The sequence below is a fragment of the Heloderma suspectum genome, chromosome 15 (genome assembly GCF_057233095.1).
Source record: "Heloderma suspectum isolate Gila_16-S chromosome 15, 16-S_ref, whole genome shotgun sequence".
In the NCBI taxonomy this organism is placed as follows: domain Eukaryota; kingdom Metazoa; phylum Chordata; class Lepidosauria; order Squamata; family Helodermatidae; genus Heloderma; species Heloderma suspectum.
This window is the reverse complement of record NC_139472.1, coordinates 9,816,358-9,888,155: the sequence shown is the minus strand read 5'-3', so window position 1 is coordinate 9,888,155 and position 71,798 is coordinate 9,816,358. Positions and strand designations below refer to the sequence as shown.

Below are 71,798 nucleotides of genomic sequence, written 5' to 3'. Positions count from 1 at the left end.
ACTTGCCCCCTGACTTGCCCCTCTGCCTGTCAAGCAAGCAAGGGGTAACAATCAGGACTGGCGTCAAGGGTAGGCATGGTTGGGCTCCTGCCAAGGGCCCACATCTCAGCAGGGGCCCACTGACACCATTTCAACCTGCTTCTTCACCTGCCTCTCTCTCTGGCCCAGACAACGGTGGTGGTGAGAAGGAGAGATGCCATGGCCGACTTGCCCCCTGACTTGCCCCTCTGCCTGTCAAGCAAGCAAGGGGTAACAATCAGGACTGGCGTCAAGGGTAGGCATGGTTGGGCTCCTGCCAAGGGCCCACATCTCAGCAGGGGCCCACTGACACCATTTCAACCTGCTTCTTCACCTGCCTCTCTCTCTGGCCCAGACAACGGTGGTGGTGAGAAGGAGAGATGCCATGGCCGACTTGCCCCCTGACTTGCCCCTCTGCCTGTCAAGCAAGCAAGGGGTAACAATCAGGACTGGCGTCAAGGGTAGGCATGGTTGGGCTCCTGCCAAGGGCCCACATCTCAGCAGGGGCCCACTGACACCATTTCAACCTGCTTCTTCACCTGCCTCTCTCTCTGGCCCAGACAACGGTGGTGGTGAGAAGGAGAGATGCCATGGCCGACTTGCCCCCTGACTTGCCCCTCTGCCTGTCAAGCAAGCAAGGGGTAACAATCAGGACTGGCGTCAAGGGTAGGCATGGTTGGGCTCCTGCCAAGGGCCCACATCTCAGCAGGGGCCCACTGACACCATTTCAACCTGCTTCTTCACCTGCCTCTCTCTCTGGCCCAGACAACGGTGGTGGTGAGAAGGAGAGATGCCATGGCCGACTTGCCCCCTGACTTGCCCCTCTGCCTGTCAAGCAAGCAAGGGGTAACAATCAGGACTGGCGTCAAGGGTAGGCATGGTTGGGCTCCTGCCAAGGGCCCACATCTCAGCAGGGGCCCACTGACACCATTTCAACCTGCTTCTTCACCTGCCTCTCTCTCTGGCCCAGACAACGGTGGTGGTGAGAAGGTGGAGCAGGAGATGCCAGGACCTGTCCAGCAAGCAAGTGGGAGCAGTGAGGAGGAGGAGGGGCTGATGAAATGGCTGTAAGAAAGTCGACCGACTACGGGAGGGGTCCATGGAGGGTGCTTTGCCCAAGGGCCCTCCAAACCCGGAGCCAGCCCTGTTCCTTATGTAGCTGAAGTGACACCATTCACACACAAGAGGGAGGTATGGACAAGCTGGGGAAACCCCAGGGTTTGAGAAATATCGGGAAAGTTTGTTGTTAAAAAGCCCCAAACACGAAGACTGAAGATTGTGGCCACAAAATAGTGGCTGTTGGGACAAAAAAAGGGGAAACCACTGGGGATGGAATAAAGTGTTCTCAAAGAGAGCGTGTCTGGCTGGCTAGACCCCTGAATAGGAGCACGCTGCAAGGGTTCCTTGCCGGTTTTACTCATGTATGTACTGATTTCTCCGTGAGTGTATCCTTATGTAGCCAGAACGGCACTGTCCGTGCCCAGCATCTGACTCCCCGCTCTCAGGATAAATCAACCAGTTCTTCTAGAGTTGGCTTGGTTATGGTTGTTACCTGTACAGAACCTCCACCTGCCCCTTTCAAGGGTCCTACTCTTTTCAGCAAGGGCCAAGATTCGTTCACGATCTCTCCAGGGCCTTCCCTCCGGCCGGTTTGCAGGCTGTTGGAATGCTGGACCAGCCAGAATATTGCCCTGATCCAAACAGGTGAGGTTTCCCCAGCATATGCCCAGAGGCACTCTCTCTACCACTATTACTCCAGCATATTGAGCCCTGGTAGTGTCAACAGGATGCAGAGTCTATTCCCCATCTGTTAGGTTTCTCTTTATGACCTGGACCTCCTGAGCAACTCCTTAAGCATCTTTTGCTTCTGACTTTCTTTTTATTTTCTCCTTGTTAGTAACGTGGGGTTTGAGCTATAGATACGGGGTGATCAGTGCTTCAGACACTTGGGTTTTAACCACAACAGTCTACTGGTAAATTAAATTCAGCAATTCACAACTAAAGGTATTTGCTCAATGCACACTCTTTTACCCTAGGGGTACTTAAGACTTTTTTAGGCTTCTTCTTGATCCCTCTTCAGGCTCTGCTCTTCTTGGCTCTGCTCTTCCTGGTTCTCTTGCTCTCTTTATATACCCTCCCTCAAAACTGAAAGAAATGAAACTTAACTGGGGAAATGAAACTGAAACTTAACTGGGGAAATGAAACTGAAACTTAACTGGGGAAATGAAACTGAAACTTAACTGGGGAAATGAAACTGCTCTTCTTAGGGATACCCCCTCCCAACCAAAATAAAAAATAAAAAATAAAAAATCCAGGCCTCTAGTTCTGACTTTTTTTCTTTCCTTGCCTCTGTAGGCCTCAAACCTTCACATCATCATTACTGCGCTTCAAATTAAGTGCTAATGATAGGCCCAGGAAACTAAGAGCAGAAACCAACCCACTGGTTATTAATTTATTTATTTCCTGCCTTATTTATATCTTGCCTTATTTATTTATTTATTTGTGTATATGCCGCCTTATATTTATATCCTGCCCTTATTTATATCCCGCCTTATTTCCTCTTGCAAGGAACCCAGTGTGCACTGGTTTTCCCAGTGCACACTGTTGATACGCAACAGTACTTATTTATTTATATGTTACATTTCTATCCTCCTTTTCCTCCAAGGAACCCAAGGCGGCTTATGCAGCCTTCCTCCTCTCCATTTTATCCTCACAACAGCCTTGAGAGGGAGGTGAAGCTGAGAGTCAGTGACTTGGCCCAAAGCCACCCCGTGAGCTTCATGGCTGAGTGGGGACTAGAACCCGCATCTCCCGAGTCCCAGTCCAAGACTCTAACCACTATACCACACTGTCTCTATTGAGAGAAATGCTTGTTTCTCATCCCTTCCCCAGTCTCTGGGGCTAATGTTCAAAGTTTAGATGACAACCATTCTTGACCCAGTCGCTTGCTTGCTGGCTCGTCTTGTAGCAAATCAGCCGTTTCCGTTTGGGCAGCTACCTTGCCTGCCACCCTTTGCTCTTTTAACTTTGCATAATTCTTGGGGCTGTGTGCTGTTTTCCACTCACTCCATCTCAGGGGCATAGATAATTCCAGGCCCATCAGCCGGCAACATTGGCTTCCTGGCTCTGGCTGATAAATGTTTCATAACGCAGGCGAAAGCTGACGACTGGAGCTGTGCAAGCTGCCCATGGCGGTCTTGAAATATTTAACAGGGCTGCTTTAAAACCCAGAGTTGCATAAGGCACCTTTGCGCTGGGTCTGGATTTTCGTTCCCTTTGGATATTGCCACAACTTTGAGGCCCAAAACATTATGCGGCCAATGCATTCACTCCAGTGGTCTGTATTTATTGGAGCCATTTATTTTCCATCCTTCTGGTATCTCCGTTTGGTAAATCCCCTGTCTCTATTATGCTTTTGTGGTTTATTTCAGGATATCTCTTTTTTTAACTGTTAGTGTGAGTTCCTAGAGTAGCAGTTCTTCAGATTTCAGCAGTTCTTCAGATTATGGCCACAATTTGCACAAATTAAGCATATTACGGCTGCAATTTGCACAAAATTAAGCATATTATTGCTGCAATTTGCACAAATTAAGCATATTACGGCTGCAATTTGCACAAAATTAAGCATATTATTGCTGCAATTTGCACAAAATTAAGCATATTACGGCTGCAATTTGCACAAAACTAAGCATATTACAGCTGCAATTTGCAGAAATTAAACAAATCGCAGCTGCAATTTGTAGAAATTAAGCAAATTATGGCTGAGATTTGCATAAATTAAACAAATCGCAGCTGCAATTTGCAGAAATGACCATTTTTTTAAAAGCCAAGGAAGTTCCCTGATTTGGGGGGAAAGACTGTGGCTCAGGTTGCAAATGCAAGCTGAGCCAGGAGCTCCAGGGAAATCCAATGAGCCCCAGTAGGGTCGGATTTCCCTGCGATGGCCATCCCTGTGTTTGACAACTGGGAGTCAGAAACCCTTGCTGATTTACTACAAATCATCCAGCATTTCCCAGTAAATCCTGATCTACCATCTGCCCCCTCACCTTTGCTCTGTAGTACCTAGGACATAGGCAGGCAGGTGTACCTAAACCACACTCAGCAAATTAGGAACCCGTTTCAAAATTTGCTAGTGCCTTTACTTGTTCGGTTTCACTGGACACACAAGAAAACGTGCCCAAATTCAAATTGCTTTTCCATCAGTGATGCAGAAGGAACAAGCCCTCTTTCAGCAATGAGCCCCTGACTAAGATTTAATTTGTTCTTTTTATTTCCCTATGAGAGGTTTTAGTATCACTGAGGAAAATGAAATTGCCAGGAGGCCGCCATTAACCTTCCAGGGTGGATTCTTTCAGGGGTGAAATCAAATGGGATTTAATTCATTTCCTTTCTCAATTATGAGGTGGCTAAATGCTTTGATGATGACAGGGTGGTTTTTGAACCGTCTCTACTCCCTCGTGTTGCTGGGTGCAACCAATCTACTGATGTTTGCATTTGATTATTTGGAGTGGATGACATTTGCAAAACTCGACATTGCTGTGATTTTCCATTTCATTGCTAGCTTTAACCTAGTATAATTAATTGATTTATATACAAGTAGGGAGGGACAGATTCACCCGCACCTGACTTTGTTGGGTGCTCGCCAAGCTTCCACCCACCCTGCTTGCAGCCCCATGACAGCTTCTCGTCACCTCGGCGAGCACCCGACGAGGCCGTGGGACCTGTAACGTTGCATAAATGGCCCCTTAATTGCCGCCGTTTCCGCAACATTCCCTTCCCGGAACAGCCTGAGTCCATTGTTGCACAAAATGGCAGTTTGCAATGAGGACAGGCAACTGCCGGGCATTTGCTGTGCCCTGGGGCACTCGCCAAGTTGGTCTCTGAGCGACCCACAGCTTGGTGAGTGGGGTCCAGGTGGGCGGGCACGTGGGAGTCCAACAAACTCCACACACACACACCCCTGTGGACGCTCACGACATCCCTATATTTCCCATCCGGGTGGTTTACAAAAACATGAGAAAAACACAAAAATCAAACAAGTGTAATCTTATGCATGCCTGCTCAGAAAGTATTTATTTATTTACTTGATTTGTGCCCCACCGTTCTACCAAGAAAAATGGAACTCAGAGGAAGAATATCCATATTACCGTAATTAATATGGAAAGCACGGGGTGGGCAGTTTGTGGCCCCTTGTTGATGTTTTGGCCTACACCTCCCATCAGCCTGAGCAGCATAGCAAATGATGAGGGATTATAGGAGTTGTAGGCCAAAAGATCTGGAGGGCCACAAGTTGCTTACCCCTGATCTATAGGATTGCAGCCTGAAATACCAGAAAATTACAATGCATTAAAATAATATATTAAAAGCCTGGATTTTGGCAGAGGGGGGTTAATATTGGTGCCTGGTAAACCTCTCTGAGAAGGGAATTCTGTAAAAGATGTGCCACAACTGAAAAGGCCCTTCCCTCTGATCTCCTAGGATGGCCATGCATCCAACTTTATAGTGGACAGTCCTCTATTTGACAGTGCCCTTTAAAGACAAAGGATTTTAGGTCCGATCAAAATCAATGGAAGAAGTTAGTCATGATGACTTAAATCCCATTGGTGTCAACTAACTCAGTCTGGATCCCATTCAAAGAACCATAAAAAGGGAGAGCAGAGGCCTGGACCTCGTCTATCCACATTTAGCGCTTGCAAAGGAGACTGAGCGAGACACATAAATACTGTTGCCCATCAAGAACTCAGAAGTCACACGGTCACAATTGCTCCCATTTTGGAGAGACGGACAGTATTTCTATTTAGATTAGAATAAGGATTTCTACGTTTGTATCTACACATAAAAAGTAGCGTATGCCATTTTTCTGCAAATCAGTGTCTGCTTTTGTTCTTCTTTTGGGTCATGCATTTCCTCTTTGGGGTCCATTTCTAAGTGGCCACCCTACCTTCCTGAGGGCCTGGCCAAGGCCTGACAAGTTGTCAGGGATCCAGCCTGGGATCTGCATGTAAAGCACGTCCTCTACCACTGAACTTTGGCCTCGCCTTTCAGTGTGACCCCTGCATTGCAATTTCCTCCTTTGCCTTTCAAAACCTGGGATGATACTCGACTCAAGAGTCCAATCAGAGTGGAAAGTGCTGGCAAATCGGGCCCCCACGCCCCTCCCAATCAGGTTAATGGGAAAATTGCATTTCCATGGTAACAGAATCCCCAAGCGGCCACCATACTGAAGTAAGCAGGACGCCTTTGAAATGGCAGAGGAGTTGCCACGTCTGAATAAATTAGACCCGATTCTTGAGTTTGGAGTCAGATTAACAAAACATCTCTCCCGCCCACCCTCAGAGCCATTTATGGGAACATCCAAGACTGCATGACAAATAAGGGTGAGAAGAGCCTTTTTATAATCCTTCATCTTTTTAGTCCATTTTAAAAATTGCGTCAGTGCATTTTTTAGATCTTTGCGCTACTGTTTGGGATGTTGGAGGAATCTGTTTGGGGGGTGGAGCACAATGAACCTTTCGTTGGTTTGGCCCCCCCAGACTTCAGTCCATTTTCTGCTTACTGGCCCAACTTGGTCTGCAGCAGGTCAGGCCAATTAGCGGATTTTCTGCATTTTTCAATTTGCGCAAATTACAGTCGCAATGTGCAGAAATGTGTGCAAATTGCGCAAATTGCTTCCCAGCAACGAAAAATACGCAAAAAGGCCCTGGAGTTTAGGGAAAATGCATGGCTCAGCTCAAAAGAGTTAGGCAGGCAGGCAGTGGAACTCCATCGAGCCCCCAAAGGGCTAGATTTCTAAGTGACAGATATCCTGACCTACTGTTGGCCTTTACTCTGGTTGTATTCTGTTTTGGAATTTAAGGTTTTTATATTATGTTTTACTATGTTGTTGCATTTTATGGTTTTAGGTTTCGGTTTGTGAACTGCCCAGAGAGCTTCGGCTATTGGGAAGTATAGAAATGTAATAAATAAAATAAAAAGCGAGCTAAATCTGGTAACCATAGAGACTTCCCTTCTAGCCAAAGGAAGTATCTATGACCTCTCACCCTGCATATGTGCTTGGACTACAATTCCCATCATCCCTAAGCCAGCATGATGGCTTGGGTGATGGGAGTTGTAGTCCAAACACATCTGGAAAGTGCCAGGTTGGAGAAGACTGGGCTAATATCCAGTGTTTGTTCTATGTAGAGTAGACCCATTGAAACAGATGGGATTTAAATGAGTCATGACTAAGTTAAGAAATTAATGTAGAAATTAAGCCCTAGTTGGGATACCCAAGAAATGTTGCAGCTATTCTAAAGTGGGTTGGCTTTCTGCTGTATTGTTTCGTTGATCTGCTTTGCCAAAGATTAATGGGACATGTTTGCGTGCAATGCAGTATATATTTCTGGGTTCTCCTTCAGAAAAGTGTAAGCCACAATTCACCGACAAATGGGTGCATGGCTCATAAATATTCCGGATGTGTCCAGTCTCAACATAAATGTCCTTCACAAAGGGAGATGTGCTTTTTAGCTCCGGTCTATATATTTTCCTAACCAGCATTTCACAAAAACTGCATGAACAGATGTTTGATGCTAGCTGAGAGAACCTGACTGTGTGTTTTACAAGGGAAGAGGCTGTATACCTGGGTGTTCAAGAAGCATTGGTAGTCAGTGCTTACAGTACCTTGTAAGCAAGGTTTGGGGGCGTTAACTTTATTATTATTATTTTTTAAGGCAAAAGATGGATTGGGTACCAAAGAAGCTTTGAAGCATACAAGAAGCAGCATTAGCATGAACAATTTGAAGCAACTTTTATCCTCCCACCATTGCTCAAAGGCACTTTCCTCTTCTGAGATTGAGGTCCAATTGATTCAATTAAGTGTTCAGCTGCTCTTAAGAAAAGTCCTCTTAGAGATGTATTTGACTGGAAATCTTAGTGCAAGCTACAAGTTATGTTGCTCATGCTTTTTCTTTTTCTTTTTGAAACCTGCTTAAACAGAACATTTTGAAGAAAAAGCAGCCATAGGGCCCAGATCCAGAATATGCACCTGATCTGGATTGGGGCCCTGCACCAGTTCCCTGCTGACAACCACACACACACACACACACACCCTGGCCACACCTATTTGCCCCCAAAGGTGCTGTTCACAGTACCAAAGTGTCAGGAGCGCCCTGGTGGCCTCTTTCAGTAGACTCCAATATCCAACTCAAGGCACAGATGGAAGGTTTCTTTTCAAAGTTTTAATGCTTTTACAACTTAATGACTCTTTCAGATGCTAATCACCAGCGACTAAGCAAGGAACAGCAGAGTGGCCTATGCTCCAAGTAGGCAGTTGATCCCTGTTTGAAAGAGAGTCACTTGAAGACCCTGAACTTATGGGCTAGGGAGAGATCCTCCCTCTTTCGCTTGGATGCATGGGAGGTGGTCGTTGCTTGCGCGCCAAATGGGCACTACGCCTCCTTTCCGCGCCCTCCATCACTCGTCACTCCCTGCATCTGCGTCGAGCATCTAACAAGCCTTGTTCTCGCACTCTCTCACTGCCAGGATCACTATCTATCTCAGGAATGCTGGCAGGAGGAATCTCTGCCAGGTGCTGAGCCTGTGAGGGATGAGCTGGCTCCTCTCCCACAGATTGCTGTTCCTCCTCAGAATCTGAACTGCTCTGAGGCTCTCTGGGCTCAGTTTCCACCCTGACAGTGACAACTTAAACAAACAGAGCAGCTTTTTAGAGCAGCAGCCAGATAAGTATCTTTGTCTCATGTCTACTGTTTGGGGGAGGTTGTACTCAAATAATGGAGCAGAAGGAGGGGCCAATGTAGGGTTGACACCCCTATTACACACAGACGCTGTCAGGAGCGCCCTAGCGGCCTCTCTCAGTACACTCCAATAGCCAACTCAAGACACAGACGAAAAGATTATTTTCAAGGCTTTAATCCTTTTACAACTTAATGACTCTTTCAGATGCTAATCACCAGCGACTAAGCAATGAACAGCAGAGTAGCCTATGCTCCAGGTAGGCAGTTGGTCCCCGTTTGAAGGAGAATCACTTGAAGACCCTGAACTTATGGGCTAGGGAGAGATCCTCCCTCTTTCCCTTGGGTCCACGAGAGGCGGCCATTGCTTGCGCGCCAAATGGGTGCTACGCCTCCTTTCTGCGCCCTCCATCTGTTGTTGCTCTCTGCGCTGGCGCCAAGCATCCAGCAAACCCCCCTCCCACACTCTCTCACTGCCAGGGTCACTATCTCTCCCAGGAATGCTGGCAGGAGGAATCTCTGCCAGCTGCTGTGCCTGTGAGGGATGAGCTGGCTCCTCTCCCATGGATTGCTGATCCTCCTCAGAATCAGAACTGCTCTGGAGTTCCATCGGCTCAGTTTCCACCATGACACAAAGGTGGTAAATAGCAACAAAGGAGAGGTTGATTTTTAGCAGGAACATGGCAAAGTGCCCCAGTCTGGATCAATAACATGAGTATTGTGGGTAGAATCCAACTAAAGTCCTACTTAGATAGACCCATTGAAATGCATGGGACTTAAGTTAGTCATTCATTTCAGTGGTCTACTCTAAATAGAACTTTAGTTGGATTCTACCCTATGATTTATGCAAGTGGATCCTGAAATGAAAATTTGCAGGGCGGAGCGCTCCTGTTCAGAATGCCAGCCAGCCAGCTGTGCCCTCTTCCAGAATGCCCCATTCCATTTCCCCTATGGTTTTCTGGCCTGCATCCCTGCAACAGGTAGCCAGCACCCTGTGGTCACTGAGCATGCTGATTCCTCATAAGGCTGAATCCCCCTCCCCATTTTTCCCTAATTATTTTTTGCACTTCTGCAAACTTTGGTGTTCCATCAAGCCTGATGATACCTCCTCATTGTATATGAGTGGTGCCATTTTGGCTACCATTGGGAGGGGACCAGCATGCAGGGAATCCCCTTGTTATTGCCAAACACCTGTTGGAGATAACATGGAGATTGGGCAAGTGGCAGCTTTGCCCTCCCTGTATCCTCTCCCTCATGGGAGAAAGTGGGCAGGTGAAGTGATTTTGCTATGCGTGGGCCTTCTCCGTTGGGTAACCAGCAGATGCACCAGAAGCATTGTCCTTCCAACGGGCCTGCCAGGGACCAAATAACAGCAGGAGCCATGGCCCTACCTCTTTGACCTCAGGGGGTGTGGCCTGGTTGAGGGGGGGGTCATACAGTCCCCCAACCCATTCTGATCGCCTGACTCTGGTAAATGCGATAAATATCCTTCAGTGCCAGTTACTTCTGAAGAAGCAGGCTGAAGAAACAGACTGCAGCCTTTCTTTCATGGATGGACAGCCCTAATAAGAAAAAGGAAGAAGATGAAGAGAGGCAGGCCGAGAAAGGCAGCGTGGAGATAATTCTTCTATCTTTGCAGCATGAAACAAACCAGTGGGTTCCTCCCAATTTGCTTAGCAATAAAATGAGTGTGTAAAAGGAAACCATGCGAGACTAATTCATTACACAGCTGACATAGCAGCTGGCTGTCAAATTCCAGGCTCTGATGCCTTGGTCCTTAATTCTGAGTGGTCCTTAACTTATCTAAGAGCTGTTTGGGGGCATTGATGAGGAGCTAGATGGTTTTCTTTCTTTTTTGGTCAACAGCACACAAGAGCCACCTTGGATCTGTGCGTCCAACATTACATTTGGGTCTGCAACCCAGGCCGGGGGGTTGTTTCCACATCTCTGCTTCAAAGGCGGCCTTGAGACCTGGCAGATTTCAAAGCAGAATTTTGGAACCAGCAGCTGGGATGTTGGCTAGTGGGTTAGGTGTCGCAAGGGCCCAGTGGCCAATGACATGGTCCGGGGTAGGCGCAGATCATGTCCAAGAGTATTAACTGAGCATCCAAAGGGCCAGAGGAGGATAACATGGTGATTGCCCTCACTCTAACTTGGCTTTGTGACATTATCATGTTGCCAGTTCTAATTGGCTGCATGGCACTGTTAGGAAACTTCCTGCCATTTGGCTTTGGCTGATTTGGCTTTGCGACATCATCATGTAGCAAAAAATCTGATTGGCTGCAGGATATGACCATGTTTTCTAAATGATCCCTCACTGGCTGGGATTGCCTCAATCAGAAGCTAATGTTGTATGTGTGCCAATAAACTTTTCACCCTCTGAAGCCCCCTGTTTTGCCCTGATCAGTTCTACAGGCTCATATTTGACTCGGCCCTAAAAAGAAATATTTCAAGAAACGCTTTCTAGTTCAGGGTTTTCCACAATGCTGAGCAAAGCATTTCGACCTTTTCAGAATGCACCATTTCTCATTTTTAAGAGGGCTATATCATTTCTCTGGCACTAACCCTGCTGTAAATGCTGGATAATTTAATGCAAATACATATTCATGGAGCTTTAGGGAAATGATGGCATAGTAAGGGGGAGGCAGGTGAAAGAATAATTACAAAGGGCTCTGGAAATGTTAACGCTGAGTTTTCCGCAGGGCCTGTCTAGGAAATTAACAACTGCTGTGACTTCAGAGGAAGGGCATGATTGCTTGGGGGTGCTTAGAGCCAAGGGGCAAGGAATTCAAAAACAATAATCAGGATCCCATGGGGCAGTTGATGGTGTCTTGTGTGAGCTCCTTCAGTGTCCTTCTCCTATTCTCCACCTATGGTAGCAGAAATCTCAAACCATTTATTTATTATTACATTTATATCTTGCCTTTTCTCCTCTTCCGAGGAACCAAGGTGGCTTACGTGGTCCTCCTCTCCATCTTATCCTCACAACAACCCTGTGAGGTAAGTTAGGCTGAGAGTCAGTGACTTGGCCCAAAGTCCCCCAGTGAGCTTCCTGGCCGAGCGGGGACTAGAACCCGGATCTCCTGAGTCCCAGTCCAACAATCTAACCACTATGCCACATTGGCTCATGACATTTTCATGTGTGATGACATGATATCCCATTGCATACGTGGTCCCTGTTTGGCTGGAGTCTCCTCCCATGGTGTAATGGTAAATTCTGAAATGGAAGAGCTGATCGTGATAGTCTCTGTAGCTACATCTCCAAGGAGAGTCCGAAAATGGAGGCAGCTGTGTTGCTCTCTACCAACAAACCAGTTCTTGCCATTTTCATCTCCACCAGGAGCAGGTCTTTCGCTAAAAAGTCTTAATTGCCCATTCAAGACCAAGCCACCCCAAAATACTTTGCATTGCAACAAGGATAGCTCACAACAATATATTGCCACTGGGGAAATCCATTTCCCCACCAGCTACGGTGAGGGGTGCCGCTGAGCTCAGACAGAACAGGGAGGTCTGAAGGGCTTGGCAGATGACATCACCATCCCTGCTAATCAAGAAGTCTCCGTGCTTCAATCCCGAGAGGCCCGGCTCCGTAACACCACTGGTCACCTCTGGAAGAAGCCCAAGTAAGAGCTTCCCATGGTCAAAGACAGTGCTTTCAGGACCCTGGAGAGATTACTGGGCCCTGCTCCCTTGTTCTTACAGAGTCTGGGCTCCAACGCAGCTCTGATATACCTCCTGGCTCTAATTAACACTTCCAGGCTCCACCACACCCCCAGCTGAAGAATGGAGAACCTCAAGGGGGCTGTCCTTGGGCTTGAAGACAAGGTCTTGAGCTTGCCTAGGGATGTGCAAATCGGCAAAACTGGAGCTTGACAAAGTCCTTCAAATCCCATCTCAAAGGAGCTCATTCCACCTTGAGTCCATATCAGATTGCAAGGTTTGTGTTTTTTTCTTTTCTTTTCACATGAAAATCCATGTGTATTTTTGTGCTTAGTTTCCCAAATGTCCACATCCATCGTGTGCATCTTTGAAATGTACTCATTCTTCTCCCATTGATCAAAGCAAGCTTGTGCACATTTCTCAAAAGTATGCATTTTTATGCACATTTTTCAAATGTACGCACTCTTCCCATTGATTAAGGTGAGTATGTGTGCATTTTTCAAAAGTATGCATTTTTCATGCACATTTTTCAGATGCACACATGCTGTGGAACACCGTCCATGAATCACATTGCAAGCTCAGAAATGTACGGACTTCGACTGTGACTTGCATCCATCTCCATGTTTGATCTGGAAGGTGAGAATTGAGTAAATCCTGATCAAAACCAATCCTGAAACCAATTTTCAAGTAAATCCTGAAACCAATTTTCCATGCATCCCTAGGTTTGTCTTTCTGTCTGCTCCCACCTGATGAGTTGCCTACATTGGTGCAGAGGGACTGGCTATGAGGCCCCTGGTGGGGAAGGCAATGGTTCCTGAAGGGAGTGCAGAGTGCTGTTGCTGCAAGGACATTCTTTGTTCAGAGTCAGAGGAGGCTGGTCAGTGGGGGTGTGAATCCATTCTGGGTTTCAGTTGCAACCAGCCAGAACTCTAAAGGAGCTACCCAAGGTGCTGAACCCATTTTGGGGATAGGGTTCAGTATTTTGGATAGCTCCTTCAGAGTTCTGGCTGCTTGCAACTGAAACCCAGCATGGATTCACAGCCCCACTGAAATCAGAGCCACCCCCACCCCACCCCATCCCTGTTCAAAAGTTCGGGTTTCAGGGACTCCTGGCTGTGAAGTTGTAAAAGCCAGCAATGAAATGTCAATTACACTTTCAGATACAGAGGCAGAAAGGTTATACCAGTCTTCCCCAACCCGGTGGCCTTCAAATGACTTCAACTCCCAGCATCCCCAACCATTGTCTGTACCAGCTGGGGATGCTGGGACTTGTAGTCCAAAACATTGAAGGGTGCCAGGTTGGGGAAGGCTGAGTTGTACAAATCAAAATGCCCGAGTGAAAAGATACAGTGCTGGGCATGCCTGTTTGGGGGAGATGGGCATCCCAAAGCCTGGGAGCCACCACAGAGAAGGCCCTCTCCTTTGTAACAATGTAGCACCCTTCCAATATGGAAGCCACTTGGATCATCAGCAGGAGATCTTCAGACACAGGCAGGCTGGCTATGGGAAGAGGCCCTCTCTCAAGTATTTGTGTCCCAAGCCACTTTAGAGTTTTAAAAGTAAGTAGTATTTAGCCCCATGCAGATGTTCATCCTGATTATGGAAGGGTGCGATCCAAGCATGTTTAGACAGGAAAAAGCCCTACAACTCCCAGCATTCCCCAGCCAGCATGCCCTCAATACAAACGTAAGCTGGATGTCTGCACAAGGCACCGATATATATATATAAGGTAATCCCTGTGAATGGCTCACGGGATGGAGTAGGTAATATTGGCTATGCCCTGGAACACCAATAACATGCTCCTGGCAATGGTTGGGGGAACTCAGCAGTCTAGCAAAAGACAAAACAAAACCCAAAGTGGAAGCCATGAGCCTATAATTTGCCCACACTTACCATAGGGGCTCAGTGTAAGCTACTTCTATATGGAGTGCAGGTTACCAAAAACTCAAGAGGTGAGCAGGGAAAACATGGAAGGTAAGCGTGTTCATGGTAGGCCATGAACCTGTCCAGGCACCACAGTGTGGGCATTTCTGGCTGTGGTGGATTCAACTTAGGCCGGCCTGGTATTTCTGGGTTACAGTTATATGATATTTTGTTGGTTCAAGCAAGGAGAAGACCATCTCTTGGGTTTACTTAGCTAAAGATGTTGAGTTAGTGTTTACAGCTGGTGGCTTCTACCAGACACATTCCTATCTACTTGGGCAGGGCTTGAAGGACGTGATTTGATGGTCATGATTAGGGATGTCCGGATTTTGTGGGATCTGTCCCATGAGCGTTTCATGGATTGTACAGTGTCTTTTGTTCCGGCATCCATTCACAGACGGATTCAAATCCGCCCCACCCCCCGGTATGCGTAAAATTATGCAAATATTCCCAAATTACACAAATTGTTTGCAATAATTTGCAAACAATTTGCAACAATTTATGTAATTTATGTTAGTATTGTCCCCCATTCCATTCAACTTTTCCCCACGTATATTTTCCAGCATGGCATATGTCTCAGCAGAAACGTGCATATTTTCATACAAATCAATTTGTGTAAATTTCGGGAAAGTAACTTAAAAAGATCTAAAGATATACAGATTGCACAGGGCCGGAGGAGACTGGTTTGCAGTGGATTCCACAGATTGGATCCTTAGAAATCCGATTTCATTTTAGTCCATCTCGGATTTCCCCAGCATCCCTAGTTGTAATGTAGCCAACAAACGAGACAATACTTTTTTGGAGGGCTCCAAGGTCATGCTGTTTGTGTTTGGGGAACTGATATTCCTTAGATGAGCCATATCAGTATGGCGATGCCTGCGTTAACTCTTGTTGATGTTAAGGCTGATTGCACTGAATTTATTCGAAGGCAAGGAGGGACATAAGAACAAGGGAGATATATATATATATATATATATATATATATATATATATACATACATACATATACATACACACACACACACACACACACACAGAGATACACACACATGTACACATATTTAAAAATCTTCTTTAATATATAGCCAGAAATTGCAAGTACATCAGGCATCACATGAAAATTGTACAGTTGGTGCTCAGCACCCCCAGTTATACACAGCAGCAACATCTGGAAGATTTACACAGAACAGGCAGCAGAATATAGCACAGAACACACAGCTTTGAAAGGTGGGTGCTTGTTTCATTACTTTTCCAAAATGTGTATAAGGCAGAAAAAGAAAAGAAAAAGCATGGTATCCTCCATCACCACCCATCACCAATTTTAAGGGCCCTCATGGGGTGGGGTGGGGTGAACATTTACCGTTCCTTCAGGCACAGCTACGTAAAGCAATAATCCTGGTGGCTCCCCATTGAAGAAATGACCACAGAATGCACTTCAGTGCACCTTTATGATGTTCAGTGAACTCTAACGCACTTTCAATGAAAGCAAAGATGTCTACACAGCCAAGTGAGGAGTTCATAGCTCTGGAAGGGTGGGTGTGGTGCTAGTCTTTAAAAAAAGACCCTACTGGTGACTGCAGAGGTTACCGCAGGCCACAATAATTACTGCCCTGCTTTGCACATACACCTCAATCATAATTGGGTTAAAGAAATGTACTTTAAATGATCCAGAGGTCATGCACACAGTATACATCAGTGGAGGGCAAGTGGATGGATAATGGAATGCAGTGTGCAAACTCGTTTCTGCCACAGAGGAAAAACCTGCCAAGCTGAGAGGGAACTTTAGGTTCACTGTGGTCTAATTTTGCCACTAATTTTGCCCCCTCTGGCAACTTTTGCAACAGACATCCTGAGGCATTTTTGGTGCCCGAGGCAGAAAATCAAAATGGCGCCTCCTCCCCTCCCATGCGTTAGAAATACAACACTGGACAATTTGCTGCCTTTAGACAGGACACTTCGAACTGCCTAATGGCAGACCCAGCCCTGCTTCTCGAAGGATTTCTGCGATGCGGAATTCTCCGTCTCTGCCTTATCTCCGCATTTCTAAACCTGCCTATTTCATTTGTCCAGATGTCGTTGTGTGTGTGCTTTGGTGAGCTCTTATTCTGAGCCTGCAAATTTGCCCCAGATTCCTCCACCGTCTGATGGCGGTTTCCGGCCTGTGTGCCGCAGAAAGTCCCCTCACCCCCACACTTCGCAAGTGGTGCTGTGCGCGGGGTGGTTTGTGCGCTCATTTTCAAACGCAGGGATTGTCTCAGTCAAAGGTCACACATGAGGAAGCTGTGAGCAGAAATGGCCCAAGACGTTCTGCAAAGGACAAGATTCCAGGTTGTTTGGCAGTTGAACCTTACTAGTCTGGAAGTTGAATCTTACTTCAAAAGTGGTGGGAGGTCAGTTTTCTCTTCTCTCACAAAATCTGGGGGCAACAGGCTAGCTTAGAGGACATGCTATGTGGTAGGCACAGCTTTGTCCTCTGTGACCACTTGTTCGCTCTGCCTGGCTGCCACTGCTTCTATCTGCCATTTGAGCTGGCTAATGCACCCTGTCTAATAGTAAGGCCAGTCCTTGCCATGAGGTGGCAACTTCAAAGGACTGGCCTTTCCTGGCTGTGAACCCACAGCAAGCCATACATTTTTATGAGCTGCACCCTCCTTTTAAAAAGTGAGCAAGAATGCAATGGGCACATCTGTCCATTTTGGTTTCTCTCGGTTTCTCATTTTTCCAGCCTTCAGTTCAGTTCATCCCAAACATTAAAGTTTTTTTTTTTAAGTTCTCATGAAAATTGGTTTGCGTGTTCATGTGCATTTCTCCCGACGCATAATTTTTTGTACACAATGTTGCCTCAAATACACGTTCATGGCTAGCCATTTTCCTAATAGAACGTAGTTCCGAATGTTACTTCCACTAATATGGGTGTTCTTGTGTGCACCTTTTGGCAATATACCCATTTTAGTATGCATTTCTTGGCTGGAGTACTCCACTGCAAAATTCAGAAAAGAGCAAGTTTCAAAGGATAAGTGAGTCTGTTTGTGTAGTGGTTCAGAAGTCCACAATTAGGTATATTTGCATTAAAATGCTAATTTCTCTCCTATCCCTAGAGCAGGATTGATATTCAATGTTTTCATCACCAGCTGGTCCTATTCCCTTATCCTAGATGCTTTCAAAGTATGCTGCAGGGTCCACCAAGTTTCCTTAGAACCTTCTCAAGGGTCCCTTGAGGGAAAGATCAATAATGGTGGGTAAACATCCCCAAAACAACCATGAGAACAGAGTGTGCACTTAGTGTGTGCATGGGATCTTGTACCAATCCCAGGGGTTCCATGTTAGACATGCAGGGATTCCTTAGCTAACAAGAAGCAGGAAAGAGTTTCTCTCAAGATTTGTTTAAAACTACAGCCGTATCTGTTTATTGTCTTCAGCTCTTGACAGGTCCGAGAAAGAACCTCAGATTTGGTTCATCCCATCCTCAAAATTCTTGTGAGTTTTGGTTCTCCATGCTAACAGCGATGTTGAGATATAATGTGACCAATGATGCTGAAAGCGGAGGTCGCATCGTGAAGAATCTGACGACGTTTTCAAAAGCTGGCTGTCCCTGTTTGTGCTGTTTCAAATCCTGAGGCTCAAACTGCACTCAATGGTTTGTTTAAAGCAGGGATGGGGAACCTAGGGCCCTGCAGATGTTGCCAGGAAACAACTTCCCATCAGCTCCAGCCAGCATGGGATCATGGGAGTTGTAGTCCAACAACATCTAAACATTCTTTACCAACCTGCCCAGTCACTGAGATCATCAGAGGGCATGTTCTTGGTGGCTCCACATGGACCTATAGCCCAGTTGGAGTCCACCAGAAAAAGAGCCTTCAGTGTGGTGGCCCCCTTCCTGTGGAATTCCCTGCCTTTGGAGGTCAGGCCAGCGCCAACATGGTGTTCCTAGTGGTGCCTCCTGAAGACATTGTTATTTCGAGAGGCCTTCCTTGAGTGACCAGCTGTGGTTTATTAAATTTGACCTTATTGGAATTTGTCTTTAAAAAAAATGTTTTAACCTGGTGTTTTATTTGTTTACCTTGTTATTCACCACTCCGAAATCTTCTGATGTGGAGCGGTATATAAATACTGTAAATAAATAAATAAATCTAGAGCATGAGTGGCTGAATTTGAGGGCTGAATTCAGTTTTGGAGAAGCTCTTGGGGGTCACATCCCAGTGGTGGGTGGGGCTTAAAGCTCTTATTATAGCTTAAAGCTCTTATGGCCAGTAATGAAGCCTCAGGGGAGGCATTTCAATGTTTTAGAATGGAGAAAAAACTGCACAAAATCCAGGAAACCACCAAATGATTAGTGGGTGGGGGGAAGGGGGTGGGGCCAAGGAAAGGGGTGTGGCCTTCTGGGAACCCCTCCTCACACCCACCACTTGCTTCCCTCCCCTTACTCTCTCTCCCCACCAGCATATGCCTTCCAGTTTACCTTATTCTGGCACCGGAGTCTGGCTGCAGGGGAAAAAATGCTGGAAAGAGGCAGACTGCAGAAAATAAGGCATGGGTGGGGAAAAGATGTATTACCTCCCACCTACCCCCCAGTTGAGACCCCCTTTTACTTGTGATCAGGGCAGATGAGGCTTTTAATGCTTAGATTTACCATCGGCACAAGTTGTTTGGGGGCCAAACAACACGTGCTGTTGAAACTCTGCGTTTGAGCTCTCCCAGCATCAGGTTCTTTTTGTAAAAGCAACTGGGGGGGGGGGAGAAAGTTTTGGATTAGGGCCAGAGTGTACAGAAAGGGGGAGTTTAATCCCCCCCCCTTCTGCAGGAAAGCAGTCAGGCCAACTGGGCTTGTCCCCTTGGAGTTGAAATTAGCCACTCTTGTGAACTTACAAATGCCAGTTTCTCTCTCTGTGGCTAATAGCAGCTGGGGAGGGGAAGATGGAACAGGGCCATGGCACAGGAGGAAAGAGGTAACCCCTCGCCTCTCCTGTAGTGCATGGCTTCAATCCAAACAATGCCAGCTCTAGATCTTGAGGTCGCTTGGGCAAGACACCCTCCATGGGCCCCCTCTCTCAGCGAGCCTACCTTCTCACCGCCATGGTCACCAGCTGCTCTTGCTCAGGATTGTTACCCCTTGCTTGCTTGACAAGCAGAGAGCCAGGGAGCAAGGAGGCCATGGCATCTCTGTGGCATCTCCTGCTGTTCCATCTCACCACCACCCTTATCTGGGCTGGAGCGAGAGGCAGGGGAACAAGGACGTTGCAGTACGGAAGAGGAGAAACGAGGCCAGGCGCTCTTGTCAGTGGGCCCCTGCTGGTGTGTGGACCCTTGGGAGATGCCCCACCATGCCTACCCTTGACGCTGCCCTTGATTGCTGCCACTTGCTTGCTTGACAGGCAGGGAGCCAGGGAGCAAGCAGGCCGTGGCATCTCCTGCTCCTCCTTCCCACCCCCGCTGTTGTCTGGGCCAGAGTGAGAGGTGGGGGAGCAAGCAGGCTGCCATGGTGAAAAGGAAGAGCAACTCCAGGGGGCTCTTGTCAGGGGGCCCCTGCTGGAGTGCAGGCCCTCGGCAGGAGCCCAACCATGCCTACCTTTGACGCCGGCCCTCAAGTGGGAATTTCTCAGTAATTATTCTACCTTCCTAGGGGAGAAAAAAGTGCCAAAGGGTCCTGTACAGTTACCTACTGAGGGAGAACGGCTCCAGGAACTGAACTCAGCTCCTCCAGACATTTAACCATCTGAGCGCGCGCTTGAAACAGTGTTGTGCTCAGAAGACCGTTTCCCCGTTAGTCGCAGCCAGAGAAGCACTAGACGTCATCCTATGACAGAGCGCTCTTTTTATGTGTGGGGTTTGGAGGGCTTCGCAGGCATTCTCTCTGAAATCACGACAAAGCCAGAGTTGCAGATGAAGGAGAAGCTGAGGCGATGTTTTGAGCAGCTGTTTGAGGCGATAGCCAAGGCAAGGGCTGAATGTGGGCAGGGGGATGGTCCAGCCCACAGAAAGTTCTGGAAGCAAGGGGAGGCCCGGCGCTCCTCAGCGGAAGGAGCCGATGCGGCAAAGATTCTCCGTGGGACGTCATCACTCCTGTATCTTTGCGCTGCGCTAAACCGAGACTTGGAGAGAGGGAGGTGCCGGCCGGCAGGCCAAAGGGGGATAGCTTAAACCCAGGCCTTGACGTGGCTGTTCCACTCCTTGATGCAGCCGCACAGCCCACCATCTTCGTACCACCGCCACTTCACGCCCTTGTAGACCGCCCGGGCACACGGCTGGAAGCACATGAAGAGGCGGAGGCGGCGCGCCAGGCTGCAGTAGACAGCCATGGCCACCACGATGAGCGGGGACATGATGACGAAGCCGAGGATGATCAGGGCAGAAGAGCTGTTGTCATCCAGCACGGTCTTGCAGTAATAGGCTGTGGAATGCAGCACCTGCAAACCGACAGAGAAAGTGAGTCGGACGCGAAGAGGGAGGTGGCAGTGACACTTCTGGGGGTCCTTCATGCCCCCACTGGAAGGACCGTCCTCTGAAGAGCAGCAAGAGTGCCCAGAGACAGACAACACCAAGGAGTCACCTATGCCCAAAGTTCTGGGGGAGCTTGGCCCTCAGGGGAGATGACCGCTAGGACCAGCCCTTCAGGAGGAGGGGAGTTCCACCTCCAAGGTGGAGGCGACCACCCAGTCCCCAAGAGTGTGGTTGCCTCAAGAGGCAGGCCAAAAGGTCTTCTCTGAGAAGGAGTGCTTGATTACAAAGGAGGACTCCTCAACAGCAAGGCCCTCCTCCCATGTAGGACTTTTGCTAGAGGGCCTGTAATGCACTGCAGCTGAGCCCTGGGTGGGGTTCAGGAAGCTCTGGCTATATAAGCCTTCAGTGTTAGCCTAGCTGGTGCTGGAACAACATTGTTTATTAGTGTCTGTGCTTTATTTTCTGGACTATGGCATGCGATTGATGTTCTGTGCTGCTGACAATTAGACCCCCATTTGACTCGGACTGCGCATGTTAACTCACCACTTAACTGTGTTTTGACCTTTGCTTGTATCTGGACCAGTCCTGCCTTTGCTTGGTCCTATATTAAACTTGGCCTTTGGGGCATAAGCAGTTGCCTGCTTTGTTGCCTTGCCTTCTGGATGGCCCCATAATTTACTCTAGCGCCGAGTCTGGTTCAGCCATAGGATGATGAAAGTGCAGAGCCCCCCAAATGGTCACACCCCCTTTCTCCTGCCCCTCCCCTTTCCCACAAACACCAATCATGGTTTTGGGGCCCTGCCCCTCCCATCAGCCCCAGCTAGCAGAGCACATGGTCAAGGATGATGGGATTTGTAGTCCAACAACATCTGGAGGGCGGCAGGCAGGTTCCCCAGCCCTGCTTTTAGTGGTCAAAACCAACCAACCTGAATTGAGTTCTTCACCATACCAAGGGTTAAATATTATGGGGGGGGGCCCCTCTGAGATGAAGGCTCAAATACAGCGGAGATCTTGGCGTCGTCTCCGATTGTTTTGCCCAGTGTCTGTTTCACACCCGTATCCCCATCGTTTTGCTTCCTCAGATGTGAAAGTTGCAGCCTCCTTGAAAGCATTCTGCTTGACGAGAATTAATTTTCAGCAGCGTGCCATTTGCAAAGCATCCTTTGGCATGATTCGCTCCCCCTTCCTTGCTGCTTCTCTGCACCTTGAGGTCACAGATGCTGCTGTGTGCATCTGATAACCCTTTCCAAGACAATTAGTGTTAAGCAAATACATTTGAGAGTCGGAAGGGGGTGGGGGGGTGACAAGACCGTTTGATGCTGGGGAAAGACAGACTTCAATGGACGAGTGTTGACAACCCGTGTTGGGAAATGCCCCTCCCCCTCCCTCTGTGCCAGCCCCATCCCTCCCTTTTTCCAACAAAAATATGGTTTTAAATTAGGAAAGCAAGAATTTAGAAATGAGACCACTGAGACCTGCAACAGAATGTTGCAGCATGGAGTGCTCCTTCTCAGGGTGCCAGCCAGCTGTCCAGGCCCTTCTCCAAGGTGTTCCATTCCTTTGCTCCCCCCATTTTTGTCCGTCCCCCCGCCCCTACATAGTCAGCCTCCACAGCCACTGAGCACAATCAGTCATCATTGGGCTGTTTGGGGTTCTCCTCCTTAGGGTTTGTTTTTCTAATGGTTTGTTTTTTCTAAAGATTTCCCAAGCTGGGAAGGCAGCCCAGAGGGCCAGCTTGGGAAATATTTAGGGGAAAAACTTAGGAAAAAAAATCCCTGGTCCCACCCAATTTCCCCTGACCATTTGGTGGTTTCCCAGGTTTTGCACTCCCACCACCACCACTCCAAAAGATTGCAATCCCTCCCTTTAGTTACTGGCAGAGAAAGCTTTAAGTTCGAATATGCTGGCATTTGGGGCCTGGCCCCCATTGCCTCTGTTCCTCCTCCTTGTCTTTGGCCCTGCCCGCCACTGGAAAGTGCCCCCCCCCCGGGAGCTTCTCCAAAATGGAATCTCTGAAAGAGATTCAAGGCCCCTGGCCTACACTGACCCTAGCAATTCTCTGGGGTTTCGGACAGCCTCCTCGCCAGCCCTCCCTGGGGACTGAAGCTCTGTTCTGCACTATTTATTTATTTATTGCATTTATATCCCACCTTTTTTCCTCTTGCAAGGAACCCAAGGTGGCATACATTATCCTCCTCCTCTCCGTTTTATCCTCACAACAACAACCCTGTGCTGTAGGCTGGGCTGAGGGTCTGTGACTGGCCCAAAGTCACCCAGTGAGCTTCCATGGCCGAGTGGGGACTAGAACCTGGATCTCCCGACTCCCAGTCCATCACTTTCACCACTACACTACACTGGCTAGATGGAGTCTTGGCTATTTGCAAGCAACGACAGGGAGCGAGGTAACAGAGAGTAGTCGAGTTGGCGAGCCAACGGTCAAGCGCACCGGTTTCGGTCCAAGGGGGTTTAAGCTAAGGCAGGAGTGGTCAAAATCCAGGCAGAGGTCAGGACAGAGGCAGGCAGGCAGGGAACAAGGATCAGGCGGCAGCAGGAGCAGTCCAGGTAACAAGCACAAGGTCAAACACAGTAAATCAGTCAGGGACATTGCGCAGTCCAGAAGGTCAGGAAACAGAGCATCAGTCACAGGGCACGGAACGTGCACAGCAGAGGCTGGATGGACCAAGTTGTCCCAGGACTGGCTGGGTTCCCAGTGAAGGCCTTTAAGCCCAAAGCCAGCCAGGCCCCACCCAGCGATCAGAGCTCCCTTTCCAGAGCCTACACCTGAGGAATCCCGTTTTCCTGAGGAGGTCTTTTCTGGGGGGGAGCGCTCCATCACCCAGGAGCCCAGCTACACTGCCGCTTCAGGCGACGACGCTCCTGGGGGTCGGGGTGGGGGCTCAGCCTCTGCCTCAGAGACAGAGTCCCTTTCTCCTGACGGCGATGGCCCTGCAGCTGCTTTCGCCAAGGTCTCAGGCTCCTGTGGGTCTGGGGGCAGCCCCTGGCCATAGAATCATAGAATAGCAGGGTTGGAAGGGACAAAGGCCATCGAGTCCAACCCCCTGCTCGATGCAGGAATCCAGGTCAAGCATCCCTGATAGATGGCTGTCCAGCCTCATCTTGAATGCCTCCAGTGTGGGAGAGCCCACCACCTCCCTAGGTCATTGGTTCCATTGTCGTATTGCTCTAACATTCAGGAAGTTTGTCCTGATGTTCAGCCGGAATCTGGCTTCCTGTCACTTGAGCCCGTTATTCCATGTCTTGCACTCTGGCATGATCGAGAAGAGATCCTGGCCTTCCTCTCTGTGACAGCCTTTCAAGTACTTGAAGAGTGCTATCCTATCTCCCCTCAGTCCTCTCTTCTCAAGGCTAAACATGCCCAGTTCCTTCAGTCTGTCTTCATAGGGCTTTGTTTCCAGTCCCCTGATCATCTTCGTTGCCCTCCTCTGAACCCTTTCCAGTTTGTCTGCATCCTTCTTAAAGTGCGGTGCCCAGAACTGGACACAGTACATCCAGATGAGGCCTAACCAGTGCTGAGTAGAGGTGAATGAGTACTTCCCGGGATTTGGAAGCTATGCTTCTAGGAATGCAGCCCAAAATAGCATTTGCCTTTTTTGCAGCCACATCACATGGTTGGCTCATATTCAGCTTGTGATCTACAACAACTCCAAGATCCTTCTCGCTTGTAGTGTGGTTGAGCCATGTATCCCCCACCTTGTAACTGTGCATTTGCTTTCTTTTTCCCAGGTGCAGAACTTGGCATTTATCCCTGTTAAATTTCATTCTGTTTTCTGCCCAGCGCTCCAGTCTATCAAGATCACTTTGAATTCTGTTTCTATCTTCCAAGGTATTAGCTATCCCGCCCAATTTTGTGTCATCTGCAACTTTGATCAGCATTCCTTGCACCTCCTCCTCTGGCGTCTGGGGTGCCCTGGGCTTCTGGGGCCTCTAGATCCTTTTCAGAGGAGGACTCCTCCAGTCAGGGCCTGAGCAGCTCAGTTTTTCAGTGCCCTGCCACTGAGCTATGGCGTTTCCTCCTAAGATATAGAAAGGCTCCAGTCCTCATGGTTCTGAGTGAAGGGCTGATTTGACTAGGAATATGCCTTATACCGTCAGGCCATTGGTCTATCTTTCTCAGTTTGTCTAAACAACGCTTTCCAGCAAGAGTCTTTCCCTGCCCTTTGTGGAGAGGGTGGGGACTGAACCTGGGACATTCTGCAAGCAAAGTATGTACTTACTATACCCCTACAGTGTAGGGCAGAGATGCAGAACCTCAGGTCTGAGAATTATATCTGGGCCACCTGAGATCTCAGTTTGGCCCTCCAGGGTTCCCCAGAAGCCATGCCCCCTTCCCTAGCACCTTTCCCCCAACCCCCAATTTTTTGGGTGATTTCCTGGCATTTGTGCAGTTTTCCCCCCACCATTCTAAAAAAAACCCCGGCTGAAATGCTTCTCCTAAGGCTGAGTTACTGGCAGTAAGGCCTTTAAGCTTAAAGATGCTGGTAATTTTTGGCCCTGCCCTTTTTGCCTTTGGGACCGCCCACCACTGGAAAGCAGCCCCCGAGAGGCCCTCCGAAATGACATTTCACCCTTTGGCTGAGAGCGGTTCGACACCCCTGGTATAGGGCCTACTCTGTGTTTATAGTGCAGCTGTGCCTTAACGCACCATTGTACTGTCGGCGTTTTTAAACAGCAGACCACGGAGAGGCACCTGGGCTTAAGGCCTAAGTCTCTCTAAATGGCAAACTTTCCCCATTTAAAAGAAAACAAAAACAAACCACTCACTGTAAGGGGAAAATAACTGAGGTTACAGGCCATTGCTTCTCAGACTCATCCAGTGACTGCTTCAATCTCATAAAAGGAAGGAAATGGCAGCATAAATCCGTCCTCGAACCGAGCTCCCCGCATGTCTGCCTGCCCGCCCCCATATATCCTTAATCTCAGTGCTGCCAGCCTGTCCTAAAATATTGCCAAGAGGAGATTGCTCTTGTCGGATTACAGGTTTAATTATCCATTACGTCTGCCAGGCCCGGTGCCACCTCTTCAGGCTCTTTCCGGACTAATAGGGCAGCAGAAATCTCTGACAACAGCTTCATTGCAGTGGTTTTCCAGTTGTGTTCAGGGATTCCTCAGAAGCCGGTATGCATTTGTTTCTTTAAAATATGTTTAAGCCACCTTTAAAATATGTTTAGGCCACCTTTTAGGGCTAAAGGCTCTCCCAAAGCAGTTTACAAAACTTTAAACCTGTGATTTTAATAAAACTCCATACTTTCTTAAATAGCGATTAGAAAAATCTCAGTCCAGCCAAGCAACCCATAATATTAATTAGACCAGGGGAATGCAACTCATGGCCTGGGGGCTCTATAGGGCGGCACAAGGTGTTGTCTGTGCTCACACCCCACCGCCCACGATCCGTACAGCTGAAATTACCACCTAATTTACTGCTGTCGCTACCAAGGAACACTCTAGGAACCAGCATTTTTGCTGCAACCAGTACATACTGAATTGGACCTTTGTTCTCTGTTGGAGCCATTCCGTGGCTATAGTATTTCAGGCACATTTGGTAATGCATGCAATGTGTGTTTAGTTGGGAAACCTTGGTCCTGTGAATTCTGATTTGTGGACAGCTCTGCCACATATGCCTATATGTGCTTGTTGAAGCACATCGTCTCCAGCGTAATCTTTGTCCTAGACCAGCAATCTTTTAAAGCCTCCCCAGGTTAACCACCTCCATTCTTTCAAGCCTATCTTTGCAGCCATGCTCATTTCCATATCCCACTGATCACACCCTCAGCCAGTCCATGCCAGAGCTGGACGATAGCTAGTTAATTACCATTGTTCCAGTTCAGATGCCGCTTCACCCCCAACTTGGTTGTTGGCATATCAACTTGCCCAGTCACTATGATCACAGAATCATAGAATAGTAGGGCTGGAAGGGGCCTACAAGGCCATCGAGTCCAGCCCCCCGTTCAATGCAGGAATCCAGGTCAAAGCATCCCTGACAGGTGGCTGTCCAGCCTCGTCTTGAATGCCTGCAGTGTGGGAGAGCCCACCCTCTCCCTAGTGATCTTCCACTGTAGTCCTTCTCTGAGTTACGCTGGCTGTGTTGAGACGTGCACAGAGGCAGGGTGGTTAGGGAAACTATGGAGGGTGGGTGGGGTTGTGAAACTAGGGATGCACGAACTCACCCCCGTCCAGGTTCTCCAGACCCCTGCCCAGCCCCTGGCCCCACTCGCCAGTCCTTGGACTGTACTTGAGCCCCTCCCACTCTCGACAAGCAGCTTGCACTCACCCCAGCGGCCTCGTTGAGCTCCGCAGCCACCATTTCTAAAAAAAAATAAAATGGTGATGGCAAAAATGCACATGTTTTTGTATGTGTGAAAATGTGCATTTTTGCGAATGCGCATATTCTTGCATGAAATGCGCATTTTTGCAAAGGCGCACATTAGTGCATGTGCGAAACTTTGCTTTTCTCATAAAATACGTATTTTGTGCATGCGCAAATATGCACATTCGCAAAACATGCATCTTCGCATACACAAATATGCGCATTTGCAAAAATGCACATTTTTGCGTGTGTGCAAATTTGCGCATTTTTGCGGTTGCCATTCTATTTCTCTGAAAATGGTGACTGCGATGCTCGACAAGGCTGCTGGGGTGAGTGCAGGCCATTTGCTGAGCGTGGACAGGGGGCAAGCAGGGGCTCGGTGAGCAGGGCTTGGGGGTGCGGGCAGGAGCAGGTCCGCCGGATTCCCGGACTGAATCGGGCACCCACGCCATCTCTATGTGAAACCACACTGTGGAGACCTGTCACACGACCAGGAACCATGCAGTGCCGCATAGTTCCTGTAACCCCCCTCCGTAGTTACCTTAACCCTCCTCCCATCGCCAGTGATTCCAGCAGCCCTCAAGCCGTGAAAACGTGCACGTTGGCTGCTCCAGCCGTTCCCATGCACCAGCGACCATAGAGACATTCCATGCTGGCTACTAAAGAAGTAGCAGATGCTGTAGGCCGCCGTCTCTATGGTTGTGGCCTGTAAACCCCCCGGAGGTCGTTTTAACCACCAGGGAGCACGACAGATGTCACGGTAAGCCACCTCAGGGCCCCTTAACCTTGCTGCAGGGGGGTGGTTACCTGGGGTGGTTCCGGAACTGCAGGTAGCGGATTTTTCTCTCCCCCGCACGACACGCGAAGCCACCGTGGTTAGAGCAAATTCCCTAACCATCATAGCTTCGTGTTACGTGTGAACAGGGCCGCTATCGTTCATGATCAAGCAGGTGGCAACAATGGAGAGGGCATTAGGAACATCGGAAGCTGCCTTATACAGAGTCAGACGCTTGGTCCATCCAGCCTAGTAAGGTCGACAGTGACTGGAAGCAACGGCTGTCCAGGGTTTTGGGCAGGAGTTTTTCAGCCCTACCTGGAGATGCCGGGGATCGAACCTGGGATCCTCTGCATGCAAAGCAGGGGCTCTACCCCTGAGCTGTGGCCTGATTCTTATCAGTGGCATCCTGGTTCTGGAATTCCCTCCCAAAGGAGCCTCACGTGGCACCCAATTAATTAATTAATTAATTAAATGCATTCCTTAGCTGCCTTTAAAGACTGCAGTCTTCCCAAGGTGGCTTTCCATAGACAACATACGGTTCTGTATCAGTATAAGAAGTTCATAAAATCATAAATCAATGTAAAACCAATTTAAGAATGGACCACTTACAATGAGCCAAATCCCAAACTGAAATAACCAGCAAAACACAGCGTATATAATAAAAAGCTTTCAGTTAAAAACCAAAGAAAACAAAGAAGGTTTGAAATCCTTTAAATTTTAAAACAACAGATGGAACCAGCTGAATATATCTCTCAGGAGGGAATTCCCCATAGCAGGGGCCACCACAGAGAAGGCCCGGACTATATTATCTTTTAGGCGTCAGGTTAAGGTATTTTTATTCTCTTGGGCATTTGGATGGTCAGTATTTTAATTATTGCAAGGATCCTGTATTGTAAATGCTGGGAAATGAAGTTTTCTCTCTGCTGTTTTGATGAATATTTTAATGGTGTCATTTTCTAATTATAATTGTTGTATTGCCTGTCTTTGTTTTAGTTGTAAACTGCACTGGGAAAAATATTATGAAGGGTGGTATATAAATGCATTTAGGCTGCAATCCCATGCATGTTTAGACAGAAGAAAGTCCTACAACTCCTAGCATGCCCCAGACAGCATGGAGAACCCTGGGAGTTGTAGGACTTTTTTCTGTCTAAACATGCATAGGATTGCACCCTTAAAAAATAAATAAAATCTGTTTCCCCCCCTTCATGCAGCGCTTTTCACTCTTAAATAGCTGGGGGGGGGGAATTGGTGCAGTGCCCAGAAAAGGCTGTTGGCCTTTTGTATTGCCCACTTTGTTGCTCATGGCCTGAGTACCACCTGCAGCTGTAACAGCTGTAACATGCTGAAGAAACAGATGTTGGCTGTTACTGCTTCAGGACGGGGTGTTTATGGCTCAGGCTGCTGAGATCAATACCACCAAAGTCCAAATGAGATTTTTGTTCACCCACCCAGGAGACCTGAAAGACACAGAGATGTCCACCTGTTGTAAAGAAAATGGCGGGGTTCGGGGGGCTCACCTGTCCACATGCTGCCCACTTGCTGCACTGAGCAGGGGGTTGGACTCGATGGTCTTATAGGCCCCTTCCAACCCCATGATTCTGTGATTCTACCAAGAAGAAGATCACCAAAGCAGAACTGGACTTGCATAGATTTCAAGCAGTGTAGTGATTGGAGTGTTGGTCTGGGAGCCGGGAGATCCGAGTTCTAGTCCCCACTCGGCCATGGAGGCTCGGGCCAGTCACAGACTCTCAGCTCAACCTACCTCACAGGGTTGTTGTTGTGAGGCTACAATGGTGAGGAGGAGGATTATATATGCTGCCTTGGGTTCCTTAAGGAGGAAAAAAGGTGGGATATAAATGTAATAAATAGTAAATGAATAAGACACCTTCCCCAACCCAGTGCTCTCTGGGTGTATCCGACGACAACTCCTATCATCCCCAGCCTGTATGTTGATTCAGCCAGGCTGATTTAAAGTGCGCCCGCTAACCAGGGGTATTGCTAGCCACTTAAAAGATTTGGGGCACAGGCTCATAAGACCCAAATCATAGAGTATCATGAAATTGGGCATCACTGGCTGGGTGGAACCCTGACCAGGAGCAGTCTGTACTACATCTTTTGTTGCAGGGCCCACTTGTATCACCATAATTGCAGTTGGTTTGCTGTGCTTTTCTCTTGTGAGAGAAGCTGAGATTTGGATGGAGGAGGGCAGTTGACCCTTGAGGAATCCACAGTATTATTTCGTCCATCAGCTCTGCTGAGTGACCATCTCCATTTCAATCTCCCTTTCCTCTAAGAGCGTCCATCCGGTGAGGCTGCTGCAGAGGGAAAGATGGGAAGCAGAGCCACTCATCTGCTGAAAGACCACCCCCATTGGGTTCCTCCTTGCCCTTAACTGTTTCCAATCCAGCTGGTCAGTTTAGGAACTGCGTAACTTTTAAGAACTAATGCCTGAGTTTTTTCCTTCTCCCTCCCCCTCCCTTTTTCCTTTTGTGTTGCGTCTTTTAGATGGTTTGTTTTTCACCTACTGTAGAGGACTCTGAAAGTCCTTTTGGCTGAAGGGTTAGTTAGAAATGCCATGTATGTATGTATGTATTGCATTGATATTCTGCCTCTTTTCCTCCTCAAGGAACCCAAGGCGGCTTACATTATCCTCCTCCTCTCCATTTTATCTTCACAGTAACAACAACCCTGTAAGGTAGGCTGGGCTGAGAGTCTGTGACTGGCCCAAAGTCACCCGGTGAGCTTTGTGGCCGAGTGGGGACTAGAACCTGGATCTCCTGGCTCCCAGTCCGACACTCTAACCACTAGGCCACACTGGCTCTATAAACAAAGAGACACAGCACTGAAGGCTCCAGCCAGGATGGAGGCTTGGATTAGAAGACCAGCCTGCCCCAATCCTCTTTTAATAGTGCACCCACATCTAATTGGAGCTGTTTTCTGTGATTTGCTTGGGGACTGATTGCCGCGGCCTTTCGTCTTTTGTTGGCAGCTGCGAGATGGCCTTTTCTAAAAGGGGAGAGATGAACATCACAAGAGCCAGTTGGAAGCAAGCCCTTTTCCAGTGTAAAAATGGTTTGCCCCTATTAGCCACGCGACGCGAGGCTGGATCAAAACAACTCGAAGAAAGAAGTCCAGCTGAGATGTGAAAGGGCAAACCCTCCTCGTAGCAGTTGGCAAGAACCCACTTCGCAAGCCCACTTGAGGATTTCACAGTGCTTCAAAGCCAGTCTCCATCGATAACAAGTTCCTCGAAAGATGGCCCAGCTGGTGAGAACGGGCAAAGCTCCACCAGCACTTTGCTTTGTCCTTTAAAATGCTGCCAATTTAGACCAAGCTGCCGATCTGGCTCCAATGTTTGTTTTGTGAGATGTCTCATTTGTTCTCCTCCATCCCTCTCCTCGTGGTTGCTCTCGCAACTAACCCACTTCAGTGGCGTCCTGTAGTGTCCTTCCCTGGCCCCACCCCTTTCCCTCCACCGCCAGTCATTTGGTGGTTTCCCTCCATCTAAAAGGTCGAAATGCCTTTCCCAAGGCTTAGTTGCTGGCGATAAAATACGCTGGTACCTCCGGTATTTGGGTCCTGCCCCTCTTGCCTTGGGCCCTGCTCACCACTGGAGTGTGGCACCCAAGCGCTTCTCCGAAACTGAATTCAGCCCTCGGGCTGAACAAGGTTTAACACCCCTGCTGTAGCGGTTCAATATGGGGAACTACAGATTTGGTTAATTTGTGTGATGGAATCAGATTTTTCTTACCAGAACTGCATTCTTCTTGCATTGGTGTGAACTAGCACTCACTCGCATTAGCGCAAGTGTGCAGTGGCTAATGTGGATTCTCACATTTGCGGAAGTGTGCATTTGTGCCAATGTGCACTTGCGCTACTGTGTATTAGTGCAAATTCACATAGATTCCCCCCCAAAGTGAAAAACTGGTCCGCAAGCCCACAGACTCCTCGTGACTTAGAAAAAGCCAGTCCGCTGCAGAATCTGCAGGTCAGATTAGTAGACATTTGAATTCATTTGAATCCACTGTGGATTTCTCTGACATCCCTTGCTCCAGACAGTTCCTCATTTACAGTACTGCGGCTGAGTAATTTTAGATTCTGGGCTTAATGGTCATACATGTCCCAACCGTCTCCCCCCATGCGAGTCATTAGATGGGAGATGAATCCAGTTGTTGGGTGGAGCTCAGGGGAATCCAGATGTCAGAGGAATCCAGTTGTTGGGTGGAGCTCGGAGGAATCCAGATGCCAGAGGAATCCAGTTGTTGGGCGGAGCTTGGAGGAATCCAGATGCCAGAGGAATCCAGTTGTTGGGCAGAGCTCGGAGGAATCCAGATGCCAGAGGAATCCAGTTGTTGGGTGGAGCTCAGAGGAATCCAGATGTCAGAGGGATCCAGTTGTTGGATGGAGCTTGGAGGAATCCAGATGTCAGGGGAATCCAGTTGTTGGGTGGAGCTCAACAAGCTTTCATTGGCTCAGCCCCACGGACTTCGTCTCATCTTCTGCTAACTGGCCCAACTCAGTCCGCAGTGAGTTGGGCCAGCTAGCGGATTTTCCATGTGTGTTTTTTGGCAGAAAAAGACATTTGTGCAAATCGTGGCTACAATTTGTGTACTTTGTGCAACTTGCAGCCAGAAGCTGCATAATTTGCGCATGTCGCTGCCAGAATTTGTGCAAATGATGCAAATTGCCACCTCAATTTGTGCATATCGTGGCTGCAATTTGCACAAGTGTCTATTTCTGCAAATTATTTTTAAAAAAACAGAAAACGTCCTCGGAATTTAGGGAAAATGTGTGGCTCAGCTCACAAACTCAAGCAGAGTCAGGCATGCCACGGAAGCCCAGTGAGCCCCCAAAAGGCTGGATTTCTGGGCGATGGATATACCTAGTAGTGAAATAACACAGGGACATCCCTGTGTTATGTCACTAACTTCAAACCATGGTAAGCCAGCCCAGCTGTGTTTGGGGGACTTCCTGCTCCTTCTGCTAAATAATTTGGGCCCTGGCATCTGCCCCAAAGTCCTACCCTCATGGCACCAATGCTCATTTCATCATCCATCTTATTTTTTCCCATTTGTCAGCTTCAAAATACAGGACAAAGTGCTTTAAAAAATAAATAAATCTGGATGACATAAAAAGATGGCGTTATTGCAGGGCTGTGAGGTGGTACCCTTGATGGAAGGGAGCCCCAATTCATGAAGGGCAACCAAAATGATTAGGGATCCGGAATACACGGAAAGATCCCTACAAGGAAAGATTAGGAGTTTTTAGTTTATGAAAAATCAGCAAAGAAGGGACATGCTAAACAGTTTTAAGGATTATGAATGATGCAGAAAGGCTAGATAAGAGGAGGGGAAACATCTCCCTCTCTCATGAGACTAGAATTCAGAATCACACAGCAAAGCCAGCAGGCAAATTAAGACCTGACCAAATGAATGACTATTTGTTGACATGGTGCAAAATTAATGCATGGAATTCCGCACAAGTTGGCCAGTAACTGAGTTAGCTTTAAAAAGAAAACCAGACCAGTCATGGCTAATATTAGCCACGAAAGCTAAATGGATCAGCTATGTTCAGAGACATTTTGTAATGAAGCTGAATAAACTCTGCTTTGTGGAGAGACCCAAAGACGCAGTGCTGAGCAGTAAGGAACTCTCTTTGTGGCTGAGTGGATCTCAGCTACATCTTGCTTCAAAAAGATCAGTCAAGGGAGAAAATTTGCCTGTCATCCTCTGTCAGCTCTTGAACAAATTTCACAAAGAAGTCTTTTTTAAATAAATAAAAATCACTTGGAGACACTCGCTTAATTTCACTGTCTCACCAGAGACAGAAGCACATCCGTGATGCTGCCGTCAAGCTGAAATTCACATAAAAGCAAATACAACGAGACGAACTCCGGGGAATCTTTCAGCAGCGTGATCTTTTGAAGAGCCACGCTGGTTAGTAGTCATTCCACAGGGTCAAGGCTTGTGCTTTTTCAGTGCAATCCACAGGATGGTCTCCTGCTTGAGCTGATTTGATCAGAAATCCATGAAATCGATCCAGCAACTCGGGGAGAAATGGTTTCATGAAAAGGCCAGAGATGTAGTGCAGCCAGGGCTCACAGAGATGGAAGAACCAGCACTTTTTTTATTAGCAGGGTTGCTGATTTCATTGGCCACCCCCTCAGAATCAGTCATGTGGTTAGGCCCAAATCATCACCAAATGGATTCCTGCATTGAGCAGGGGGTTGGACTCGATGGCCTTGCAGGCCCCTTCCAACCCTACTATTCTAGGATTCTGTGATTCTATGACCCAAAGTGTGGCAAGTGATGGGATTGTTTAGTAATGATGCCTCCTGTTCAATTAGCAGAGAAAAAACAACAAGGCAAAACAGAATGAGCGTTTACCAGTCCCACGTGCACACAGAGCTATCTTAGAATAAAAGGAAACCACACCTTTCTTTAGCGAAGAAAAGGTACAATAGTTTTACTCACAAAATATTCTTGCATAAAAATGCAGGCACAGCTTAGAGTGTTCAAAAGGAGTTTGTTCAGTCCATTTTGTGTTCCATTACACAGACAGGAGTGAGAGAGCAAACACGTGTGCTCCCAGCAATGGTGGAAGTCAGAGAGAAAGCGGGGGAAGGAAGGGGAGGCGCAAAAGAAGAAATCACAGGAAACCACACTGTAGGCTATAGAGATCCTAAGGTTAGCTGTGGTTAACATTCCCATGAACAAACTAACTGCAACACTGCCCCCTTCCACTAACTTCCAGATGAGATAATAGTATACCCAGTAGGGTCTGCTTTCAAATAAAGTGCCTTTTGGGTACTTTTGCAAGATGTTCCTATATATTTCACTGGGAAATGCACGCATGCAGAACGACCCATTTCAAGGGTGAGTGAAATGGCTTTGAAAATGACAGCCATCACTTCAAGGCAGCCCAGTGGGAGCCCCGTTGAAACAAACGAAAGCTGAGCAAAAGCACAGATGCAGCCAGAGCCAGTATGTTACAGCAGGACTGGGGAGACCCGGGTTCAAATCCCACGCTCAGCCATGACGCTCACTGGGTGGCCTTTGGCCAGTCGCTGCCTCTCAGTCTAACCTACCTCACAGGATTGCTGTAAAAGAACCCCTTCTGCAGCTCACTTCCCTGGGAGCTTGGACAGGGCAAGCACCCCGCTTGCATTCTGAGCTGGTACAGTCCCGACAAAAGTTGACCAGCTCGGTGAGAACTAGGCCTTAGCTGTTTCAAGAGGTTAGTCCTCATCATGCTACAGAAACCCTCACAACTCCTACAAAAAGAAAATCTGGAGCCTGATACTACAGTTGCTGGGGTCAGTACTTGAGAACGGTGGTGGACTCTCCTTAGCTGGAGGCAGTGCCAATTCCAGGTTGGGGGAGGGGGCCTTGCGCAGGACACCCTCCATGGGCCCCCTCCCTCGGCGAGTCTCCTTCCTCACCGCCATTGTTGCCAGCTGCTCTTGCGCCTCCTCCTCTTTCTCATCGTGGCTTCCACTCGCTTGCTTGACAGGCAGAGAGCCAGGGAGCAAGGAGGCCGTGGCATCTCCCGCTCCTCCTTCTCTCCGCCACCGTTGTCTGGGCCAGAGCGAGAGGCGGGGGAACAAGCAGGCTGCATTGGTGAAGAAGGGAAGTCCAGGGGGCTCTTGTCAGGGGCCCCCTGCTGGGGTCTGGGCCCTCATCAGGTGCCCCACCATGCCTACCCTTGACACCAGCCCTGGCTGAAGGTATTCAAGCTAAAGTTGTATGGCCATTAGGGATGCTGAAATTGCATCCTGCACTGCAGATCCTGCATTGAGCAGGGGGTTGGGCTAGAGGACCTCCAAGGCCCCTTCCAGCTCCCACATTCTACGACTTCAAAAGGCCCTACAATCTGGAGTCCAAGGCAGATGTTCCCTCTTCTGGAGAATATATTGCCAGGGACACATTTCTGCCCGCCGTTCACAACAAAGCAAGCGAAAACCCTCACAAGAGAGCCTAGTGCTGTGGGCAGGACAGAAGCTTGGCCAACAGAGAATCTTTCTGTGCAATCCTAGGCACGGCTACTCAGAAGGAAGTCCCACTGAACTGGATTTGGCTGTGCTCCAAGATAAGCGTGTCTAGGATTGGAGCCTGAGAAGGGTGGGGAAAAAAGCTGGTGCGAGAGCAGGGTGCAGAATTTGCCTTTGCAATCTCCATTTTGCTTGCAGTTCTTTTATGGTTCCCATCTAGAGCAAAACGAGCATAAACACTCCTGAGCTCTGTATGCAGTTTGCATTTCCAGACCTTCCCTCCCCTTATAATTAAGGGTCAAGGGATCAGAGCAATATGAGTTGTGCGACATTTCACTGGTGCGCTGGAAGAAAGCCAATCCCTTGCAGGATGCTTACTCTGCAAAACACTTGATCATCTGTGCCCAACAGAAAGGCCGCAGGTGAAAATTGCCATTAGAAACCTGATTTGATTTGCCGGCATAGAGGACTGATCATATACATTTATGGCTGATGAAATCCAGACTCTTAAAAAACACACACACCTAGATACTGTTTTCCTAACATTTTCCCTCCAGCGCTTTCTCCCCTGGTTTGATCAGATGTGAATTTCTGAATGTCTTGAACAATCCCTTTCACCCATATTAGCCTGCCCACACTTTAAGAACAGCAACTGAGGTCCTTCTCACTTGCCCACCTTTGAGGGCAGTCGGGTGGGCAAGTACATGGGAGAGGGCCTTTTCTGCAGTAGCCCCACACCTCTGCAATGGGTTCCCATTGGGAGTCCGTCAGACCCAGTCATCGCAAGTTTTTAGGAAGGCCCTTGGCCTTTCTCTGATTGTGTTTTACTGGACTGTTGTGATTTGTAGTTTCAATTGTGTTGTAGTTTTTAATAGAGGGGCTGTTCCAACAACACACTCAGTGGTTGAGTGTGGGTTGTTGAACTGCAGGTTATCGTGTTGTCTGAACCCAGGACATTTCCCACAGGCTGGCTTGTTAACCATGCAGCGTGGCTTATTTTTCTCAGACAAGCCACCTTGAGAACCTGTGGTTTGTTGTTGAGTTGTTCAGGATGGTTAACAAGCCACCCTGAGGAAAATGTCCTGGGTTCAGGCATTAATTCTGAAGAATGTGGAAATAAATAATATGTGTACTCTTGATGCCAGGAAGAGTGTGATGGGGGGGGGGGCGGGGGCTTGCCTCTAGCAAAGAACTATCCCTCTTGTATTTTTCTGATTTGATTGATTGATTAAATGTATATGGCCGCACATCAACAATATTATCTGGGCATATGGAAATACACAAAATAACATAATTAAAAATAACAAAGGATACAAGTGCCTCATAAAACTTCCTTCACATAAAGACAGGATAAAATCAATTGGCAGACAAGGTTTAAATGGACATGCTAACATAGTGAAAGCCCAAGGAAGGTTTAAAAGCCCTGGGTGAATAAAAAGGTCTCCACCTGGTGCTGGAAAGACCATAGAGAAGGTGCTCGGTGAGCCCCTCTGGGGAGTCTATTGCCAGTGAAGGCTGGTAGCTCTAATGTCAGTGGGGTAGTAAATCTGCTCTGGGTTTCAGTCGGAACCAGTCAGAACTCTAAAGGAGCTACCTTGGATAGCTCCTTTAGAGTTCTGAGTGGTTCCAACTGAAACCCAGAGCGGATTTACTGCCCCACTGACATCAGAGCCACCAGCCTCCACTGGCTATCGCACAGCTGGGATGCCACCACCGAGAAGGCCGTCTCCATAGTAGCCACCCACCTCACTTCCCTTAAGCCTTAGCAGCCGCCTACGTGAAGCCGGTCCTTCGAAGAGGATCTTGAGCTGGCAGTGACCAATTTGGCCAAAGGCTCTTTGATGCTACCAACAAGGACAGGGTGGCCGCATGTCCTACTTCACAGAGACCGGCCCTCTATTTGAAGGCATCCTCTATTTGAAGAGCTGTCCAGTCCAAGTGCAATTTAAAGATAGAGAACTCTAGAAAGGGAGATCAGGGGCCCTGGAATTGCTTATCATCTATAGTCAGCAGGCAGACACAGCTCACCTGGTCCACATCTTCCCTGCTGGGATGAGCTGTACGGTATGTCTTCTGAAATTACGATCATCATTTCAAAATCTGCATCTCTACATATAAACTGGCACATGCACATTTTATGCAAATCCATATTGTCCCTTGCCCCTTTTTTTTTGGGGGGGGGACACATTAGTGGCCACCCTAGGAGGCAGTGCGGTAGGGTGGCCAGATGTCCTGCTTCACAGAGGACAGTCCTCTGTTTGACTGGTGGTCAGAGCACCTTCCTCTCTGTAAAGGTGTCCTCCATTTGAAGGGCTGACTGGCCCAACGCCTGTTTAAAGATAAGGAACCCTCGGAAGGGACGGAGCAAAAGGGCCCTTAATGTTGCCAGTCAACAGGGAGTATCTGGACAACAGCTGAATGAGCAGGGCTCAATGGTCACCTGGTCACAGTCATCCCCACTGCAGTCAGATGTGTGGTGCTCTTCCACACGAACATCAGAAGGGCCCTGCGGGAGCAGACCCAGGGTCCATCTAGTCCAGCATTCTGGTCGCACAGCGGCCAACCAGCTGTCGACCAGGAAACCCACAAGCAGGGCATGAGTGCAACAGCACCCTCCCGCCCACGTTCCCCGGCAACTGGTGCACACTGGCATACTGCCTCTGATCCTGGAAGTAGCACAGAGCCATCAGGACTAGTAGCCACTGATAGCCTTCTCCTCCAGGAATTTGTCTGATCCCTTTTAAATTGGCAGCCGTCGCCACATCCTGTGGTAGCGAATTCCACAGTTCAGCTCTGCGCTGTGTGACGATGTCCTTCCTTTTCTCTGTCCTGAATCTCCCACTAATCAGCTTCATGGGATGGCCCCACTAGGGTCTAGTATTATGAGAGGGAGAAAAATGTCTCCCTAGCCACATTCTCCACACCGTGCATTATTTTGTGCACCATTATCATGTCTCCCCTTAGCCTCCTTTTTTCCAAGCTAAACACTCCCAGCTGTTGTAACCGTCTCCCACAGGGGAGATGCACCAGCCCTTTGATCATTTTAGTTGCCCTTTTCTGCAGCTAGTTGCCCTTTTCTAAGATCCCATTGAACACAGTGAGTGAGAAGATCAGTCTGCAGCTGCTGTGTGGATCTGGGATTGCCCCCTCTCTGCCCTTTTTACAACAGACACTGCAAACCTGGTTGGATTCCCAAAGGCTGGTGAGCAGGTGCAGAGTCCATCTTGGTGGTTCCCTGGGCTTGTTCTGGAACGTGACAGGCCTATGTCTGGCCCAGGTGTGCTTCCAAGTCAAGGACTCCTAGCGCCACCATTCAGAAGACATTGTGCATCTTTCCCCAGCTTTCCCTCCTTAATGGATGCTTTGTGGTTTCAATAGAGAAAAAGCAGTGGAAAAACCTGGGAGGGTTACAAGTTAACCACAATTATGTCTGGACCCTCCATATGCTTCCGTGAACTTCCTGCAGTGACCAAACCATCTCAGTGATCAGCCAGACATGAAGGGGGTACATGCTACTGGTGAGCTTTGGGGGTAGCAGGTGGCAGAGTCCAACACGCCTGGCCTCATCCGTCTGTGAGTGCTACACCTTCCAGACTGAGGTCTCCAGGCAATACGGTCCTTATTTCTAAATTTGCATCAATACATATAAATGACCATATGCAAATGTTATGTTAGTTAATCCATGTCCTCTTCTGCCCTTTTTTTTTTTTTGGTGGCATGCTGAATTGCAGACAGGAAGGTTGGCAGGTCAGCAGTTCGAGACCCAAGTGCCGCGTGACGGAGTGAGCTCCCGTCTTCAGTCCCAGCTCCTGCCAACCTAGCAGTTCGAAAGCGAGAAATTGCAAGTAGATAAATAGGTGCCGCCTCGGCGGGAAAGGTAACAGTGTTCCGTGCACCTCGGTGTTCAGTCATGCCGGCCACGTGACCACGGAAGCGTCTTCAGACAGCGCTGGCTCTTGGGCTTAGAAATGGAGATGACCACCACACCCTAGAGTCAGATACACACGACTGGTTGGGGACACTTTTACCTTTTACCTTTTAAGTGTGGTCAGAGAGCCGGTAAGAATAAGAGGGCACCACACTGCTTAATATCATTTTCCCCCCTCCCAGGAGGGATCTGAACAAAGAGAGAGAAAGGGAAGGAAGGTTCAGAGCTGCGAAAACCAACCATTAGTGCTCTGGGAGAACAAGCCCTCAGACAGAGTTTGGTACGCAGAGAGAACGCTTTCTCCCTCATTCCCATTTCTAGCATTAAAAATCACCCAGACAAAGATTCCGAATCAAGACAGAGGGCCCTTGGCAAACAAAAGCTGAGGCCTGAAGAGCCTCATTCCAAAGAGGCCTGGCGGAGAGGCAAAGAGGCTTTCAGCTCTGTTCTCTAAGTGGAATGGAGGCACCAGCTGAGAGAAAGAGAGCATCTCTGGTCTCTCCACCCTCCCAGCTAAAGTGCTGTTTTCTAAAAAGAAAAAGAACAGTTCCCATTAGAATGAAGAAAATGCGATTAGGAGAAGAAACTTGTGGCAGGGCCCGATCAGGCAAGGGAAGGAAGGGAGAGGCAAGTCCGTGCTGGAGCCATGGTTTGGGTAGGGAGGTCACTGAGGCATCACCGAGAAAGAGAACTGGGGAGGACAGCCATTGACCTATGCTGATTTATATAACTAGATGTGAATTTAAACATAATTGCTTTAATTGAAATAGAAATACAGGACCATAGAATCATAGAATAGTAGGGTTGGAAGGGGCCTACAAGACCCTTGAGTCCAACCCCCTGCTCAGTGCAGGAATCCAAGTCAGAGCATCCCTGACAGATGGCTGTCCAGCCTCGGCTTCAATGCCTACAGTGTGGGAGAGCCCACCGCTCCCCTAGGTAACTGGTTCCATCGTCACATTGCTCTAACAATCAGGAAGTTTGTCCTGATGTTCAGCCGGAATCTGGCTTCCTGTCACTTCAGCCCATTATTCCGTGTCCTGCACTCTGGGATGATCAAGAAGAGATCCTGGCCTTCTTCTCTGTGACAACCTTTCAAGTACTTGAAGAGCACTATCATATCTCCCCTCAGTCTTCTATTACCATAGCAGGGGAGACTGTGACCAGGGTATCTGTGTGCCCTGCTTGGCTAACTGTTGACGGTCAGCTACAAGCCCATCTTTAAGAACATCAGAACATCAGAAGAACCCTGCTGGATCAGACTAAGGGTCCACCTAGTCCAGCATTCTGTTCACACAGTGGCCAACCAGCTGTCAACCAGGAACCCACAAGCTGGGCATAAGCGCAACAGCACCCTCCCGCCCATGTTCCCCAGCAACTTGTGTACACACAGGCCCACTGCCTCTGGTACTGGAGGCAGCACAGAGCCATCAAGACTAGTAGCCATTGATAGCCTTCTCCTCCAGGAATTTGTCCAACCCCCTTTTAAAGCCATCCAAACTGGTGGCCATCACTACTTCCTGTGCTAGCGAATTCCATAGTTCAACTATGTGCTTTCTCCTCTCCTTTCGTAGGGCTCCCTCTCTTCCAACTGGCTGTGGACCGGATGGCCTTTCAACTACAGCTGCCTCCCGCAATACGGTGCCCGTCCTAGAAGTGCTGAGGCCACAACTCCCATAATTCCATGCTGGCTGGGAATTCTGGGAGTATCAGTCGCAGCACGTCCCGTGAGCACCAGGTTTGGGGAAGATGAACCAGGGGATGCCTTCAAAGAGAGGACTGTCCTTGATCAAAGAGGACACCTGGCCACCCTACGTTTGGCAGGCCAGGGATGCGGTTTGACTTGATGAGAGGCTTCATGGACCTCTGCTCCTGGGCTTCACAGAGTGCTGAGCAGTTGACTTGGCCCACTGAGTGAGGTAAGAGCTTTGAGGTCTCTTAGCGGGCCTGAAGGCAGGATGGTCAAAGCTAAAACCACTACTCCAGCTTTTCTTTTTGCTTTCTTTTTCGCTAACTGTGAGGCTCGTACTTTGCGAAGGACAGAATGCTAATGTCTAGCTGTGGAAGACGTCCAGAGTGCAAAGCTGACCCACTGTGGAAAGCCTCTCTGGCCCAGTGGAGAGGGACTCTACCACAGTGTTAGAACAGTCCAGTTCAGTTCATTTATTACATTTCTATGATGCCCAACAGCTGAAGCTTTCTGGGTGATTAGGGAGATTAAAAACCTTAAAAAGACATTATATATCGTATAAAAAACCATTTACATATAGACATATAAACAGACAGCACATGCAGACACACATATACCTAAAATGTTTTTAAACAACAACAAAAAAGAAAAATACAGGACCTGCTTAAAACCTCATCATATGCTGCCAAATGCCTGAGAGAAGGTCTTAACTGGCACCAATAAGATAACACTGTTGGTGCCAGGTGGGCCTCATCAAGGAGATCGTTCCATAATTGAGGGGCTACCACAGAGAAGGCCCTCTCCCTTGTTTCCGCCTTCCAAGCCTCCCTTGGAGGAGACACCTGGAGGAGGGCCCTAGATGATGAACATAGTGTATGGGAATCGGATTTTTTTCATTTCCAACTTTGTGCAAATTTGCACACACAAAAATGCGTGAATTCCCCCAAAGTGCACATGCTCATGCTTTAGCCTATGGGGGAAATGTGCATTTTTGGCCGAGTTTTTTTATTCTGCATATTTTTCTACGATGAAATGTGTGCACAATTCGGGAAAGTTAGAAAACCAGTCCGCAATCCCACAGAATCTGCCCAACAGGGGAAAAGCTGTTCCGCTGTGGAATTCGCAGGTCAGACTCATGAAAATCCAAACTCGTTTGTTTCCGTTGCGGATTTCTCTGACATCCCTAGCTGGAAGGCAGAAGCGTGGGACCTTTTAGACAGTTGGCAACCCATGCTGTGACATCATGTCAGGCAACTGAAGAGAGAGTATGCACCTGTCAGGGTGGACACTGAGCCCATAGAATCCCAGAGTAGTTCTGATTCTGAGGAAGAGCAGTTGCTCCTGGGAGAGGAGCGCGCTCCTCTTTCCCAGGGCCCACAGCTGACGGAGATTCCTCCCACCCGCATTCCTAGTTTAGTTAGCAGTCCAGGGAGTGACTGAGCACAGATAGCAGACTTGGTGGATGCGCAACGCAGACGCAGAGAGCGGCGCCGGATGGAGGGCGCAGAAAAGAGCGTAGTGCCCGGTTGGCGCGCACACAACGGCTGTGCCCTGAGGATCCAAGGGAAAAGGGGAGGGACTCTCCCTAGTCCTTACGTTCAGGGGTCTGCCAGTAATTCCCTTTCAAACGGGGACCAACTGTTCCAACTTAGGGCATAGGTACTTTGCTGCTCATAGCTAGTTGCTAACAGTAGAGTTGTTAAGTTGTAAAAGAGGAATAAAGCTTTGAAAGGAATCCCTTTGTCTGTGTCTGGACTTGGCTACTGGATTAGACTGAGAGAGGCCTCCAAGGAGCCCTTGACAGCACCCAGATATCCAAAGAACTGACTGACACCTTGATGGTTGATACCATGTCATACTGTCCAAATCCCTGAGAGTTAGACAGGTTCCTCCCCAACCGCCTGGGTCAGTTTCCTTGTGAAGAGAGAGGAATGGAGTTATCATATTTCTGTATGATCTCTCTATTTACAAGTGTGCAAATTGAGCAGGGCAGGTGGGAGAAGAGAAGCATCCCGACAGACAGGACTCATCTTTAAAGCGGCATTGATTCCCCCCCGCCCCCAAGCACACAGCATGCTCCTGGGCTGGCACCCTTTCCTCCTTTCCTACCTGCAGCCCAAATTCAGCCTTCTTCCTCCTTTGCTAGCTACCTTCTGATTGACAAATCCAGTGCCCAACTGTGCAGCTGGGGACGTGCTGAGTAGCTAGTAGCCGTTGGCCATCGTGGCTTATTCAAGCAAGCATTCTCGAGTTCCCAGTCCCCAAGAAGCCGCTTAAGTTCTTAGTTAAATAAAAGCCTAGAGGTGAAAAAAAAATCATGGCCTTTCTCAGCATGGCCACAACAGCGCCTTCCTGAGATCCTGTTTTGTACTTATGCTAGTGTGGTTGTTTCTACGGCTGGGCATTCGCAGTGCAAATAGGATTAGAACGGTATTTTTTTTTAAATGTTAAGAACGTAAGAAGGGCTCTGCTGGATCAGGGAAAGGCCTGCCTAGTCTGGGATTCTGTTTCCACAGTGGCCAGCCAAATACCTTTGGGAGGCCCACGAGCAGGACATGAGTTCGAGAGCATCCTCCACAACTGGTGTGTCTGATCCTGGAGGTACCATATGGCCATCATGACTAGTAGCCAGTGATCCATATCTTTCCCCATGATTTGCCTCATCCAGCCTTCCCCCAGACCTCCGACATAGGGTGGACTGCAACACCTATCATTCCCAGCCACCATGCCATTGAGAAGGGTGGGACTTGCAGGACGACAGATGTTCAAGGGCACCAGGCTGAAAGAAGGCTTCCCTTTCCCCCTTTTTAAACCTATCTTAGTGAGTGGCCCTCACATCTTGTAGCAGTGAGTTCCATAGTGTAACAATGAGCTGTGTGAAGAAGGACGTCCTTTTGTCCGCCCTGAATATTCCACCAATCAGCTTCAGGGGATGAGCCCATCAGGTTCTAGTATTATGAGAGGGGGAGAAAAACTTGTTTCTATCCACTTTCTCCACACTACACAAATATTATCAAGCTCTACCTTGTCCCTGCCCTCACTCACCATTTTTCCAAACTAAAATGCCCCAAACATTTATTTTATGTATTTACTTTTAACATTTATATACCGCTTTATCTGCTAAACAGCCATCAAGGCACCGTGGAGTAATTTAAAACAAGATAAATGTTAACACAGTACAGTGTGAACTAAAAAAGCTCAAAACCTTTCCTTTGGTTGCCCTTTTTCTGCAACTTTTCCAGCCCTACGGTATGTCCTTTTTTGAAATTTGATGCAATGGTTAGAGAAGGGATCCTGCAACTAGCATGAGAGGTAATTAGGGTCTATAAAATACTGGTGAGCTGGTTTGTTTTTGGGAGCACGGGCAGTAAACAACTCCAGGAAGGTAGACTGTATGCACCTCCATGCCCGCCTACGTTAAGAAAATGAAAGCACTAAGAAATATCCGCAGGAAGAAAACTAAATGGCTGGGGTGGGGGGGAATGACCACTGCGCAGATAGAAAAACAAGATGGATCAGCATTTCGCCATTCCCTTGTTTTTTACAGCTGGAGACAGACAATTGTCTTTAAGATGGATCAGCATTTCGCCATTCCCTTGTTCTTTACAGCTGGAGACAGACAATTGTCTTTAAGATAACTGAATGTCCCTGGTGAGGGGCATCCCTTCCTATAATGCACACCCAATGATTTTTTTTCTCTCCCATGTTTGCTCCTGGTCAAAGAGGTGCAGGAGGTTTTGAAACAACTGGGAAACCTACCAGACCTGTTCAACCAGAGACAAAAGTGTGAGGCCCGTGTAAAAAAAGTGGGGGATATTGCTGTGATCTTATGTATACTTTCCACGGCAGGGAAAGGAATATTTCCTCTTTAATTTGCAGTCACCAGATCAAGGGATGGCTAAGAATTTTGTTTCAGTTCCGTTTTGACAAGGACTTAGCAAAATTTGCAAAGTAGTCCATATTTAGGACAAAAAGAACCTGAGACTTAAAAAAAATTCAAATGTACTGATAGATTTGTCCATCCAAGCCCAAGACTTTGGTGCTTAGCTCTTAAATGTCTCTGTATGAATGTAAGTTCAACCATGTTCAACCTCTGTATTTTTATTTATTTATTTATATATTTATTTATTTATTTTACAATATTTATATACCCCTCCTCATCAGACGATTTCGGAGCAGTGAACAACATGATAAGAATAAAACAATGGTTAAAAGAGTTTTAAAAAGTTAAAACACGGTTGTATGTCAGTGCTTAATTGGAGTTGCCACCCTTTTTTTATCATAGGATTCTCATATTTAACAGCTATATGGGAGACATCTACAACACGCTGCTCTTCACATTGGGAATAACTACCTCTTGAATTTGGCTGGTACAGATGGGTGAGAAAGTACTTTCTGTTCATTTTTCATAAGAATTTACCAAAATTTGCAAAGATGATTTATGTTTGTTTGTTTGTTCATCTATTACTTTTATATCCCACCTTTTTCTCCTCTTGCAAGGAACCCAAGGTGGTTTACATGATCCTCCTTCTCTCCCTTTTATTCTCACAACAACCCTGTGAGGGAGGTTAGTCTGAGAGTCCGTGACTGGCCCAAAGTCGCCCAGTGAGCTTCATGGCCGAGTGGGGACTAGAACGAGGATCTCCCAAGTCCCATTCCAACACTCTAACCGCTACACCACAATGGCTTTCCAGCAGTGGCAGCTGGTGACTCCAGTGCTGGAGGGGCAGTGATTCCGCTCAGGGTTTTAGTTACCCACAGGCAAAACTCTAACTGTGCTATCCAAGGTGCTGAACCCAATTGGGGGGGGGGGTTAGAGTTCATCACCTTGGATAGCACCTTTCAGCAGCTTGGATAGCGCTGTTAGAATTAGGGCTGGATTCCATTCCGGAGAAGCTCTTGGGGGCGCATTCCAGAAGTGGAAGGAGCCAAAGGCAAAAGGGGTGGAGCAGAGGCAAAGGGGGTGGGGCTAAACAAACAAGCATCCCAGCATATTTTAGCTGAAAACTTTTGCTGCCAGTAATGAGGCCTTAGGAGAGGCATTTCAAGCTTTTAGAATGGGAGGGGAAAAAATCTGCACAAAAGCTGGGAAACCACCTGATGATTGGTGGTTGGAGGAAAGGAGGGGGGGACAAGGCCAGCCCTGCCATTAGGCAGAATTAAGCAGTCTCCTGCAGCAGTTGCTGGGAAGAGGCAGCAAGGTGTTGGAGGAGAGAGCTCTGTGCCACACAGCCTTCCAGCTAGCCTGCTACCTTCAGGCATGGCAGAGGATGTGGTCCCATTACCAGGGTTGAAGAAAGATTCAACTGACAATCTAGCCAACTTTTGTACATGGAAGGGGAGAGCTGCTATCATATTCTTTGCTTTGGGCAGCAAAAGCTATGGGGTAGGCCCTGGAGTGAAACTAGGGAAAGGGGCCTGACCTTCTGGGGAATCCCAGAGGGCCAAAATCCAGATTGGATTTGGCCTATGGACCTGAGGTTCTGCACCCCTACAAGTAGGGATATACAGTTTTTGTAAAGTCCATTCCATCTGTGTTTCATGGATAGTCAGCAGTCTTTCATTCCATCATCCACTCATTGACAGAATCAGATTCCCCCCCCCGAATTTCATTCCACTTGCACCTATTTGCATTAGCTCTAATGTGCACTTGCACTAATGTGCAAATCCACATTAGTTGATGCGAATTAGTGCAAATGTGTGTTAACTAATGTGTGTTTGTGCAGTATGCAAATGTGCACTTGTGCAAATATGCACTTGCACACTTTCACTTTTATGTAAATGCAGTGATGCCTATTAGTTAATATGAGTGAGCACTAAGGCACATTAACTCATGTGCATTTGTGCATTAGCGCAAGTGTGCATTAGCACTAATGCAGCTGTGCTAATGCAAATTAGCGCTAATGCAAATGAGCAGAAATCCACCCCCAAAGTGAAAAACTGGTCCAGATGTCTACAGAATCCACAGAACTTGGAGAATGCCAGTCTGCTGGGGAACCTGCAGGTCACATTCATCGAAATCTGAACTCATCTGAATCCAGCGTGGATTTCTCAACATCCCTACTTAGAAGGTAACCCCCTACAATTCTATGAAAACCACGTAACTTGGAATTCTGATATCTGTGGAGGCATTTGGATGAGAGCACTTCCAGAAACGTTCCCAGTCACCAAAGGGATTAAAATGGAGTAACAGAAATAGAGGCCACTTTGTATGGCCACAGCCACCGCTGTGTAGAATCTACAACAGCTGGTGGAGCTACTGACAAGGAAAATGATGGATCGTTTGCATCGAAAAGCTAACAATGCACAATGCGCCACCTGATCACCCCTCTGCAGGGCCCAACTGCCGCAAAGCCTGGCCAATTTGTTATTAGCCTGCGATACTCTTGAATTCCCAACTTAGCCATGTTCCTCCTTGATCGGCACATTGAAGCTATGGAAAGGGAATAACCACAACCATCTCGCAGGTGAGGCATGGGCAGGGAGAAATCAATTCACTATTAATCTCTGCAACCAATCTTGTGCTCCTGGCATCAGAGGGGCTATTTTTGAGGTACCCAGGATCACACGGAGGGTCGCCTTACTCCCCGACTGATTCCAGAGGGGTCGCCCATGGAGCAAAGGCTGCGAAAACGGAGCTGATCGAATAGCTTAACGAACCACTTCAAGTTGGTTCATGCCACCTTCAGCGCCGATGATCTTAAATCAATTGAAGAGTAACTGAAAAAAGAAAAAACACAACAGTGGTGCTGATGAAGTCCTTAATCATGGTAGAACTACAGCCACCTCCAGGGACAGAGTATTTGTGCAGGGTGAAAGAAGGGCGTGTCTGGGAAGGCTAGAAAAGCTCCCAGTTCTCTGACACTGGGTACTTCCAGAGAGAGAGAGAGAGCTCCCAGGCAGTGCCACCAATCAAAAGGCATAGCGCATCTATGCCGTCTTTTCCTCCTCAACCGATTATTTGCAGACCAAAAAAAGAAGGAAGAAGCCGTGGGGAAACACAGGAGGGTCCCAAGTGGGAGATGTAAAATTTACGTCCCGTAAAATTCTTACCATTTATTCTTCCAGCCTTCCACATTCCATGGCATGCTTTACAGGCCGTTTAAAGAACATAAAAAGAGCCATGCTGGATCAGACCAAGGGTCCATCTAGTCCAGCATTGTCTTCACACAGTGGCCAACCGGCTGCCACAGGAAACCCACAAGCAGGACACGAGTGCAACAGCACCCTCCTACCCATGTTCCCCAGCAACTGGAGTATACAGGCATGCTGCCCCTGATACTGGAGGCAGCACAGAGCCATCAGGACTAGTAGCCATTGATAGCCTTCTCCTCCAGGAATGTCCCTCTACATGGCCTCTTGTCTGCATCCAACAAGACTTTGGTCAAATCTGCCTTATCATGGACCACAACCCTATGTGGCTGGGGATGAAAGTTGTCCCCATGCATCTGTGGGGTACCACAGGTTGGTGAAGTCTGATGTAGCCTTTTGTTTTTGATTAGATCAAGGTTTGAACATTTCCTTGGGTGTCGGTGGTTTTCCATAACTAAGAACTAGTGTTTGACTTTGTGTGTGTTTTTCACCTCCCTCCCAACCCCCTTTCCTTTTGTGTCAGGTCTTTGCCATGTTACATGTGAGGGAAAGGAGTGCCTTATTATTGATCTATGTAAGCTGCTTCTGGGTGCCTTTTTAGCTTTCGAGTGGGGCTCAAAGGAGTGAGGATCACATGCCAAGATAAGACAAATCAACGTCACCATTATGTTCCCTGAGCCAGCAAGTACAATACTCTTGATGTGTGCTCCTCTGAGCTCCACATGGTTCAGACTTTAGCACAAGAGTTTGCTTTCTGCTGAGGCTAATTATGCAGTAGAGATTAGGGATGGCGCGGGTGCCCATTTCAGTCCACAAATCTGCCGGCCCGCCAGCCCCCATGCCCCCCGAGACTTCCCCCCCACTTGCCAGTCCCCAGACCACCTCCCACACTCGGCAACCAACCCGCAACTTACCTGGACTCAGTAAGTTGTGCCATGAATCTAGAGTATATGGGCGATTCACAGCTCTTGTTCTGTAGAGTCTGTGTGGGCACTGTCAGGAGCGCCTTGGCGGCCTCTCTCAGTAGATTCCAATAGCCAACTCAAGACACAGATGAAAGGAATTCTTTTTAAAGCTTTAATCCTTTTACAACTTAATGACTCTTTCAGATGCTAATCACCAGCGGCTAAAGCAAGGAACAGCAGAGTGGCCTAAGCTGCAGGTAGGCAGTTGATCCCCGTTTGAAAGAGAGTCACTTGAAGACCCAGAAATTATGGGCTAGGGAGAGATCCTCCCTCTTTCCCTTGGGTCCATGGGAGGCGGCCGTTGCTTGCACGCCAAACGGGCGCTACGCCTCCTTTCCACGCCCTCCATTTGTCGTCGCTCTCTGCGCTGGCATCGAGCATCTAAGAAGTCCCCCTCCCGCACTTCCTCACTATCAGGGTCACTATCTATCACAGGAATGCCAGCAGGAGGAATCTCTGCCAGGTGCTGAGCCTGTGAGGGATGAGCTGGCTCCTCTCCCACAGATTGCTGTTCCTCCTCAGAATCAGAACTGCTCTGGGGCTCTCTGAGCTCAGTTTCCACCCTGACAGGCACGTAGATCTATATGCAAAAAGCACTGTGAATTGCCCATATACGCAAAATTAATGGCACTATTTTGCGTCTTCCAACAGCACAAGAGGCGACTCTACACATGGACATCACCAGATGGTCAATATAGAAATCAGATTGATTATGTACTTTGCAGCCAAAGATGGAGAAGCTCCATACAGTCAGTAAAAACAAGACCTGGAGCTGATTGTGGCTCAGATCATGAGATGCTTCTTGCAAAATTTCGGCTTAAATTGAAAAACGTAGGGAAAACCACTAAACCGTTCGGGTATGACCTCAATCATATCCCTGATGAATATACAGTGGAGGTGAGGAATAGATTTCAGGGATTAGACCTGATAGACAGAGTGCCTGAGGAACTATGGATGGAGGTCCGTAACATTGTTCAGGAGGCAGCAACTCAATCCATCCCAAAGAAAAAGACATGCAAGAAAGCAAAGTGGCTGTCTGATGAGGCTTTACAAGTAGCTGGGGAAAGAAGGGAAGCGAAAAGCAAGGGAGAAAGGGGAAGATATATCCAACTGAATGCAGATTTCCAGAGAATAGCAAGGAGAGACAAGAAGGTATTCTGAACTTGAGCTGGACATCCTAGAGAGTGAAGTCAAGTGGGCCTTAGGAAGCATTAGTAACAACAAAGCTAGCGGAGATGACAGTATTCCAGCTGAGCTATTTAAAATCCTAAAAGATGATGCTGTTAAAGTGCTGCACTCAACATGCCAACAAATTTGGAACACTCAACAGTGGCCACAAGACTGGAAAAGGTCAGTTTACATTCCAATTCCAAAGAAGGGCAACGCCAAAGAGTGTTCCAACTATCGCACAATTGCGCTCATTTCACATGCCAGCAAGGTGATGCTCAAAATCCTACAAGCTAGGCTTCAGCAGTATGAGAACCGAGAACTACTGGAAGTACAAGCTGGATTTCGAAGAGGCAGAGGAACTAGAGATCAAATCGCCAACATTCGCTGCATCATGGAGAAAGCAAGAGAATTCCAGAAAAACATCTATTTCTGCTTCATTGACTACGCGAAAGCCCTTGATTGTGTGGATCACAACAAACTGTGGCAAATTCTGAAAGAGATGGGAGTACCAGACCACTTTACCTGTCTCCTGAGAAACCTGTACGGGGGTCAAGAAGCAACAGTAAGAACCGGACATGGAACAACCTATTGGTTCAAAATTGGGAAAGGAGTACGACAAGGCTGTATATTGTTGCCCTGCTTATTTAATTTATATGCAGAGTACATCAAGAGAAATGCCGGGTTGGATGAATCACAGGTTCGAATTAAGATTGCCGGGAGAATTATCAACAACCTCAGATACGTATCATATGCAGACGATATCACCCTAATGGCAGAAAGTGAAGAGGATCTAAAGAGCCTCTTGTTGAGGGTGAACGTGGAGAGTGCAAAAGCTGGTTTGAAACTCAACATTAAAAAAACTAAGATCATGGCATCTGGCCCCATCACTTCCTGGCACATAGAAGGGGAAGAAATGGAAGCAGTGACAGATTTTATTTTCTTGGGCTCCAAGATCACTGCAGACAGTGACTGTAGCCATGAAATTAAAATACGCTTGCTCCTTGGGAGGAAAGCTATGGCAAACCTAGACAGCATAGTAAGAAGCAGAGACATCACCTTGCTGATAAAGATTCGTATAATCAAAGCTATGGTTTTCCCAGTAGCAACGTATGGCTGTGAGAGCTGGACTATAAGGAAGGCTGAGCGCCGAAGAATTGATGCTTTCGAACTGTGGTGCTGGAGAAGACTCTTACGGGTCCCCTGGACTACAAGGAGGTCAAATCAGTCAATCCTAAAGGAAATCAACCCTAAGTGCTCATTGGAAGGACAGATACTGAAGCTGAAGCTCAAATATTTTGGCCACCTAATGTGAAGAGAAAACTCCCTGGAAAAGACCCTGATGCTGGGAAAGACTGAAGGCAAAAGGAGAAGGGGACGGCAGAGGATGAGATGGCTAGATAGCATCACTGATGCAATGAATATGAACTTGAGCACACTCCGGGAGAGAGCGGAGGACAGGAAGGCCTGGCGTGCTATGGTCCATGGGGTCACGAAGAGTCGGACACGACTGAACGACTGAACAACAACAAATTTTGCATCTAAGTCTATGGGCACAGACGGCCGATCGCCATGTTTTTTGAAAGATGGCTATCAGCACAGAGGCGGACAGGTCTGGATAAGTTGCAGGCTGGTCGCCAAGTGCAGGAGGGGCTTGAGTTCAGCCTGGGGTCTGGCAAGCAGAGGCAGAGGCTGGGTGGGTGCCCAGAGAACCCAGACGGGGGTGGCATCCATCCCTTGTAGAGATATTTCTAGTGTTCTATGGCTAATATTGTCTTCTTAGTTAAGTACAGATTTCTTTTTAAATTTGCATGGAAGGAATCTTGCTGGCTGAAAGACACATAGGGAATGAAAACCACTTCTGTTAGAAGCGATGCTATGCCCACAGAGCCTGTCAACTATTGCTATTGGAGCAGACATAAACCTAGCATAAGTGTTGAAAGGTAATGTAAATCTTGTGTAGAATACTTAGTTGTAACCTATTATATCATCTTCAGTAGATTTTTGTTCTTTCTACAGCTAGTGGGACCTCCCAGCAGCCTGTTTTATTTTTCACCACTGTAAACAAGCAAATTCTGTGGCCAGGACTTTCTCAAGCCCTTGTACTGCAGAGCACACATTTCATTCACATGAACCGTTCTCCTTTCAACGAGACTTTGGCAGGAGAATTTGTTGGTGATTTCATGCAAGGAGAGATCCGATCACTCTATCAAACTTGAGTTCATAACGCACAAAAGTCCTCGGAACCAAAGAGGCAAGATCACAACTCATCTTTTTATCACATCTTCCTAACATAGCAAACTCGAAGGATAGCAGAGCAGCCATGCGGGGCGAATCTGCAGAATACTTAATGAGAACAAAATTAGTTTGTCAATTTGAACAAATCGAGGGACGTCCAGCGGCGGCTGGAAAGCGAACCCACACAGCGTTTTGGGATCTCCGCGCCAAAGACACAGATGTAGTATTGATTCAATTTCTGTTATTGCTGCTCTTGGTTGGCTTCTCTCTCCCTCTCTCATTTCATTTTCTCTTTAACTTAATAGACAAATTGCAAGGACCAAGTCTAGCAAGGAGCAGCCTTAATTAAAATGAAATTAAACAGATTTCAGTCTGTGTAGGCAAAGGCAGACAAAAGCAAGAGAGAAGCAGGCTACTGGCAAAAGTGCAGAAGCCAAGGTAGAGAGAAATATTGTGACAATAAAATAAAAATCACGATGAGTAACTGACGCTGGAAGAAGCCTCTGTCAGCCGAGACACCATATCTATCCAGATTGTCACTGTGCGTTTAGTAATTACTGCAGGGTAATGTTTGTGGGTTGATGACGGCAAAGCTTGCTCTTGTTAGTACCAGAGGAAGAACCAGATTCTCCCCATGAGGACCAAAGTGCACTTGGGTTCAATTTGCTTTGCAGAACATTTAAACCCCAGTCAGAAGGAGGAACCTCAGCACTGACCTTTGGTCAGACTCTTAGTACATCTAGACCAGGATTGTCTGTGCTCCCTAACCTTTTTGAACCCTTGGGTACATTTCGGAATTTGAGAAACTTCTGTGGGGACCACCACAAAATGGCTCCCATAGAGGATATGGCTAGTCACATGATGGCTGCCATGGGCACCTGCCTAGTCAAGAGGCGGGGTAGAGAAATAGTGAAGCTAGAGGCTGGGAGGGATGGGGGAAAGCAAGGCAAAGGGGTAGAGGAGAGAGAAAGAGCAAGGCTAGAGGCTGGGAGGGGGAGAAGCAGCAAGACAGAGGGATAAGTGGGAGAGAAAGAGCGAGGCTAGGGGCTAGGAAGGGAGAGAAAGAGCAAGGCTAGAGGCTAGGAAGGGAGAGAAAGAGCAAGGCTAGGGGTTGGGTGGAAAGAAATAGCAAGGCTAGAGGCTGGGAGTAGAGAGACAGAGCAAAGGGGAAAGGTCTGTGTGAGTAGAAGAAGACTGGGTTAGGCCAGGAAGAAGCTCTTTCCTCATCTTCCTGCCTGCTGAACAGCTGAGCAGCAGCAGTTCAGGAACAAGAAGGCGAACCGGGCACCCTAACATTTTTCAAGTTTGAGATTAAAAAAATATATTTTAAAGGGGGCAGGGAGTGGAGAGCCTTGTGGGTTCCGTTGGAGGTCCCCACGATGCTGTGCTGGGGACCCCTGGTCTGTGCTGACTGGCAGCAGCTCTTCAGGGTCTCTCTAATAGAGAGATCTTTTCCATCCCTCACTCCCTAGTCCTTCTAACCGGAGATGCCTAGGTCCTTCTGTCTGCAGAGCTGGTGCTGTACCACCCAACATGACAGTGATGCTGGGGTGACGAAATCTCAGACCTAGGGGGGAAATCTGTCCATCCAGGTTTCCCCCCAAAGCACCACACCCTTCCCCACATTGCCGAGTGATTTCCGACTTCCCTCGCACATAATCATGGGGTGGTTTTCCAGCTTTTCCGTGGCTCTCCTTGCATGACACACACATGCACATTTCAGAGCTCCAACACAAAAATGTTCTTTTGCGCCCAAATAAAGATGGCACTGAAGGAAGCACCTTCTCTGGGAGCCCCTGCCAAAGGAAGTGAGGCAGGTGGCTTCCAGGATGAGGGCCTTGTCTGCTGTGGCCCCCCGGCTGTGGAATAAGCTCCCTAGTGAGGTTTACCTCATGCCTACGTTGTTCTCCTTCCAGCATCAGGTGAAGACCTTTCTATCCTCCCAGTATTTTGGCATTTTAGCTTCCTAGTCTTTTAGCTCTGGTGTTTTAAATGCGTATTTTAAATCTCTGCATCGCTGCTAGGTTTTATTCTGGTTCTACTCTTATATTGTGGTTTTAAGCTTTCATATTTTATATTGTTTTGTGTTGCACTTTGTGGTTTAAATTTTTGTGAACCGCCCAGAGCGCGTTGGCTATTGGGCAGTATAGAAATGAAATGAAATGAACAGGATTTGCAGCATGCCAACCTCACGGGTTTAATTTTTAGAAAAATCTTAAGACATAAAATAAAAATCAGGAGCGGCAGGGAGCCTGACGGCTGCCAACATCAGTACCCAGGGACATCGTGGTGCCCACGGGCTCTGCATTAGAGACCCCAGGTTTAGCTAATTGTTCGATGTGAATATATGTTCTTATTGGCACTGGATATTATTAACTGAGCTACTGGTCTCTCTTGCACTGATTTAAATGTTGTTATGATTTAAAGCAGCTGTAATTGAGCTCATGTCGTGTTGTCATGCATTCTAATTACAGCTACTGCATTTGATTTGTGAAAGCTTTGAGCAACAGATGACAATGGGCTGGATGCGCCTGATCTCGTCTGATCTCGGAAGCCAAGCAGGGTCAGCCCTGGTTGGTACTTGGATGGGAGACCGCCTGGGAATCAGGCTTCCTGCAATGAGCAGGGGGTTGGACTTGATGGCCTTGTAGGCCCCTTCCCACCCTATGATTCTATTCCATTCTAAGGTGGCTAGAAAATGAAAAATTTGTATTCAGGGTCATTCATTATTTCCCTGCTTTTTAAAACAATGGAAAACACAACCCAGGGGAGGGGGGATGGAACTTCAGACATGCTCAAAGGCATTATCCCCTGACTTTTTAAAAGTTGCTCCCCGTGAGCAGGAAACAGGGCTATACTTCTTTTTATTTCCAATGTCCAGGGTATGTGTGCCCTTGCTTATTTAGCCAAAGAGGTGCCACCCAGGGACAAGTGGGAGGTATTAGCAGGCTTGGGGGAACCCCAAGGTTTGTAGAAGTCCAAAAACTCCTTAGTGGAAAAATAAAATCAGTGGAGGCTGGTGGCTCCGATTTCAGTGGGGCTTCAAATCCACTCTGGGTTTCAGTCAGAACCAGTCAGAACTCTGAAGGAGCTGGCCAAGACGCTAAACTCATTTTGGGGATTGGGTTCAGCCCCTTGGATATCTTCTGACTGGTTCTGCCTGAAACCCAGTGTGGATTTAAAGCCCCACTGAAATCGGAGCCAGCAGCCTCCACTTAATAAACCCCTAAGGGGAGAACCCTCCCCCCCCCAAAAAAAACCCAGCCCAATGAGGACTGAGCATGCCCAGTAGGCACAGAATGCTGAGTGGCTGTTGGAGTCGAGGGATGAAGCACCAGGGTGGGAAAGAGGAGTGGGATAAAGTGACTAGAAATCTGAACAGTAGCACTCTACACTGCAATATTTTGTTGCAGTCCCCACTTGCCAGCCACCCTGGAGTTACTTCTCTTCTCTTGAATCGCACTCGCGCTCGCTGTCTCATTCTCTCTGCCTTACTCTCTCTCAGGGCTGGTGTGAGGATAAAATGGGTGGCTGAAAAATATGTCTCCTGAGGTCCAGGAAGTATAGGTGAGCTAGGCTACAATCACATGCACACTTACTTGGGAGTAAATCCCACTGAATTCAGTGGGACTTACTCTTGATTAGACATGCCTAGGACACTGAAAATCTCAAAACAGCCCCAGACCACAAAAAGTGACTTTGGACGCCCCCCTGCTCTCGTAGTCTTGAAGTGTGGGGGCAAAATCTCAGAAACCAATCTAGTCTTAAGTACTAGAACCTTACTTTTTCATTTTATTTTTTTAAAAGGATCTGAGGTTCTCCAGATGCAGGCTTCTGTGGTCAGCAGCACCAGTTTCGGTATTTGAGATTTGCAGACACCTTAAACAGCAGGCATTACGCACGCGCGCGCACTTGCCACATCATTTGTGAAACTGAACCCCTCCCTGCACCGTTGAACTCGGTTTTTCCTCCTTGGGGATGAAATGCACTTAGGCCATGCATGCTCACTTTTCCCCAAGTCTTTGTACGGGGGGGGGGGGGGGGTTAACCCATGCTTGTCCTTCCACAGCAGAACAGGGGAGCAAAGTGACATCTTCATCATAAGAAGCATGACGTTTGCAAATTTGTTTCAGTGCTAACTTATGGTCGCACACCCCAGGCTTCATCTGAGCCAAGTCTCCGCAAGCTTAATCCCCCCCCCCCTCCGCTGAAAAAATCTGTTTTCGTCCCTGGAGCATGTTCCTGTTTTAGGAAATGCTGCCTCTGAGCATGCACGGAGAACCATCACGGACACTGGGGAGGGAGGAGGGTGACTTAATCCAGCCTGCCCACTTAATCCAGTGGAGGATGCTTCCACACCTTGGAGAGCTCCTTTATAGTTCCGACTGGTTCGGACTGAAACCCGGAGCGGATTTACCGCCCCACTGACATCGGACCACCAGCCTCCGCTGCCTGGGAGTCTGCTAGTTTGTTCTAAGGGGGAAAGTCTACATGTGGGAAAGACACTCCTGTTGCACCCCAAAAACACTGTATCTTTGCAAACCGCCTTGGATCCCTAAACGGTCTAAAGATGGGATATGAACCTTTCAAATCAACGATGCCTTTAACATCGAGCCAAATGACTACAGCTTTCATCGATGCCTACTTAATGATGGCCTTCAAGACTGGGTGGCTACTAGCTACTGGACAAACACGCACACGCACACCCCTTCCTCACTGGGAGACTGAGGAAATAATTTGGCACTTTTAAGTCAGGCAGTTTTGAATCCACAGAGAAAGAAACAGATTGAGAAAGGTGGGGTGTGTGTGTGTGTGTGTGTGTGTGTCCAGCTGGCAAGTCAGGTGGGGTCTCCAAGAGCATGCTGTAGGCTTTGGGGGAAACCGTTGCTGCTTTAAAGCCAGCCCTGTCTGCCTGAGAGCTTTCCCACTCTGCCTCTCCCATTTCCCTTGAATATTTGTAAATGTATTGACTGATTGATTTCATACCCTTACACGCTGCTTTTTTCAGTTACAAGCAACCCTTCCAAGCAGTTGACAGCCATATTTAAACAAAGCATCAAACCCCCAAAAGGTTACTGCCAGGGGAGAGGTGAAATTGAGATGTTAGACCAATGAGCTGAAGCTTTTGGAAAGAAAAGAACGAAATAAATAGATGTCACACCAGAAAACACCACCACCATCACTCTCCCCTCACTAAGAACCTGACCCCATAGAACAGGGGGACAGAACAGAACCTCTTTCAGCTCAAGGGCCAAACTGAGTTTTGGAGAAGCTCTTTGGGGCTGCATTCTGGTGGTGGCTGAAGTGGGGCCAAAGAAAAAATAGATGGGGCCAAAATACCAGCGTAAAGGTCTTGCTGTGGATAACTAAGCCCTAGGGGAGGCATTTCAATCTTTTTGAATGGGGAAAACTGCACAAGCGTTAGGAAACCACAAATGATTGGTGGATGGAAGAAAGGTGGTGGGGCCAGGGTAAGGGGGCGTGGCCTTTGGTGAACCCCCCCCCCCCGAGGGCTAGATTTTGCCCTTGGGCCTGAGGTTCTCCACCCTGTCCGTACAAGTTATCATTGGAACTCCCTGCCACTTGAGGAAGCAAGGAATATGTCCTCCCCTTCTCCTTGATCACCTTTCGTCAGTGCCAATGTTCGTCCCAGGAGCGCATGGAAATAATAATAACCCAGGCGATGGGGCCTCTGAGACCGCGCAGAGCACATGGCTCTCCTCATTGAGTAATCAAGTCTTAATGCCCCCCCCAATCTATCTGGGAGGAGGGGAGGGATCGGGGCCTCCTAACCAGACAGCCCTGAGGGTTGCACATCACTTACCCGGGAATGGCACTGGAAGCCAAAGTAGACCACCACAATGGTGGGAAGGAGGACCAGGGCAAAGATGGCGGCCATCAGGAGCATGTTCAAGAGGAGCGCCAGAGAGTTCATCGCTGCCACCAGGCAAGCCCACGCCCAGCAGCCGCAGACGCTACGCCGCTCCATGGGCAGGAGTTGGTCCTCCATGTTGTAAGGCGGGAGCCCAGGGATCATCCGCGATGTGTCCGACAGGCTGTCCGCGTCGAAGTCGTCGATCTCCTGATCGGACATTTTCAGGGGAAGTAGGGATGGGTCGCTTTCCCCTTTTTTTCAAATGGGCTTCCCCCCACCCCTGCTTGTAATTTCCCTTCTCTTTCCGGCCCTCCGATCTGTGGAATGCTCCCCCAGCCAATCTTTCAGAGCAGACGGGACTTCCCTCGTAGCTGGCCACTGTGGGGAAACTGGAGACTGGGCTGGATGGACTTTGGATCTGACCCAGTGAGGTCTTATCAGTGCTTTAGAAAGCCATCGGCCATTGAGCATTCAATGGAGACGCAGAGGGCCACCGACCGAGAAGACCAGGTGGGTTTCACCCAACGCCATGCTGTGCCCCATAAGAGGAACGTGCCCTGCCGAATCAAGCAGAGATGGGCCAAGGGGGAGTTTGAAAAGAAAGGAAGAAGCCACGCACGTATCACTTGGCAGTTGTGGGCTCAGTTCCTGGTGGGATGTACAGTTTGCCGGGAGTTCCTACAATGCTGTTGCAGTCCTCCCCACTGTGCTCTCCAAAGCTCCAGAGAGGTCTCAGCATCAGTGCCCAGCTTCATCCAGAAATCATCTTGGCAGGGGTAAAACCTTCAACACCGTGGTCTTCTGCAAGTCTGGAAGGCAGGAATGTTCTCTACTAAAGTTTCTCTCTCTCTCTCTCTCTCTTCCCTTTCCCCCCTTTCTTTCAAGGCAGAACAAACCGGAGCCTTTTGTGAGCTAGACATGGAAATCCCAGAGCCACTGCAGGGCACCCATCGCAAAAGGACTGAGCCGACTTGAGACAGAGGATGTTGCATATCTCTACCTACAATCCAGATCCTCCACCCTCCTTGCCGGCTCCGATTGCTGTGCAGTGTGTTGCAGCGTGCACAGGCAGTTTCATTGAATCCCTCTCCTGCATCCAGCCAATCCATGGCAACTGCTTCTCCCACTTCCCCACCCCTTTCAGGCTGCTTACTACTCAGCGCCATCCAGCCGGGCCATTATGATCGCTTGCTCGGGGCTAACATGTATCTAACATGTATACAAGGCATTTCATCACACACTCAGTGGTTGTGGGGAAGATGAAAAACTCTGGGGAACGGGCAGAAGAATGAGCTGGATGCAGGAGGCCTCAAGGGACCAACAAGGACGTTAATACGGGCAGTGGGGGAGGAAAAGCGAATTGGGGTTTTAACATTTCACTCGAATTCTGTGCAGCGCACTGCACATTTTTCACAAGCCCCCCTGAGCTTTCAGGGCCAGGCAGGGTAGCAAATCCAAATCAGACATCGCTCCCTCTAATACCGACCTCAGTGCTGCCGTGCCAACAGGACTGGAGACAAAACAGGCCCACAGAAAACAAGAGGGAGTTGTCGGGATGCTCAGGGGAGCCATAAAACTTGCAAAGGGGCCACATACATATATACATACATGTCTGTCTGCCTGTCTGTCTCTCTCTCTCTCTCATCTATCATCTCCCCTGAGGGGCAGTTAACATCTAAAGAGCAAACTGAACAGGCAGCCACACCGGTCTCCTGGACACAGTCTTCTGCACTATGGCGAGATGGGCTGTATTTCTATTTATATGCTAATTATTCTTTCTAAATTTGCATCTACATCTATACGTGACCATATGAAAATGCTATGCAGGGCACTCTCTTCTTTTGACCTCTTTTCTTGCCCATTTCTCAATGGCCATCCTCTTAACCGAGGGCCACATTTGGTGTCAGTGGGGATCCGGAAGACACACATGCATGTATGGACATCCATGCGCACACACAAATATGAACGCGCGCGCACACACACACACACACACACACACTGGGCGGTGGAGGCCTGTGTAAGGCCAATGGGTTGGGGCTTTTACCTTTGACACACATGCACCCCATCCCAGCAGTGCTATGCAAGAACTGAGCTCACCGTCCCTTTTAGTCAAAAATCCATTCCTGGTTCCCTGCCCCTGAGCTTTCTTCATTTTAGTAGCTTAATTTGGAGCAGGGCGGTTGCTATTGTAAAACAGTGGGGAGTCAGCTATCCTTGGTGATCTACTGCTGATGCAGAGATCTGACAATAGATCCCGATCCATCTTCTGCCCACCTCTGCCGAAAGGGGCCCATAGGGTGTCTGGGTGTCCTCCCTTACAGAGGATAGTCCTCCATTTTAAGTGCCCTCTTTCTGATGGTCTGTCCAGCCCACTGTTTAAAGTCAAAGAATCCTAGGGAAGGGAGATCAGGGGGCTTGAAGCGGCCCATCAGCAACTGGGATCTGGACAACAGCAGACTGCGCGAGGCACACAGGTCACCTGGTCATCCTTCTCCACTATGGTAAGACTCTGTTTCTATTTAAATAATGGTTATTATATTTCTCGGTTTGCACCTACACATAAAAAGCTGTCTATGCAAGTACTATGCAAATTGTATAACCACAAATTGTATAACCGGCTTTGTAAACCACCCAGAGAGCTTCGGCGATGGGGCAGAGATGACGATGATGAATGATGAATTGGAGACCTCTTCTTCAGTGATGCAATTGCTCTTTGTTGTCAATACATAAGTGGCCACCTTCCGTTCAGTCTCTCTCCCCCCTCCCTCCATTTTAGTTTCCGGTTTTGTTTTATTTTCCTTTTCCAGCTGACACTCAAATTTCCATGCCTCCTGGTATCCACTGAGCATGCTCAGCCCCCATTGGGCTGTGGGGGGTCACCCCCTTTAAATATATGTTTATACTTCCACCATGACAGTGCTGAGGGGGTCCTGTGCTAATTGTTATCTGGTGGGCCCCCTCCTCTGTCAGGGGGCTTATCTGGCTGCCGTGGTACTGCTCCTGGCAGTGCGGGGGGGGGGGGCTGCATGTAGCCCCAGACTGACGCTAGTTCAAGGGCATTCTGGGAAATGAAAAAGGTGGTTAGATACAGCCAGCTGCCACTGCTCAGAGTGTTAGGGCCAGGGGGAAAAAATAGGAATGGGACTGGGCAGGGGTCAGCGCTGGCAACTGTGTAAGAATGCCAGATGCCAATGCCACATTCCCCCAAGAACACTGTACTTCCCTCATGTTCCTCAGTGGCCCCGTTTGGGCTTCCAGTTCAGTTGGCACAGGGACACTGAGTTTGCTATTGGAGGGAACATGTGTGTGAGTGTGTGAGTGTGTGTGTGTGTGTGTGTGTGTGTGAGAGAGAGAGAGAGAGAGAGAGAGGGAGAGAGAGAGAGAATATGCATGTGGCTACAACCACCTAGCATACATAAGATGATTTAGAAACTGAATAACTAAGGACGCATTAGCCTATGCATGTTTAGACAGAGAAAAGGCCTACAACCCCCCCAGCATTCAAGGCTGGTGGGGGAATGCTGGGGGTTGTCAGCCTTTTCTCTCTCTAAACATGCATAGGATTGCGCCCTAAGTACTGCAGAGACAGCCTTTTCTGAGCGTTGCTGCCAGCAATAGATTTCACTGAACGACCCAAATCCATGCCTCTCTCCCCTCATCACGAGTGCAGCCTTTTCTTCACAGTCTCCCGTTCAGGGCAGTAGCAAGGAAGGTGCAGGGTTCCTTGCCATGGTAAGGAGCTGCTGGTCACGTTTGCTGAAGGGCTTTTGAAATTATCCTTCTTCTTCCTCCTCCTCCTCCTCCAAAGACATTTCTCATTTATTTTTATCTTCAAAGGAAACATGCTTCCTGTAAAGAGGCAAGGGTGAATTTCACCAGACTGAAAAAAGAGCCTTCCCTATTTCCGTCCCCACCCACACACCCTCCACCATAAGCCATCGCAGGGAGAATGGAGCTAACTTTGGTAAGAGACGTGCTAGATCCAAACAAATTTCCAAAAGCAGACTGCAAGAGATGCTTCCCAAAAGCTCACAAGCAGGCTACAGGGAGATAAGGGCCTTTCTTGGCTTGTCCACCAGCATCTGGTATATTCTGAGGTTTACAGCCCCTATATATGGGGTTCCCATTCATCTAAGATGGCTAAATGCAGTTGATTCTCTATGAATCTCTACGAAACCCAGAGAGGATCAGCTGGCGCCTATGCTGTTATCTTTTCAGCACCAGGCAAGCACTTTTCTTTCCTCCCATGCATTTTAGAGACCTACTTCTAAGTTATAATGGCTATTTTATCCATTCCTGTGCTGTTTGTTGTTTTGCATTATATTGTATTTTATTCTTTCAGATATTTGTATTGTATTTCCTTCCCCCCCCCCATTTATTTATTTATTGTATTAATTACATTTCTATACTGCCCAATAGCCGAAACTCTCTGGGCGATTCGCAACAATGTTTAATTTTAGTATTTTTAACTGTTCTATGGCATGTTAGTTTTTTAACTGGTTGTAATCCGCCCAAAGAACATTAGTTATTGGGCAGATTAGAAATCTAATAAATAAATGAATGAATGAATGAATAAAACCTGCTTAGTGATATTTTTAAATACGGTCAGCAGTATATAAATCTATTGAATAAATCAATCAATCAGGTATGCACCATTATCATCATCATTATTAAAGTGTCTTAGATGCGCTTCTAAAAAAAAAAAAGATTCCACTTGCAAATTTACAAATTGAAACACACGCAAATTCAAAACAATTTAAAACAGCTAAAACCAGTTATCAGTAAAATATCACAGTCCCATAAAATGACTAAAACATCCATGACAGCCATAAACAAGTCAACTGATGCATTAAGGAGCTCATCATATGCTGTCAAATGCCCTGGAATACAAGAAGATCTTAGCCTGGTGCCAAAAAGATGACAATGTTGGCACCAGCTGGACCTATCTGGGGAGATCATTCCTCAGTTGGGGGCAGAGGACTTGTGTCTTACTTTACAGAGAGCAGTCCTCCATGTCAGGCCCCACAGGAGGAGTCCTCTTTAGAGGAGGAGCTGGTGTCCGCAGAGACCAGAGCACCCCAGATCAGGTACTGCCACCAGACCAGCAGAATGCTGGGCCCTCAGGGGTGAAGGTGGCAGGTCCATCCCTGTCAGGAGGAGGGGATTCTACCAATGAGGCTGAGGGTGAACCCCCTGGCCCCCAGGAGCATTGTCACCTCAAACGACAGGCCAATAGGGCCCCTGCGAGAAGCAGTGCTCACTTGCATAGGAGGACCCCTCAGGAGAAAGCGACTCCTCAGGAGTAGGGCTCTGAACAGGGAGCTCTGATTACTGCAGCTGAGCTCTGGGTGGGGCTCAGCAGGCTTTGGAGTTAAAAGCCTTCACTGTAGAGCTAGCCAGTGTTGGAACAACATTGTTCTTCCAGGTCCTGTGCCATGTACGTTGCTTCCAGGACCTTGCCCTGTGATTGGTGCTCTGTGTTTCTGACCTTTAGACTCCCTATCAACTCTGCCTCTGGACTGTGTAATGTATCTCACTGGTTGCCTGTGTTTTGTCCTCTGCCTGTTACCTGGGCCAATCCTGCTGTAACCTGATCCCAACTTATCTGACTGCATGCCTGTGTTTGGACCTCTGCCTCTTATTTGGACCACTCCTGTCTTAGCCTGAAGCCCACTGAATAGAAACCTGTATGCTTGCCCATTTTTGGGCTCCATTGCATTGCTTCTGTGTTAGCCCTGCACTCAGAGTCTGCTCCAGTCAAAGCAGGACACTCTAGTTGAAGGTCTGCCTGGTTTAAAGATGAAGAACCCTATGAAGGGAAAGCAGCATCTAGAAGTTGCTTGTTAACACTTAGCTACACCTGGGCAGTAGACTGAGCAAGCAGGCATGGAGGTTACCTGGTCTTCCCCACTAAGGTGAGATGAACTGTATTCCTGTTTAGTCATTGGGCTTTTCTACCTGAGGCATTTACTGTGCTCTCGTTATTCCCTACTTATGGTTCTTTATGGGTTCTTTGGACTATGATGTGACCCTCCATTTGTACTTCTGTATCTAAAAAGCATTTTTGGTGAGGTTTTTTTTAGAACAGAGAAGGTGCAGTCTTTAATTGTAAAAGCAAAAGAAAATGCTTTTCTCACTTAAGTATTTGCACTATTTCTCTCTACCACAGTGCCACCTAGAGGTTATGTAGCAGAAAAGCAGTAAAGGAAACATTCTTCGTGAAATGCTCAGATCTCAATTCTGCAACAAAACCGAAAGTAGACGCAGTGGATTAACAGCCTTGTGCAGAGAAGCTCATTATTTTGAAATTTGCATCTATACATATATGCACATTTCCTGCAAATCTGCATCCTGTTTTGACCTCTCTTTCACGTTTCTCAATACGAGATGCTGGGAACAAGCAACAGGGTGGAGGCAGGAGGGGCTGCTTTGAAAAGAGAGAGGGAGAAGTGTGTATGTGTAGATACATGAATGAACATGGCTACAAATGCTTTGCTGTGTCCCCAGGATCTGGTTTCCAAAGGACATTCCATTGTGCTTTTATGGTTAACAAGTGGAATCCAGTAGGGGTGGGCAGAAGGTAGATCTCCAGATGTTTTGGACTTCAATTCCCAGAAGCCCCTGCCAGCACAGCCGATGGGCAGGAATGCAGGGAGCTGAAATCTGAAACAACTGGAGATTCACTTTCTGCCCATCGCAAGTGTACGGTGCTCCTGTTCAAGGAGCCAGCCAACCCTCTTCCAAGATACTCAATTCCCCCTCCCCACCTACATGTTATTTATTTATTTATTGCATTTATATCCCGCCTTTTTTCTTCTTGCAAGGATCCCAAGGCGGCTTACATTATCCTCCTCCTCTCCATTTTTTCCTCGCAACAACAACCCCATGAGGTGGGTTGGGTTGAGAGTCTGTGACTGGCCCAAAGTCACCCAGTGAGCTTCCATGGCCGAGTGGGGACTAGAACCCGGATCTCCCGGCTCCCGGTCCATCACTCTCACCACTACACTACACTGGCTGCAGTTTTCCATGTTGTTCCAGCACCTGTCAGTCAGTATTTAGTGCCCACTGAGCATTCTCTTACTGGGGTGGGGGTTGAACCTCCTCAAGGTTCTTTGTCTAAACGGGTTATTTTTTGGTCTCTCAAGCCCCCGCCTTATTGTGTGCGTTTTGGCCACATACGCAACGGCACTCACCCCCCAAACATCGGAAATAGCGGGAAGGATAGCCATTGATCGATCTTTCCTCCACGAAACAAGGCAAAGCAAATTCAATTAAACATCTGATCAGTTCTCGAAAGGGAATAAAGCAGAGGTGCCGGTTCTCTGCTACTGCTGAAAGTTGATGTTCTCCCACACTCACACCTCCCCTCCCCCCCCCGTTGCTGCGCACACATAATTAACTCCTCAGCAAAGCCATTACCTATGGTATTGAAGCAACAGTAGCCTCACTTTGTAACTTTCCAAGAGGTTTACGCAGCTCACTGCCTATTAAGGAGCTATTGATACAGCCCCCTCCTTGGGCCTGATCGCTCATTAAAAGCAACTGCGCAGCGGGGATCCCTGGGGAACCAGGACTGGCGTAAACAGTCAATCACATCGGCCTCTTGGGACTGGGAATGAGAAACAAACCAGTTTTGGTACGTCTGCTACTGCATTTATTTATGATTCCAAGCTGGTGGCCGGCGGTGTGCAGGGTTGTGGGAGAGACTCATACGTCGCCTGGTGGCACAACCGCACGATGTTTCATTTGAGCATGGATAGTGCTGAATGGAAGTGCCACCTGGGGGAGCTATTTGGATTATTTTTAGATGGTGGGGAAGAGTGAATGTTGGGGGGGCAACTGTACTTCTTGTTCTTCTCTGCTTCTATGCTCCTCCCACGCCTAGAATGCCCCCTCTGTCGTGGGGATGTGCAAATCAGCAGAACACGAGCTTGCCAATGTTTCCCAAATTCCTTGAAGCTCGTTCCGACTTGACTCCATATCAGATTGTGAGCTTGGGGGCAGGAGTGTCTTTCTACATGAAAATCCATGCATATTTTCATGCGTATTTTTCCACATGTACACATCATTTGTGCGCACCTTTGAACTGCCCCGTTCTTCTCCCATTGATTAAAACGGATTTGTGCGCATTTTTCAAAAGTACATATTTCTTCGTGTGCATTTTTCAAATGTACACATGCTGTCAATCGCATTTGGAGCGGGGGTACGTGAATCACAAAGCTCGGAAATGTGCGGAATTCGACCGCAGATTGCATCTGAGTCTGTGTTTGGTCCAGAAGGTGCAAATGGGGTAAAGCCTGATCAAAAATTAACAAATTTCTCATACATCCTTAATCTGGCGGAGTAGAAATTCTCAAGGGTTTCTCCTGGGTTCACACTTGACAGAGGTTCTCGAACTGTTTCTTTCTTTTTTCTGAAGGATTTTGGCGTCTTTTGTGCTGTGACAGCATCAACTCTGTTGGTGGCCTGGATCCCATTTTGTATCCACCGCAATGCAGATGTGAGGAGGACAGTGCTGTGTTCAGATCCAGGGACCTTATGCTGAGCCAAAATCTGTTCTCCAATTTCCTGAAAGCTTTCTTCTCCCATGAAAGCAGCTTCCGTTTTTCTGCCTCATTCTCAGGCTGTTGTGTTGTTTATTTTTGTAGTGGATTTGAGTTTACCTAATCACTTCAATCCCCTTCATGGATCACTGCCTTGTTGTGGCGAAGGGGCTTGCGTAACTCAGTGAAGCCATAAGTTATGTTGTGCAGGGCCACCCAAGATGGACAGGTCATGGTGGAGAGTTCTGACAAAATGTGGTCTACTGGAGAAGGAAATGGCAACCCACTCCAGTGTTCTTGCCAAGAAAACCCCATGGAACATATCACAAGGCTAAAAGATATGACGCCGGAAGATGAGCCCCTCAGGTCGGAAGATGTCCAATATACTACTAGGGAAGAGCAGAGGCAATTTCCAAGTAGCGCCAGAAAGAATGAAGCGGCTGGGCCAAAACCAAAAGGACACTCAGCTATGGATGTGTCTGGTGGTGAAAAGAAAGTCTGATGTTGTAAAGAACAATATTGTTTAGGAACCTGGAATGTAAGATCAATGAATCAAGGTAAGCTGGAGGTGGTCAGACATGAGATGGCAAGATTGAACATCGACATCTTGGGAATCAGCGAACTAAAATGGACAAGCATGGATGAATTTAATTCAGGTGACCATTATATCTACTACTGTGCGCAAGAACCCCTTAGAAGAAATGGAGTAGCACTCATAGTCAACAAAAGGGTGGGGAAAGCAGTACTGGGGTACAATCTCAAAAACAATAGAATGATCTCAGTACGAATCCAAGGCAAACCATTCAACATCACAGTAATTCAAGTCTATGCCCCAACCACTGATGCCAAAGAAGCTGAGGTTGATCGGTTGTAGGAGACCTACAACACCTTCTAGAACTAACACCAAAAAAAGTTGTCCTCTTCATCTTAGGGGATTGGAATGCTAAAGCAGGAAGTCAAGAAATAACTGGGATAACAGGCAGGCATGGCCTTGGTGTACAAAACGAAGCAGGACAAAGGCTAATAGAGTTTTGCCAAGAGAACATGCTGATCATAGCAAACACTCTTTTCCAACAGCATGAGAGGCAACTCTACACATGGACATCACCAGATGGTCAGTATCGAAACCAGACTGATTATGTACTTTGCAGCCAAAGATGGAGAAGCTCTATACAGACAGTAAAAACAAGACCTGGAGCTGACTCATGAGCTTCTTATTGCAAAATTTCAGCTTAAATTGAAGAATGTAGGGAAAGCCACTAAACCATTCAGGTATGACCTAAATCATATCCCTTATGAATATACAGTGGAGGTGAGGAATAGATTTAAGGGATTGATAGACAAAGTGCCTGAGGAACTATGGACAGAGGTCTGTAACATTGTTCTGGAGGCAGCAACTAAATCCATCCCAAAGAAAAAGACGTGCAAGAAAGCAAAGTGGCTGTCTGATGAGGCTTTACAAGTAGCTGAGGAAAGAAGGGAAGCAAAAAGCAAGGGAGAAAGGGGAAGATATATCCAACTGAATGCAGATTTCCAGAGAATAGCAAGGAGAGACAAGAAGGCCTTCTTAAATGAACAATGCAAAGAAATCGAGGAAAACAATTGAATGGGAAAGACTAGAGATCTTTTCAAGAAAATCGGAGGTCTCAAGGGAACGTTTTGTGCAAAGACGGGCATGATCAAGGACAAAGAAGGCAGGGACCTAATACAAGCAGATGAGATTAAGAAGAGGTGGAAAGAATACACAGAAGAACTATACAGGAAAGATCTGAATGTCCCTGATAGCCATGATAGTGCGGTCACTGAACTTGAGCCGGACAACCTGCAGAGTGAAGTCAAGTGAGCCTTAGGAAGCATTAGTAACAACAAAGCTAGTGGAGATGACAGTATTCCAGCTGAGCTATTTAAAATCCTAAAAGATGATGCTGTTAAAGTGCTGCACTCAACGTGCCAACAAATTTGGAACACTCAACAGTGGCCACAAGACTGGAAAAGGTCAGTTTACATTCCAATTCCAAAGAAGGGCAATGCCAAAGAGTGTTCAGACTACCGCACAATTGCGCTCATTTCACATGCCAGCAAGGTTATATGCTCAAAATCCTACAAGCTAGGCTTCAGCAGTATGTGAACCGAGAACTACCGGAAGTACAAGCTGGGTTTCGAAGAGGCAGAGGAACTGGAGCTCAAATCGCCAACATTCGCTGGATCATGGAGAAAGCAAGAGAATTCCAGAAAAACGTCTATTTCTGCTTCATTGACTATGCTAAAGCCTTTGATTGTGTGGATCACAACAAACTGTGGCAAATTCTGAAAGATGGGAGTACCAGACCACCTTACCTGTCTCCTGAGAAACCTGTACGAGGGTCAAGAAGCAACAGTAAGAACCGGACATGGAACAACCTATTGGTTCAAAATTGGGAAAGGAGTATGACAAGGCTGTATACTGTCACCCTGCTTATTTAACTTATATGCAGAGTACATCAAGAGAAATGCCGGGTTGGATGAATCACAGGTTGGAATTAAGATTGCCGGGAGAATTATCAACAACCTCAGATACACAGACGATACCACCCTAATGGCAGAAAGCGAAGAGGATCTCAAGAGCCTCTTGTTGAGGGTGAAAGTGGAGAGTGCAAAAGCTGGTTTGAAACTCAACATTAAAAAAACTAAGATCATGGCATCTGGCCCCATCACTTCCTGGCATATAGAAGGGGAAGAAATGGAAGCAGTGACAGATTTTATTTTCTTGGGCTCCAAGATCACCGTAGACGGTGACTGTAGCCATGAAATTAAAAGATGCTTACTCCTTGGGAGGAGAGCTATGGCAAACCTAGACAGCATAGTAAGAAGCAGAGACATCACCTTGCCGACAAAGGCCTGTATAATCAAAGCTATGGTTTTCCCAGTAGCAACGTATGGCTGTGAGAGCTGGACTATAAGGAAGGCTGAGCGCCGAAGAATTGATGCTTTCGAACTGTGGTGCTGGAGAAGACTCTTACGAGTCCCCTGGACTGCGAGGAGGTCAGATCAGTCCATCCTAAAGGAAATCAACCCTGAGTGCTCACTGGAAGGGCAGATCTTGAAGCTGAAGCTCAAATATTTTGGCCACCTAATGGGAAGAGAAAACTCCCTGGAAAAGACCCTGATGCTGGGAAAGACTGAAGGCAAAAGGAGAAGGGGACAGCAGAGGATGAGATGGCTAGATGGCATCACTGATGCAATGAATATGGACTTGAGCACACTCCGGGAGAGAGTGCAGGACAGGAAGGCCTGGCGTGCTATGGTCCACGGGGTCATGAAGAGTTGGACACGACTTAATGACTGAACAACAACAAACCACTTCAAGGTGGCCGAAGGCATTGTGTGTGTTTTTTTCCATTCTATTACACACCTCTCCCTCGCTCTGCAGACTCCCAGGCTTCCTGCACTTCCTGATCTGAAAAAGCCCTTTGGGAGGAATTACCTCTCCAGGGCTTTAACTGAAGTGTGGGAAGCTGAGGATCCTACAGGCTGCCAGAGACATGATTGTACAATGAGAAACAGGACACTTGTGCTCACTCCCCGTCCACCTCATAAGTAAGGCAAGCACAAGAGAGACGAACCCAGCCCATGAGAATTTCTCCGACATTTCTTCACCACTGAATTTCTTTTTGAAAACGATTTCTTATCTATCAAATTGAATGAGAATGGCCGGAAAAAAAATGTGTGAGATATTTTCGGCACACCTCTAGTTCATTTTACCCATAGTTGTTGCCCTATCCAGGGTTTGTCTGGCAAACAATTGACCAAACCGCGGTTTGTTTTCTCAATCCCTGGGTTCTTTGTTTCCCTCCTCCTCCTCCTCTCTCCCTGTATCCCAAATGCCTTTGTGGCACTGTAGTACTGCCATGTAGAACAGTTCAGTTATTTACTGCTCTTGCCTACTGCCTTTGTAGGCTGCCTGGAAAAAAATGAACAACCCATGGTTCTGGGTTCACATGTGACAACAACACATGGTTTAAATAACCCAGAATCCACAATCCAACAACAAACCATGGGTTCTCTGTGTGTGTGTGCATGTGCGTGTGCGCGTGCGTGAGTGTGTGAGGGGTGTTATTCAATATTTTGTTGATTAAGGAATTGGCTTTGTAGATTAAAAACCTTTTGACTGATTAAAAAGGCAGAGCAGATTTTTTATATATTTATTTATTTTATCTTTATAAATGAAATAAACAATACAAAAATTACCAACAACCTGATCAATACTACAGTTTCCCAACAATACAATATTCTGATGAGGACACCACAATAACAAAGAGAGAAGGAAAAAGGAAAAAGAAAAAAAGGAAAAGGGAGGAGAAAAGGAAGTGAAGAAAAAAGATTCTTTCCCCTTCCCTCCCCCTCTCCCTCTCCCTCTGCTTTAAAAAATTAAGTTTAAACTCCAATATCCCCCGGCCTCC

The 71,798-nt window shown here is 47.8% G+C and overlaps 1 protein-coding gene across 1 annotated transcript; it reads right to left on the bottom strand.

Moving 5' to 3' along the window:
• Positions 1-20,464: 20,464 nt before the first annotated feature.
• TMEM278 (transmembrane protein 278) lies at positions 20,465-59,035 on the bottom strand. The gene is made up of 2 exons (XM_084822223.1): positions 58,766-59,035; positions 20,465-20,734 (listed from the first exon to the last, which is right to left on the bottom strand). The coding sequence occupies exons 1-2, from the start codon at positions 59,033-59,035 to the stop codon at positions 20,465-20,467; spliced, it is 540 nt and encodes a 179-aa protein (XP_084678349.1).
• Between the last annotated feature and the right edge of the window lie 12,763 nt (positions 59,036-71,798).

Excerpts from the sequence above, each read along its gene's own strand:
- TMEM278 (XM_084822223.1), bottom strand. The coding sequence starts at position 59,035 with ATGTCCGATCAGGAGATCGACGACTTCGACGCGGACAGCCTGTCGGAC. Across the intron at positions 20,735-58,765 it reads GCTTCCAGTGCCATTCCCGG|GTGCTGCATTCCACAGCCTA; the intron begins GTAAGTGATGTG and ends GTCGGTTTGCAG.